At 43.4% G+C, this 62,225-nt stretch overlaps 3 protein-coding genes and 1 long non-coding RNA gene across 6 annotated transcripts; 2 read left to right on the top strand and 2 right to left on the bottom strand.

The window, feature by feature from the left end:
* Positions 1-4,539: 4,539 nt before the first annotated feature.
* Positions 4,540-12,113, bottom strand: C1QTNF2 (C1q and TNF related 2). Its single transcript, XM_042826638.1, has 3 exons — positions 11,880-12,113; positions 7,693-7,941; positions 4,540-6,668 (listed from the first exon to the last, which is right to left on the bottom strand). The coding sequence occupies exons 2-3, from the start codon at positions 7,931-7,933 to the stop codon at positions 6,055-6,057; spliced, it is 855 nt and encodes a 284-aa protein (XP_042682572.1). The 5' UTR covers positions 7,934-7,941; positions 11,880-12,113; the 3' UTR covers positions 4,540-6,054.
* A 5,509-nt stretch (positions 12,114-17,622) lies between these two features.
* SLU7 (SLU7 homolog, splicing factor) lies at positions 17,623-28,472 on the bottom strand. Of its 3 annotated transcripts, none has more exons than XM_042826482.1 (16): positions 28,410-28,472; positions 28,124-28,306; positions 27,818-27,971; positions 27,455-27,535; positions 26,905-27,069; positions 25,970-26,035; positions 24,512-24,559; positions 23,914-24,045; positions 23,550-23,647; positions 22,086-22,153; positions 21,733-21,872; positions 20,736-20,897; positions 20,226-20,330; positions 19,981-20,055; positions 19,631-19,735; positions 17,623-18,678 (listed from the first exon to the last, which is right to left on the bottom strand). In XM_042826482.1, the coding sequence occupies exons 2-16, from the start codon at positions 28,285-28,287 to the stop codon at positions 18,499-18,501; spliced, it is 1,743 nt and encodes a 580-aa protein (XP_042682416.1). In that variant the 5' UTR covers positions 28,288-28,306; positions 28,410-28,472; the 3' UTR covers positions 17,623-18,498. The 3 variants fall into 3 exon arrangements, with proteins under 3 accessions (XP_042682416.1, XP_042682417.1, XP_042682418.1); XM_042826483.1 differs by having other exon boundaries at positions 28,427-28,443; XM_042826484.1 differs by lacking the exon at positions 24,512-24,559.
* Positions 28,473-28,609: 137 nt separating this feature from the next.
* Positions 28,610-31,491, top strand: PTTG1 (PTTG1 regulator of sister chromatid separation, securin). The gene is made up of 6 exons (XM_042826406.1): positions 28,610-28,747; positions 29,311-29,413; positions 29,698-29,870; positions 30,278-30,371; positions 30,828-30,977; positions 31,343-31,491. Exons 2-6 carry the CDS (start codon positions 29,332-29,334, stop codon positions 31,420-31,422), a joined length of 579 nt encoding a protein of 192 aa, XP_042682340.1. The 5' UTR covers positions 28,610-28,747; positions 29,311-29,331; the 3' UTR covers positions 31,423-31,491.
* Positions 31,492-45,996: 14,505 nt separating this feature from the next.
* Positions 45,997-57,522, top strand: LOC122164398. The gene is made up of 3 exons (XR_006170217.1): positions 45,997-46,119; positions 53,009-53,083; positions 55,289-57,522. It is a non-coding gene; the product is annotated as an uncharacterized LOC122164398 (long non-coding RNA).
* Positions 57,523-62,225: the final 4,703 nt, after the last annotated feature.

The raw sequence follows: 62,225 nt of genomic DNA, 5'->3' as shown, positions 1-62,225 counted from the left end.
CACCAAGTGTCCGTCAGAAACAATTTTCCCCTATTTTCTTTCAAGTACATCTAATTACGCCACTGTCCCTTAAACAAAGTACTTGAGTGCCCTAATTTAAGCAACGAAACCACTTTTTTTTTCCCTCTTTTCATTTAAAACTGAATACATACTTAAAAACGTGTTGAACAGCAGTCTGAGAGTTTCCTTACAAATAACCCATGTGATTCATACAGCACTGTATTCATTTGCTATTAGGTTTTTTTTTTTTTTTTTTTAACCTCTAGGTTATCTGAACACTATTATCAACTTTAATACTATTGAATAACGTTGTTCTAAAAATTGAGCCCAGTTACAGTGTAATTTTTCCATCTGAACCATGGGACCTTTCAGGACAAGCACACATTCTGGTACAATGGGTACAGCCATGGTTAAAACACAGGCTTCAGCCACATCAGAACTGTGTGTAATAAACTTGCGAGCAGTTTATCAAATAGTCTGAAAAAGAACAACAACAACAAAATCGCAGGAGAATTCCCAAAGTAAATAGACTTACTGAGAGTTTACATTCTTTTAGAGAAACTTCATGTGAATCTATCTATGAATAAGGCACAGCTGGGTAAAGCACAGATACAGTCACTGAGTGATGCAGACCTAGTTTCAAGTCACTGATGTCATCAGCATTATGGAGGTTTTCTTTAAGAACCAGTTTAAATTGAGCAAATGAGCAGCTTTCTCACTACCCCACCATTCTGGACGTTATAGCAATAAAATGCATTCAGGATGAATAAAGTTACCTGACAATAGCTAAGGTACAAGCCTTCAGTCTAACAGGGCTCAGGCAACCTGTATTTCACCTGCTGGCACAGCGAGCTTCAGCTGGGAAAGAACACAGTGGAAATGCTGCATTGCAGAGGCTGCACCTGCATCAGTCAGCAAGGAGCTGGAGCGCTCTTGGTGGAAAAGAACGGGCTTCTGAAGTCCCATGCACAACACAGAGCCCACGGCTGTGCTCTGCAGCTCCAGCTGTTCACCCCCACCTGCTGCCGGAGGCAGATAGGAGCTGCTCTGGTGCTCAGCAGGGGGTGAGTACAAGAAGAGAGCACTGGTGCCTGCCCAGATAGCCCTACAGGGCTCCTCCTTCCATAGGTGGGCAGCCCAGGTTGATGCCACTCAGGTGCTCCACATTTCACCAAAATCCCAAAGCCAGATTGTATCAGCAGCAGTTTGAGCAACAATTTCAGCCAGTTTGAGTGCTTTCACCAAATTGATGTGGTGGTTTTCTTCTACTGAAAGAAGAACTGATTTTCCTTCTTGCTGGTTCTCTGTATCTATCTGTGTTTTCCTATCTCTCTTCTTCACTCTGCTCCTTTGTAGCTCTGTCACTCAGCATGCATTTTTCACTACGTGACCCATCTCATTAAACCTAGTCTTTCTGTCAAGGTAACTTTCTGTAAGTTGTAGCATTCCATAGGCTCACAGGGATCTGAAGCAAGCACAAAGCAAACAAGAAGAGCAGCAAGATGTAAGCATGATTTCTTCCTTCAGCAGTGTTCACTGCTGTAGTGGGACTTGCAGAGAGGCTGTCCTGTCCCCTCACCTTTAAACACTCAAAAAAAGAGATTTGTGACTCTGGGGGTACAGCACTGGCTGTGGTAAATGCTGGGGAGGTCTGTGGGCTCTCTGCTTCCCAGCAGCCTGGTGTACCTCAGTTCTGTGCCCAAGAACTAATGCCCAGCCAGGCCCCCAGGATGTCCCTTTGAACATGCTATAGCTGAAGCATAGGAACTTCCTTGTTCCTCCTTCTAGCCACCAGCTCGTGTGGAAATTGGAAACCCTGTGAAAGTGTCCTCCCTTGTAGGAGTCTTCCCCTTCCTGACCTGCCTGTCAAGCACCTGGGGATGTGGTCTCTCCAGCACATGCTCATTGAAAATGCCTCAAGCTGAGGTAATTATGGGGTTGTAGCAGTACAAGAGCAGCTCTTGGGTGACAGCCCTGCTATTATTTTCCCTGCAGTAAAATACCCTGGTGCCACATGTGAGGGCAAGGCCAGCCTCTGCGTCCCTGTGCTGGGCAGGGGTGCTGCACCAGGAGCTGGGGGGTGAGGGGCTGGGGATTTGTGCGGCTGCAGTCACAGGTCTGTGTCATCCACAGGGCATGCTGCAGCTTCTGCTGCTAGGCCGGGTTGCTTCAAGGGCAGAAACACTCCCTGGCAACGCAGCAGTGCACAGCCAGGTAATTGGTACACAGCTACTTGAGGCAGGTTCTCCTGGGCCTTCTTGGACTCCCTAAGGGAAGATGTGATGGAGACTGGAAGGCTCTGCTCAGCTGGAGTGAGCTGCACAGTTCGGTGATGAAGGTGGGAAGGAGAAAGCTCTGTGGTGGTGGAGAGGAGTTCACATGGTAATGAAACTCTTTGACCCCATGGAGAGGACCTGTGTCTGTGTTTTCATAGCTGCGTCTGTGCTGGCTTCTAATGAACCACGAGATGAAACAGCTGAGCTGTCATTGCTAACTGATCACTGAGGGCAGGTGTTGCACTCCCTGTTTTCACCTGGTATGCTGAGTTCCTAGAGGGACCTGCTTGTGACAAAACTTGGTGCACAAAGCAGCCTAGGGCAGCTCTGGTGTTCACAGTGGAGAAGGTTGCTGCAGTGTAACAGGAGTTGTTTGCATCCACTGCCCTCACACAGCATCCTGCCTCAGCCAGGACATTCCTCCCTCCTTCCTGATAGCATCTGCCCACACATTTGCCTAGCCAAGACATTCCCAGCTCTGCTCCCACAGTAATGGAGGTGCCGGGAGCTGCCTGGGCTGGGGTGAGCAGCCTGCGTGGGAGCAGTTCTCTCTTGTGACAGCTTGGCTGTGAAAGCCAGAGTTCTTTACTTGGTGTTATTCCAGAAACTCCATATTCCTGGAAAAAAATCTTATGCAAATCTCATTTTTCTTTAAAAACAAAAACTACAACAACAACAAAAAAACAATCAACAACAACAAAAATAAGTACACGTAAAAACCGAATGAATAGCTGTTTGGCTGGAGAAAAATGGAACTGCAAACTGAACTGCAGCCTGAAGATGCGAGAGCAAGCCAGAATGTATCATTTCTGAAATGCTCTGAAGCCTGAGCCAGTTTCTTGAAGAGAGGAAAAAACACCCCAAACTCAATGTTCCCATGGTCAGCCCTGAGATAACCCCGGCGCTGCTGCCCTCCCCTCCCTCCTCTCCTGGGGGAGGCAGAAGGAGGGCAGCCCACGGCTGCTGGAGGAGATGCTTGTGCAGGTTTGTGCTGAGCAGAAGCCATCTTGGTCAGCATGCAGGCTGCCTTGGTTAATCTTAAAACATGCTAGGAAGAGATAAATCTTTTTCAGCGCAATCTGTGTACTTCAAACAACTGTGCCTCTTTCGCAGACATAATTGATGTATGATATCTTTTGAATGACTGCAGTGCAATCGGAGGTTAAACAACTGGAAGAAAACAGTCCTCTCCCTTCTGCCTGCTGTATGTTATTGGCTTGAGCTTTCTCTTCTGATTCCTTGATGGCAGCAGATCCACAGAGCTGGGGCTGAGCTGTGCCCACAGAAGCAGCACTGTGACTTGGGGCAGCTCCCAGGGGTAGATGTGGGTGTGTTGGAGCCAGAGCTCCAGGTCAGCAGGGAGGGCCTCATAGCCCCGGACAGAAAGCAAGCTCTGTGCTAGTGAGTGCTTAGCAGGGGGTTTCTTTATAACTTGCATTTTGATCTTCGGAATTTGAATGCATTTGCATGTTTTCCTTTTCACTAGATCAAAAAACGATGCTTTGCCAGAGAGTTAATAACTGCCATGGCTTCACATCTGGGGAAACCAGCTAGAGGGCCCCTGAGAGGACTGACGGTGGGGAAATGCTCCCTGTTGGGGCTGCTGAGATAACGGGACAACTAGGAGTCCAGCCCTAGGTGCTGGTTGGCAGTGCAGCTGTGCTAATTGCTGACTGCTGCTTCCCCACCTCAGTCTTATTCCCTGTGGTGCTCTGCCATTCCCTCCCAGCTCTGGCACCTGCCTTGTACCAACTGGGTTCAGCAGTAACCCATTGGGAAACCAAAATGAAAATCATGCTGGGGATGGTTGATTGGAGAAATTGAGGGCAACAAGATGGCAGTCCTGCCACCCCCTGGGGCTGTTGGTGGAAATGCAGGGCTGGGCACTGAGAGAGAAAGGCAATGCTTGAACTGTTGCTGCCTGCAAAATGCAGGCCAGGACATACTAAATGAGGGCATTGCAAAGGAAAGTACATTATTTGCACAGCAACTGCTGGGAAAGGACCTCTGCCAGCGGGCTGAGCAGCTACTCGGGAATGTATAGACCCTGTTCCACCTTGTAGAAGGCCTTGCACAGAGAGTAAAAAAGTGTGTGCTCCCTGGCTTGTAGGGTTGGGAGGGAGGAAAAACACTGGTGGCATCCGGCCCTACAAAATCCGTCACTGAAACTGGCAGCGTCTGTGGAATCTGTAACAGTTTTGAAATAATTTCAGGAAAACTGCTTAATAAGCATCAAGGATGTTGCAGTGGTAGTTTTGTTCAGCTTTATTAAAAAAAAAAAAAAAGTATTTGAAAAGGTTTTTGTAAAATATAACACATTCAAAGTTGTTCACAAAATCATGCAAATACAATGACTTGTAGAAGTAAGGTTAATATATATATATCTTAATTTGTTCTTTCTTAATTTGTTCTTCTGGGCTCAACGTCTAAATGTGCAAATGAGAAGAACTGGAAATTGATACAAGTTTTTGTGTTGCAGTAGAGAATACAAGAAATATGACTGTGGGAACCAAGCAGATGTGTCAGATATTGAGGAAAACTCCTTCCCTCTGACCGCAGACTGACTTCTGGTAGTGAGCAGCTGCACACACTGGGGCAAGGCAACTGGCTGAGCAGCCATACAGCTGGAGAGCTCTTTGCTGTGATTATAATGCTCCATTTGGGAGCATATCCCTGTACGGCTGCTGGTTGAAATGGACAAAAATGCAAAGCTCATCATAGCAAGACCAAAAAGCTCACCTCTGGCCTTTTCTGCCTTGTTTTTCTTTTTTGTACAGTTTAGAACCACTATGTTAAGATTGGATCATCTGTAACATTTGACATACAAAACCAAAAAAGCAAAGCACGTCATTAAGACAGAGTCTATCTGCAGCATTAAGCCTGTGAGGAGCACCTCAGCAGCACCATGAGTATTTCCTTTCAGCAAAAGCTGGCAGGGATGGAGGAGTGGGATTTGATGCACCTGTTTCTGGAGTGAAGGTTCACGCTTTCTCTCTAAAAACTGAGTCTTATCTGCAGTGTTGCTCTCCACCATGGACCAGAGGCTGGCAGGTATTGGGCTTGCACAGCCAATGTCAGGTTCTGATCACAGCTTTTTGACGCTCATCTGAAAGCAGATGCAATACTCAGCACTGCTTTGTTGTGGCTGAACTCTGAGCAACACCAGCAGAGCTCGATTCGACAGCGTGTGTCTTAGCAGAAGTTTTACCTTTAGCCTTAAATGAGCTCTTTTCTTTGTGTCCTATTTAAACCGGATGCCGTTGCTTATTAGTACTGCTTTGATGAGGCTGAAGGTTGCTGGTACTTTTGTAACGGCAGCTGATAATTTCCTGACTTGTAAGTAGCTGGTAAAGTGTAGTAAGTTTTATTATTATTATTATTATTGAGGGTGGCAGAAGGAGGGGCACTGATATAATCTCCAACATCAATGGCACTTATAAGCTCAGTTTTCTGGAAATGGTTTTTGGTCTCTATGCATTACAATAATATAAAATCAAAACATTCTGCATCAGTATTTTGAGTTACGTGTCTGTGGTATGTTTGAACAGTAGGAAAACATAGCGGCTGGCTTCCAGGATTACACAGTCATGAGGTCACTTAAAGGTAGGTCCTAAAGATCATGATATACTTCATGGACTAGTTGGAGACATCAAGTAAATATCTGTATTGCCAATATGGGCTGTTAGTGCCAAAAAAGTGAAATAATATCACACATGTCCATGTGCAGGCTACATTTTGGTAGACTGAAGTTGCATCCGTTTCTTATTTGTTTCTCACTCTATATTTCATTGAGATAATCTTGGTCAGGGTAGATCAGGAAGCCAGTAAATAAGCTGTCTGTCCAGTAGGGATCATAAAAGAGCCCATTTTGTTCAGAGTAAAAGATCTGCAGCCACACCTCGTCCTCTTGCTTCAGAGAGAGAATGGTTGATCCAGAGGCAACGTCGTGGTTCCCAGTATTGGCGTCGAAAGTCTTGATCCGGTACTGCCCGTTGTGGACCAAGCCGATGGCCAAATGTTTGTTGGCCAAAGTGATATCATAAGTGAAGTAGTAAATACCTGGGATGCTGCATATGAATTTCCCACTGGAAGCATTGTAATGTCCTCCCTCATTCATCAGGATCCTGTCAAATTTGATGGGGAGCCTTTCTCTTGGGTAGCTCTTAGAGACTGCTACAGAGAAGGCAGATTTGGCTTTGTTGGCATTGCAGGTGCAGGGTCCTGGCATCCCAGTCTCACCTTTGTTCCCTTTGGGTCCTTTCTTTCCTGGTGCTCCGTTTTTTCCAGGATTACCCTTTAAACCCTTTGGTCCTCGTGGGCCTGCCTTGCCAATGGCTCCTGCTTTCCCCTTTGGTCCCGGCTTGCCTGGGTTTCCTGTTCTGCCCTGTGGACCTGAAAGACAAATAACCTTGTAAACTCTTTAGTGAAGGTTTAATAAGTGGAAAGGGGTTGTTATCATTGCAGCAGTATGTTTTCATTTGGGAGGAAAATCGTAGTGGTAAGAAACCAATGAAATACCACCTGGGGCTGGACACACGTCAGGTCATAAATCATGTAAATACTGGGATTTATGCTGTGTCTTATTATCTGCCATAGCAAGGGTAGATGGCTGTGAGAGGAAATGTTCTCTAGATTCCCTGTTCTGACTGTGAGAGAAGATGCAGCACTGGCACACTGGCATTATGCTGAACCAGGAGTGCACTCTAGTGTGGTGATGGGAAATCACTGCCTTCTGCCTCCAGCTGGCCCTGATGCTCACAGTGAGGACTGATGGAAAAAAGAGCCCCTTTGCAGGACCAGAGGAGGGTGGATGTGTGCTTTGATTTTAATGGAGCACGGTCAGAGCAGTGCCTGACCCTCAGTGAGAGTGCTCCAGGGAATCAGTGCTTAATTTTTCATTTGATTCTGTTTCCCTTAAAAGCAGGAATCAGAGATCAGTGTTTTGTCTCTCACATAACGTGTGTGTGTCAAAACGGAAGATCTCTCTCCACAGGAAATATGCATCAACAAAGAGAAGAAGAAAATAATTACATGCAGCATTACAAATCTATCAGCAAACAATATGTTTTGGGAGGTTTTGGCACGGGTTTGGGGGTGATGTTTGAAATACTTTCTATTGCCGCTTAGGCTGATTAGACCTTCAAGGATTCGATATTGTGAAAATAAAAGTATCCACCTGTTGCTGTGGCAGCGCTACGTGGGAGCGCCTGGACACAGTGCGAGAATCCAAAACTCACTGGCAAGATCTGAGAAGAGGAGAATGTGAAGAGGAGGAGGCTGAATTCCTGGAAGTGTCTCATGAGATGTAGCCTGCTCTGAGGCTTGCATGTGGGATGACAAGTTGATGTTAACTGGGCTGTTGCACTCATGCTTTTACGTTTTACCCTTGCTTTGCAAAGAAGCTCTTCCCTCTTACCTTCATCACCGTGATCGCCTTTGTCCCCATCCTTGCCGTCCTTGCCATCTTTCCCTGGGAAGCCCATCCTGCCAACTGTCCCCGGAGTCCCAGGTGCACCAGGAGGGCCGGGAGGCCCGGGGGGACCCGGCAGGCTGCACGTCAGCTGGGGGCCTTCCTGCAGCGCTGCCTTGGCAAAGCCCCCGAGGATGTGGTTGGCCACGCAGGGCACAGTCCAGAGGAGGAGGACGGCAGAAATCATGGCACAGCCTGGAGAAACGAGATGGGGGCTCAGCTGACCCGTGTGTGGGTGCAGCATGGTGCCCTCTGCCAGGGCTCTGTGAAAATGGGGCACAACTGAGATCTTTCCTTTTGGCAGGATGGGGGAGTTTTTTGTTTTGGTGTGTTCTCTCTTACCTCTTCGCTCCTCTTTGCCCTTTGCTGATCCTGCTTTTCCCCCCAGGAGCTGAGCAATGATGGCAAAGAGGTACAGAAAGCAGGTGCCCTGGACTAACAGAGCAGAGGAAAGAAAAACTGGGGAAGCTCACACCAAAGCTCTGAGATATGCACTGCTGTTGCATTGCTGAGTCTATTACAGGGTCCAAGCACAAATTCTAGGGTGATGTGGGGCTGAGTTGAGTTGTGGAAGCCTGGGGACAAGTCAGTCAAGGAAATTCTTAATGTGGTTTGCCTGACAGAATGCACTGAGCTTCTGCTAGCTGAGGACACCTGCTTGGGGTTCCTCTTCTTCATCATGCTCAGCTGCACTGCCTGCAGCCAGGATCAGCCCTGCTGCAGCCACCACTGCTGTGACCTGCGTTGCTGCAGGATCTTGTGGCTCTCGCTCACCTTGTAGATGGATGGCCATTAACAGCACTGTTTGCTGCTTTTCTCCTGGCTCGACCATAAGCCATTGCTTTAGGTCTAGAATATGGCAAGGTTTGTTTTACTTTTTTTTGGAGCAGCCTTGCCTCTGCCTTCATTGACAGAGGAGGCTGATCATCCTGGGCTTGTCTGACTCCCCTCCTGGACAGATTTCTGATAGGAAATCATTTCTAGAATAAAACTATTCCTGTGGAACTGTTAGTGATGCAGAGCAGTTATCATGCAGTAACACCTCCCTCTGGATGTCTGCACATGAGCTGTTTGCTAAGAGCTGCACAGAGTAACCCCACTGCATCTTAAAATGGTGCTTGGGGTGGCAGCTTAGGGAAGGTGCTCAAAATCTATCTGACTGACAGGAGCTCATCTTCATGCACAACCTGCCTGAGACTCTGAATGTCAGAAGAGAGTAAAGTAGACTTTGCATTGGTTCTGCATCTCATTACAGATATACTTAAAAGGAGGATTTCCCCTAGGTGTCAGTTTCTGGCAGATGAACGAAGATCCTCTTGCCATCCCCTCCCAGCTCTGGAGGATGCTATGCATTTGGTGGTGTCCAGGTTGAAGATTTTCTCCTTCTCCTGCCATTGAGGGAGATCACAGCCATGAGCTGCGGGCACTGACCATGTACTGAGGGAAATGCTTTTGGTGTTGTTTTTTTTCCCAGTGGTCTCAGTGTGGAAACAAGCTGGTGGGGGATGGAAGGCATTCCCTGCCTCAGTTTCTTTCTTTGACCTTCTGTAGTTGGAGTAGCTCTTGGAGAAATGAGACAAAACCTAAAACATCTCTGTCTGGTTCACTGTTTTCTCAATCGCTCCATGATCAAGAGAGATCAAGCCAAAGGAGTAGGCATGTATCACTTTGATACAATTCCTGAGCTCCAGGCTGAGGTGCACACTTTTATTTGGTGGCAAAGTCTCTATGAAATGCAGTCTTTACCTTCACTACAGCTACCCTGCACTGGAGGAGGTTAAATATTTTGAAAGGCTCATCCTCTTGCGTGGGCTTTCTTATCACATCTCCAGTCCTGTTAGCTAAATACAGAAGCAGGGATTATGAAGCGAGAAAACTGCATTTCAGATATTTCTTCTTGCTTTGGTGCTGAGGCAAATTTGCAATAGACAGATGAGCTGCATTATCCCCCGTCTTTCATTGGCCTTCTGGTCAGGCAGGATCCTGTGCGGCATGAAGCCAAGTACTGGGAATCTTTAGCATCTCTCTGGCAGCATTATGTTCAATTCCTGCACTGGAAATGAGATGTTTGAAGGATTGCATACGTTTAATGTTGCCTTAGTGCTCCCGCCCTGCTATCAGCTCCTGAAGGGGGTGGGAATGCACATTACATGCTCCAGATCCGGCCAGCAATATGCCATATATAAATGCTGAGTGGGAGCCCCCTGGTTCTGAGAGATGTATAATTAAAAACATGCAGAGGAGTAGGAAATGCAGAACAGATTTCTGAGCTGGTTGTGCCTGCTAAGCCATTTCCTTCGTCTGGGCTCTTTTGCTTTCCTTACACCCAAATTTATTTGCTGGTGAAAAGTGTTGGTTTGATGGCCTTGTGAAACTGAAACCACCAACCAGTATTGATGTGGACAGTTGAAAAAGTCTTCTCACTTTACAGAAATGGAAAAAAGTGCTAAAATGCCTTTGGAGTGGGGAGATGCTAAGGAAAGCTCCATCCTCTCTTCCCAGTAACCACCTCAGATGGAGCAGAAGAGAAGGGTGGAGATGGCTGACTCTGAGCAGTTGTGGCAAGGAGGCATTCCGTTGTGGAACATAACCTGGGGAAAAACATAGATGGGACTGCTTTGTGTGGAGAAGGAATGAGCAGGAGTAAAGCATGGGGCAGAGGGCAGCAAGTTCTCTGGAACTTTCTATTTACCTCCAAGCAGTGCCCCTAGTTAACCCAGGGGGGTAACACACACAGCACCCTGAGGCTGGGAGGTTCAGGTACTGACACATGCACACATGCGGAACATTTGGCCACCTGGGTGTTCTGCATGGCTAGTTTGGGGCTCCACAAGAGCACTGCATCCCACATCACAGCAGTGGCACATTCACAGGAGGATCTATAAATAAGCTTTTAAAGGAATCCCTTTGAAAGAAAAAAAAATCTCCTTCTGTTCCACCTTAAAAGGAAAATTGCATCTCAGTGAAGAACATACAATGAGTTCCAAAAAGCAAATTGGAAACAGACCAGCATCTTTCCTCTCCTCGGTACAAGCAGCAGACCTGGCACCAAAGGCCATGCAGCACATTTTCAGCTGAGGTCTCACTTTTATAGAAACGTTTTAATTAATGCTTTTTGTAATAGGGTTCTGGAGGCTTTGGGCCCTGACAAATCCCTGCTGTGTGGGACTACACCCTGTGCCCAGCACTGTGAGGGCTGATGGCTGAGCGCTGCCTGGAGGGGGAGATGGGACGATTGTGGATGCAGGCAATGCTGAGCTGCTCTGAGGTCAGCGTTGAATGCTGGCAGGTTCATCACTGCTGGGCCATCTATTGGCAGCCTCTGATCTCTGAGAGAGGCTCCAAAACGTGCCGAGAATGTCTGGGTCCTGAGGCGGCAGGATGAGCCACGGGCAGGTGGTGACAGGTACCATCAGCTGGGATTTAGGGACGGTGTGCCCTTCATCCTTCAGCTGAATCCATAAGAACTGCTGCTGTGGGGTCCAGGGCATCCCTTGGGATTGGTGTAGTGTGTAAAATGATGCTGCGGATCCCCATGGGTTCTAGTTCAGTATATGAATAAGCATTAAAAAGGAGCATCTGCAAGAAAAGCTTTTGCCTATGAGAGTGAGCCCCAGGAGCGAAGGAGCGCTTGAACCTCCTGGTGCTTGTGAGGCAGCTGGGCCGAGACCACAGCGGAGGAGAAAGTCTCCTGGGCTTGCTGGTTGTGGTGATGGTTTGGCACCAGGCATAGTGGACAAATGGAGATTTTTGGCAGGGAAGTGGCCTCATGCAATGCGGTGACAGTGAGAGCCTCTGCATGGAGAGGGAAAGCTGAAAAGCATGCATTTAACTTCTGATTAAGCGAGTGAAGTTGCTATAGCTGATATGATCTGCTGCACAAAGTAGTGTTAAAGGAGTTGAGGGAGAACGATGGATCTCCTGCACCAAAAAACCACACCGCCTCTTCTGCTGTCCTTCCCCCGACTATTTCTTCCAACCTGGGCTGTTGTCTTTATGTTTCCTGTGCAGGTGTTGGTAACCTGACTGCGTGATAATTTAGCTCACATTTGCTAAGTCAAGAGAAAGAGGGGGACAAAAAACCAAACCAAACCAAACCAAAACAAAAAAACAGGGAAAAGGAATGTACTCACCCAGGCTTAATCTCTTCAGGGAGGTCTTGACAGGCGCTGGGATTCCGCTCAGCTTGCAGCAGATGTTTTGCTGCAGATTGCTGTCACATCATGGAGCACAAACCCCGTTCTCCTGCCACTGCGTCCTTCCAAGTGTGCTCTGTGGTTCTGACTTGGTGCGTCTTTCTTTTCTATTAATGTTTTTCCCTGTTTTGCATGTATTGCTGGCTTCCCGCTGCAGCTCTACGTTTTGGCTCAGCTTTGCCAAAGGCATATTTTTATTATTGTGTAATGGATCCGAGCTTCTTCCTCTGTCACGTGGCGTGGGCAGAAGTTTTGCACACACATGGCTGGAGAGCTCTCAGTGCCTGAAGAGCCTTTCCCCTTCCTCTCCTCTGCAGGCTGCTGCGGAGCTGGGCCTGGGTGGGTTCTGCTCTGCCATAGCCACTGCCCCTATGGGCAGGGTTTGTAGGGCCGTGGGCAACAGGGATTGATGCTCTTAGAGCATCTTAGATGCATCTTAGAGCACTAGCAAGGGAAGCAAATCTCATGCTGAGGGTGGGAACAAGCTTCTTGTGTATGGAATAATTTAGACGAAGCAGTAAGGATAGATCATTCAGGGCTTGGAGTGAATGACATCCCTGTGAAGCAGCAGCTTTGCAAAAATGTATGTTGAAAGGAGACAGCAGGTACTGCACAGAGGTGCTGCAGGAGGGTGTGTGAGATAAGGCGTGGAGACTGACACTGAGATGATGGAGTGGCAAAGTTTCTGTCTTTGGAAAGGCTGAGGTTTTGCTTTAAGCTTTCAAAGTAATTGCAAAGCCCCAGCAATGGTTGGTGATGAGGCAGCGGTGCTGGAGGTGGTGCTGCAGTGAAAGCTGGCTGCTGTGGGATGCAGTCAGCTGTTGTGGGATGGCAGTGCTGGCCCTGGGGCTGCTCTGTGCCCTGGTGCTGCTGGCCATAGGCACAGGGCCCTGCCTTGCTCAGCACATGTGCTGGCAGCCAGCCCTGAGGCCAACACAGCTGCTGCCAGCCAGTCGGCGCCTGGTGTTCTGTTCAGTGCCGAGGGCCAGCAGAGCAGCAGTGCTCCGCAGGTGCCATTCCTCTTCATGCCACAATTTGTCTGCATCGGAGATCTGATGTGGTTGGGTTTTGTTTTCAGAGTTTTTGGTTGTTTGTTTGTTTGAGTTTTCTGCAGCATTTGCTCTCAGAACATGGTGAGAGCAGATTCAGCTGCATTTATCTGCATTAGAAAGACAACCTATAAACTGAGTGCATCTGCTATTGGTTTTGTGACCTGCAGTTGGTGAGGCTGCTCCTGGAGGGGTGGGGATGTCTTGCTGCTGCCGGGGCACCAATCAATACAGCAGAGCTGTGACAGCATTCAAATACTGCATGTATCTTGCTATCCACAGGCTTCTCTTCCCTGCACCCTGCATTGGCTTTTCCCACCTAAGTGTGAGCAGGTCGTGGCCTTCAGACAGCAGAGCTGGAGAGCATGCTGGCAGCATGTGCTGTAAACCAATGAGCCGCCCCCCTGCAGTGAAGCAGAGCAGCCCTGGCGTGCAGCTCTCCATTCTTTTTCTTTTAATGCACTGCAGGAGACTGTTACAAGAGGTGTATCTCAGCAACAGAGGGTTTTCCTTTGCTGGTTCTTGGAGACTGCACTGTTACAGATGCTGACCTCATGGCAGTGCCTTTATAACCAGACACAAGGAGTCAGACAGGACAGAAGCAGCTGCAGCTGGAGGTGGCTGACAGGTGGCCTCAGGGCGAAGCAGGGTGATGGCTGAGCAGGTTTGTCTCTCTTCAAAGATGAATGCACAGCCTTTGATTTTTTTTTTTTTCATTTTTATGTTTGGAAGATACTAATGGGAGGAAAAAAGCATTTTCTCTGCAGCAGGTCTACTGGCTTAGCGTGGAGTGGTGATTTGAGTCACTTTTATTGCCCTGCCTGAAAGGAGCTTGGAAGCCTCTGAGCACTCTTCAGAGAGTGATTGTCCCTCTCCAAAAGCCCCCATAAAATGAGACAAATCGCTCTTTAAACTTTAAGGATACGCTCGAGACCATCAGCTCTGCTTAGAAGCTGCTGTCCTAACCCATTAAGATAAAAATAAATAGGTCTATTTTGGGAGGAGGAAAGTGGGAACCAGCCCAAACATCAGTGAGACACTGCCAATGTGTGCAGAAGACAAGTGGTGCTGTGGTTTTGTTTATTTGGCTTCTTTTTTTTGTACTTTCTTTTGTCTTATGTGCCTTCTAACTCAAAACCAGCAGTCTCTTTGACTTGCCACATCTGGTTTCTGCTGATCTATCCAGTAACACATTTAGACAAGAACTCTTCTGACAATGCCTTGCATTTCTCAGGAAAGCTTAAAAAAGGGAATGGGAAATTAGTATGGAGTTGTATAGGAGCCCAAGCCTGTAGTCAGAGCACTGAGCGATGGAAATGCAATGGCACTGATTTGTGCATAAGCAGGTTATACAGAGCTGAGTGAGCATCTGAAAGCAGCAAAGAGGGAGAGCAGATTGGTTATTTGGTAGAGTGGGGAAAAAATGCAAAATGATCTCCTCCAACTGAAGGCCAGATACAGATATAGACAATAAACAAGGTAGGAAAGCAAGAGTTGATCTAGAAACCTTGCAAACTCTGAGTGATTGTGTACATTCTGAAGGCCCAGGGAAGCCAGACCTAGGGTTAGCAAAACCTCTGAGCTGGGATCTGAGCATCACTGACAGTGACAGCAGCACCTGGGGGTAAGGGCAGTGCCCAGGCCAGGAAAGTTGAGTGCCTCAATGCAGTGCCTCTGTCCTGCAAGGCAAAGCTGCATCCCCTACACAGACTGCATGTAAGCCGTGACAGTCTGCACAGCTAATAATAGCTACAGAACAAATCCCATCTCTCTCTGTTGCTTTCCAAGTGGAGAATTTAACATCAGAGCTGGATTTTTGGTTCTCAGACAACAATTAATTTGCTAGAAATTGACTTTCTGCTGCTCCTAAAACAGAGCACACTGTAGGCTGCACTGGCTCTCAGTTGCTAGGAGCTGCCCTTGCTGCTTTTGCTTCTATATGTGCCCAGTGTGAGATCTCTTAAAGCAAGAAGGAGCAGCCACGCCACAGCAGGGGCTGACTGAAGGCGGGCTTTCTCCTCTCAGTGCATCTCAGAGTGGCTCTCAGGGTGCTGCCCATGCATAGGACACATGCTGACGTGGGCAGTGTCTCCTTGCCCTGTGCTGATGGAGCATTGCAGCAGGTGCTTCAGCATCCAGTGGGGATGGGTTAAAGCTGAGAGGGGAGGTGCTGTTGGAAGGTCCCACTGCTGAGGTGAAGTGGGAATGAACAGGGCAGGGCCATGGGCTGTGCTTGGAGTGCAGTGCAAACAGGAGGCAGGGTGATGGCTTTCCTAAAATGCAATGGAATGATGAGAATATCTTTTTAAGACTGCTGCTAGGAAGCTTTGGGTTTGCTCATCTGCCCATGGAACAACATTTCCCTGGACAAAGGGCTTTCTTTTTGTTCCATTGAGGCTTGAGATACAGTAGTATTTAGTGGAAGCAAAGCCCATCCCTGCCTGCTATCTTGGGGTGGGTCTCTGCCTGAGTTATCCCAGAAGTGAACAAATTTGTTCCATATAAGATAACTAGCTGAACTTAAAATATTTTTGCCTTTTTCTGTGTTGCATCCAGCAAAGCTAACGCCACCAGGAGAGCTAGCAGAACAACAGGAAGTTGCTTGCATGTAGTGTTTTGGCCTAAACATATCCAAAAATGGGATGGAAAACAGCTATTGGGCTGCACTGGGCATAGCCACTGCGTTAGTGGGCACAGAAAATCCCGTCTCTGCAGTTTTTAATTGTTTTTTTAATCCCCTAAAGGACCAATTCTGTTTCATTCCTAACTATTGCTAAGATTCCTGCTATGCTCTGATCCCTGAACAATTGCACACATGTAGAACAGCACCTCTCTTTCACTCATCCACTCAGGAAAGCCATAAAGATCCAATTACAAAGAAACGTGGAAGACAGTAAAAGAACCATCTTCTGATGTGCCTCGAAGGAACATAACACAGAATGATAAGCTTATCAGCAAAAAAATAAAGGAAAATGTTTTATCTGCACGCTTATAAATGTAAACACCTTCAAATCAACATCTTGCTCTCAGTTTGCAGATTGAGTGTGCCTTCAGAACCAGGATTCAAACAGGGAGGAAAAAAGAGGTAATTGAAGCAATTGCTGGGAAGGGAGATGGGAAAATGAACGCTGAGCTCTGCCAAGGGTGAGATGCAGAGAAAGCTGCTCTGAGCGTGCTGGCTGGGTCTGGTTTGCATTATGATTTCAGAACGTGACAAGTTCTGTTAACAGGCTACTACATTTCTTCTCATCTCCCTTGTCTTTGTGTACACAAGAAACAACTGCAGCCATCCCTGCTGCTTTCCACTGTATAATTATTTTCATCCAAACCTGCCCATAAACTTGTTCCCAACTCATTTTAGAAACAACAACAACAAAAACCCAACAAACCCAACCCTGCTTGTTCAAGGGGAGGTGATCATTGGACACGCAGTCACACTGCATGCCAAATGCAAGGGGAAACAGATGGAGGAAAATTAATCCTCACCACGATGCGTGCCGTTCTGTAACATTTAACCTCTGTCACAGAAACAAAACAATACTTTTTTAGCTTTTTCCCTTTAACTGTGGAGGCTGACTTAGAAGAGAGATCCTCTTTGTCATTCACAAGTCCAAAGAAGTGTACTTTGCATGAGTCTAAATGCTTTTTCACTCCACAGCTGGCTGCTCTGGGAAACACAAGTCACCCAGGCTCTCTCTGAGCAGAGCAAGACAGGACCTGCCAGGGAGCTACTCATGGCTTCAGGCATTGGACACAAAATCCAATCACATAAATGTACTTATGGTGGAATTCGGTATGCTTCTGTAAGAAACCTGTCTTTCTAGAGCACTGAGAATGTTACATGAGCTTTTAAATACAGGTGCCTTTAACTCTCGCCCTCTCTCATAAAAATACACATTACTGTGCTCAGCTGCTCGACTGCTGAATTATGTTTATCATTTTTAATTGCTCTTTTCGGTGTTATTTCTGAACTGCCTCCTTTATAAAGAGTCAAGGCTTCAAAAAGTATCCAAGCAGCTCAAGGAACCAATAGCACAGACCAATTTAACATCCCCTTCTCCCTCACACTGAGCTCAGCACTAAGACAACAGCAGCTGGCACCTGGATGCTGTACTGGCCAGTACAAAAGTATTACAGTTCAAAACAACTACATCAGAAAAAAATCATTCAAAAGGTCGTAACAGGAGATCTCTGGACCACAATAAAGTGATTCACAACACTGATCAATGACAGCAGCACAGATAAGTTTGTTTTTTTTTTTTTTAAAACACAGAACTACTTCAGTGCCTAACGCACAGTTTCCATTTTACTGTACACTAAATTAAAATGCTCAGATCTCAGAAGGTGGCTGAGAAATCATATGCAGAACATTCAAATTTGCACTTAGTGTATACAACTACTTGTAGAAAAGTGTTATTTTCCCTTTGAAGTTATTCACAAACTAGAAAGGTGAGGATGAGCTGATGTGAAAACCTCGAGAGAGAGTCACTGGTAAAGCAGAAGGGAAATTGCACCCCAAGCCTCTTCCCCTCTGACTTTCTAAACATCCATGTTTGTTGTGAAAACATAAAAGCAATCTCTGCGCTAATTCTCAACCCTCCCAAGTACAAAGCTACGGCACGAAGCTTTTCACCTATTTCTTCAGCTTTTAATAGCAGAGAATTCACAGCTTAAGGACAAATATGTCCAAACAACATGCAGATGCTGCATGCTAGCAAAAGGTACTGATATTTAACCATCACTTTCACACAACCTCCTGAGTCCAGTTACGTTGTGAGGATAAGATGTATATTGTTATGGAACAAAACCAAACAACTTAGATCTCTGCTGCTGAAATGTGCACCAACACCTGCAGAAACATAATGAGGATTTTATAGCTCTGTAGTCAGCTTCTCCTGAACTCTTAATTACAACACCTAGATAGTTTTTAAGACCTTTACATTAATTTAATCAAAGCTGTACAAAATGATTCTCACATTCCAAAATACTCAGTGAAAACTGATCAAAAACTATTTCTCCCTTTAAAGCTGTGAAAGGGCTTGCCTGTCACACAAGTAAAAGTTGGGCTTCAATACCTGCACAAATTTACATGCAACAATTACTGCTATACATTAACAGTGACACCTGTTGACCATCTCTTCACTGTAGTTAATTTTATTGAATTAGTTAAGTCTTTATGTATAGCCAAATGAACCTGGAACTTCTGGAATTACAGCCAGTATCTGATCTTTTCCAACCAAGAACTTAGAGTGTATGTTTTTTAAAATGCATTTATACACTTATGTACATATATATTTGTGACTGTATATATACATACAAACACCACATTGCTTTAAGTACTAGACTGCTCAAGTCTACCAAAAGAATTTCTCACCAGCCTCTGTGGTACACAGATCTCTGCCATTTCTGGCATTTCTGAGCTGCATAGAAGGGAACTGTCTACAGACTTGTAAACAAGCATAGAAAAGAAGAAAAAAGTCTTGGGTATTGAAATGACTTCAGCACAGCTACTGTCCAAGAAAAGAGGCCATGGGATCATCAGGTCTCTGACGTTTCATTCTATAGGCTTCCATTTCCTCTTCTGTTGGCTCCCTGGTCTCATACACGCTGTTGTATGGTCTCTTCCTCTCATCTAACTGCATAATTTCTTTAACTTGCAGGAGACGAGCCTCTTCTGCATTTAATGCCTGAAATGGAAGAAAAGAATGCAATGAAATTAAAAACAAAAAAAAAAAAACCCAAGATTTTGCATCAAATCCTAGCATAACAAAGATAGAGCAGGCAGAATGCTGAGATAAGCAATGCACACATGCCTAGCTGCCTACAGCACACCTTGCGTGCTGTTTAATGCACATTTTTTAGTCTTAACCACAAGACAACAGTAAGTTTGGAGTTTGCAAACAAGACACTCTTTTCCAATTGCCAAAATCAAGTATGAAACTCCTGGGTTCTACCTAAAGAGTAATCATGATCCTGGAATGACAAAAACATGCCATCTTAGGGGGCTGATGTGTCTTTTTTCATTTAGGCTGTAATTTTTTAGATGAAAATATACTTTTTGAAATACAAGTTCTTCAGTTCCTCAAACAACTACTATTAGAAAAGCAAAAAGAAAAAGTAGGGTTTTTTGAAGTAACTACTGTTTAGTGTTAATTTGCTTCAGATACCCAAGGACATGGCTCTGTGTTTGCACAGGGTCCATTCAGCAGTGGACAGGATAGTGGATAGCTTGTGAATGGATTTATTTTATTAGCTGTGAGTTGGTGTCTAACTATGGGATTAAAAAAATGCTACGTTGAGCTTTGACAGTGCTTTTTATCTCTGCATCTTTCCTTAATACTCAAACTGCTGTGTTTTGTGATGCCTTTTAGATATCTGTAATAGTAACAGGTGACCAGGAAGGAAGCATTCTGTATCTTCTAAACCAAGTCTTCCAGAGCTAGAGAAACAGGAAATAACAGCAGTGTGCTTTAGAACATCTAACAGCATTTTATATTTGCTTCAGCTCAAAATTAACATAAAAGAACTCCGTCCACAGAATTCTATTGCAGAACTATTACAGAATTTATAAGCCTGATGTAAAATGCATTTGAAGCTCTTTTTGCCACAAAAAAAAATTGGGAGTGCTTTTGAATGTACCTTTTTAAGTTTTTCTTGCTTCTTTTTCTCTTCACCCTCACTGTCTGAATTTGAGCTCTTCTTGTGTTTCTTCTTTTTCTTCTCCTTCTGTTTTTCTTGGTGGATCTACAAGGTGGAAAAATAGCAGCAGTTAAGATTCAGTGAACAGTTGTAATATTCAAACCATTAAATCCCAACTGTCTACTAATGCTACTGAGAGCTTAGTTTTTAATAAAGATGTCAATGACATAAAAATTATGCTTGGTAACTTCCAGACTTACTAAAACGACTTAATTTTGTAGTTGCACAAACGTTTGGGTTGCTTAAAGGGATAAAGAAAAATATCTCCCTTAGAAAGGGAAACAACCCACCTCCATCAGTGTTTTGGGTTTGGTCACATGCTCCTCCTCCCTGGGTTGCTCCTCTAGTAAGTTTGCTTCAGCATTCTGCACAGCAGGCAAGAGAAAGGATATTCATTTATAAAGCATGTTTGAAAGCAGAAGGACAACTTAAAGCAAAATCATCTAAGGCTTACAGAGATTAATGCTTTCCAACTCTTCTCAAATAGTAAAAAAAAAAAAAAAAAAAAAAAAGAAGTATATATATATATACTTACAGCAATTTCTTTCCCAGCTTCTCCTGTACAGTATGAGAACTTGACAAATGAGTGGCAGCACTTGTAACCCCACTTGCCTTCCTTCCAGTATGAACCCCAAATGCACTGCAGGAGAAGATGACAGAGCAGTCATAATGACAGTCCCCTAACGAGGCAGGATACAATTTATTCCTGCCATTATTTCCTGATGACTAACCTATTTCAACAGCCCAGAGGGGAGAAGCTATGAGAAATTAGGAATTTTACATTAGTCTTACAGGTATTATTTAACAATAAACAACAAAACAGGATGTGGCCAAATCATTCACATCAAAGGGAAACATAGCAACTTCCTTTTCAGTTTAAGATGGCCATCATAATTCTTTAAATTCATGCTGTGATAATGAGGTTGAAATTCCTTCTTTGCAGAAGGATAAATTTACATGCTGTTTTGATCATACTGTGCTGCATCTACCACATGTCACTCCCTTACAAAGGGAAGACTTTTTTTTCCTTAAACTAGATACTTACTGTATGGTTGTTAATCTTCACATCTTCCTCATATTTAGAGCAAGCAATAGCTTTCTCTTGTCCTTTGATCACTGTTCCATGCCTAGAATACTCTACATAATCTTCTGTTTGAGCTAACAGCAACTCAGCTGGTGGGGCATCTAGATGTTCTTGTCCTCCATACTATAATGCAAGAAGAAATCATGTGTGAGAGTTCTGAAGAAAACCTATGCATATGGTTAACCATACATTTCAAGAATGCCACCTTTGGTGCCTTCTCTATCCACAGCACATAAATCCAGAAATACAACGCTAAAGGCTATGAGAAATGCATTTCCTATGGCCACTGACTTTTCTTTTATTCCTGGAGGACTGCGGCAGCAGATATCCTTGTTAGTGATGTTTCAAAGCAGGAAAACTTTTCAGATGAAATCAAAGGCTGGAAAATACACCTTTTCCCCCCCACTCCACACTTTCATGTCAGCAAGGTCAGAACCTACACAGATTACTGAGTTCTTTGTCAGTTGGCCAAAAATCCAATAAAGCAAATATAAGAGATATATATTCATTAAGAAGACTTCACCTAAAACTAGATTCTGAAAACTGCTTTTCAAGAGAAGAAAAACTTAAAGGAAGCTTTGTGACACAGCTGCTGGGGTATTTTTACAAAGATGCCATTTTTAAAGCATATGGAATGTTTTTTTAACTAGGTGTATTATTTTTAAAACGAAATATCTAGAATTCATCACATATACTGGTGTCAGATTTTTCATTAGAGAAATTTTGACAAGTAAGGGAAGCTCCCACAGTAATCTAAAGAAATATTTGTAGATCTTTAAAGGTTCCTGTATTAAATAATAGTTCCAATAGATTAGTGTATATAAGTCTTTTAATTTACATATCATAAATGTCATTAGAATAGCTGCTGTGTTTTCACATAGCATTATGTATTTGTTTCCTAAGACCCAGAATTCAAACTTGACAGAATTCTAACTAAATAAAACCATGTGTGTTTTACCTTCTCTAGAATGCTTTCTTTCTGCTGTGCCTTGAAGTCTTCTTTTTTCACTTTGAAGGATTTATAGAGCAGCTCTAGTTTTGTAGGGTCTGCTTGAAGATGAACTTCAGAGCCTTTGTCGTAAGCCTCCCAAGCAAACACTGTACACACAAGAGTCATCACTCAACATTTATTCTCAAACTAAGGTACTCATTCAAATTTCCATCTTTAATTCTCAATCTAAAAGACTTTTCTTTTGCAGAAGAGCAGCATTAATGTAAATCTGTTAAATCTATTCCCTAAAAACAAGCAACCAAGAAATAAAACCCAATACAAAAAGCCCAGCAAGTCACAGAAAAGCAGAAACCACTCACACTGAGTCTGCGCCATTGAAATGGTATCTCCAGTGTAACGAACAAAGTTGTCACCTGCATAACCAACCCTGCAAAAAAAAGAAATATTTTTAGTATGCAGCTAAGTGATTGTCTTTTAAAGGCAGTCATGCAACTCTAATGGGAAAATAAGCTTCTCTGTGCCCTGAGTTACAAGCAGAGGGAGGGAGCGTGCAGCTCAATACATGAAATCGAGGCCTAGGCTCCCAGCAGTCATGGAAGCACTGGGCAGCATTTCAGAATATTCACTGCCTGCATTTATATGGGTACATCCTGCAACACTTCCTTGGAGCTCCACCTAAGACACCGTGCATCACGCTTGGATCTGACTGCATGAATGGCAGGTGATATTCAAGCAGTGACCCTCAGCTTTCGTATTTATCAATCTTTCCTGTTCAGCTTCAGCATATTTCAGCTATTTAAAGCCTGGCAAAAGCTTTACTGCCCTTGGTTACCTTTTGCTCACCTCCTTGTAGAGGTTCACAAACCATAGCTGGAACATAGGTTGAAAAATCAAATTATGTTAACAAATTCAGTTTGCACCTCCCCACAGCCACCCTGAAAAGTTTCCAGTCTGCAATACTGCAGCAGGAACACAGATTCAATAAAGGTCAAATTATGACTGGGGAGAAGAGGAAGCACTTGCATCTGAAATAAAACTGACTAGCTTCACTCTATCTGGGGGCAAGGAGAGGTGCAGAGAGCATTATTTGCTGTCATTTAGCCACTGCCATTGTATTTCAGGCAGCAAGCTAATCCAATTACTGTACCCTGAATAAATGTTTCTACTTGCAATTTGTCTGCTCTGTATGTCCACAGCACCACACAGGTCAAGGCAGGGTCACAGCTCAAGTGCTTGACCCAGGTTTTAGGCAAGACAGCATTACGTGCAACCAAGCCCTCCTACAGTATCCTTCAATCAAGTCACCTATCTAGATAACCATAAAACATTCAGACTTTTTCTGTGCAGGCTCTATGAATACATGGTGAGCTTTTGTTCCCCATTCTAGCAGTTAGGGAACACAGACACTCCATGTTAGAGGTCTCCAGCGCTGAATGCCTCCCAAAAAACAAAGGAGGACGTTTTAGATTCAGTTACTGAAATACTTTGCATAAGCATCATCATCACCACTGTTCATAAATACCTCTTCTAGAGAGAAGTTCCTAGTTCTATGTCAGTTTAGTAAATGATAGTTCATGCACCCGAGGATTAAAGACCAGTATCAATAAAATACTACTTGCATGTACTAAACCACGAGGTTAATAAATAGAATAAATTTTGCATGTTTAATATAAAGCATTATTGAAAGACTCCTCCTCCTACAACTGACTAGGGATTAATTAGTAACATCACATACAGATTCAAAATAAAATACAAAGCTATTAAAACCATCTCATTTTTAACGGAGTTTTGTTGGATGCACCTGCATGCCCATTTCAACTTACTCATCTGGATTCTTGCCTGTATTGGCATATGGATTCTCCCTCATTGCTCTCGTTTTGGGATCATAATAAGCAGAGTTTGGATCTAAATTCCTCAGGTACTAGGGGAAGAAAAGAAGATAAGTTATTTCATCAACACTTTTGATTTTCAAGGAACTAAAATTACTGCTGATGCCTCAGCTTAAGACATTTTAAAAGGACAGCAACCTTGAGAACGTCACAGAATAAGCTGGAAGTGAGCTGAGAACTGACCTCAACTTCCAAACACAGGGACTCACACTCAAACTCAGTGATAACAGAGCATTCAACTTTAAAAATTCACTAATTTGAAGAAAAAAAGAAAACCTGTGAAGAATCCTTTACCCACTTTTGCAATATCTTCCCGAATACGTAAATTCCGAACTGTGATTCGTCTTTTAGAGTCAAAGTTCTGCCCAGGCATATCAATGTCATCTGCATATTTATCTTCATCTTCATCTTCACTGTTATGGTCTCTTTCCTAAGAACAGAGATAGAGAACTTATTTAGAAGCAGTCATTCGCTCTGGAGACAAGAATAAGAATCTGATTTTAGTGGTTTCGTTACAAATGGGCTTAAGTGTGCAGATGGATCATGCAGCTACATTCATCGTCCCAGAAATACTCATCAAGGATTGCCACTTCCTCCAATTAAAAACTGTAACTGTGATGAATTAAAAAAGCTACCTTGGGCAAATCATACCATGCCTTAACAAGCAGTTACTTGCTGACACCTTTAAGGTTTGACAACACACAGGACTTAAAAAAAAAAAAAAAAAAAAGCACAAAACAAAGCAATTAATAACAAAAAACCCTTCATGAAAGAAAAACAGGCAGCCAGTGATTGAGCCCAACTCTGAAACCCTTATGCCACCCTTGTTTTGCTGTTTCACTAACTACAGATCCTTTTCTCTGCCCATGATGTGATGCAGTGGGTATTCATCTTACTGTCTGTGAATTTGGTTCCTCTTCTCCCCACTGGTGTCTTGGGGAGTTCTGCAGCAAACAAAGAGCACATCAGCAGAGAGGATAAGATAGTGCAGAGAGGAAAGGCGGCAGGCAGATCAAGACCAATCAAAGCAGGACTTTGATGCTGGATACAAAAATACAATGTACTTGTGGCACAAAACACACAGATCACTGAATGCTGAGTATCCTAGGGAAGAGCTGTAACACAGCTCATCACTGAATTATCAACCAAATTTCTAGGATTCGCCGTTCTTGCAAAGGCTCAGTACTGTCACTGTTACCTAAAGCCTGCTACACCTTCACAGTAGAACAGATTGGAATATTTCACATCATGCAAATAAATCCAAGATTAAATTCTGAAAGCTTTAAAAAATATATATTAAAAAGCTAGGTATGCATATTTAATTAGCACTGACAAGACGACCGAGCTTGAATCAGAAGACTGAATTCAATCTGGAGAAACAAAACCTAATTTTTTTATTCACCTGCTTAGCCTTTCACTTTAAATGTTATTCTGCAGTGAATACACACATTAAAAAAAAAATAACAGCAGCTTTTATCTGGAAGGTCAGAACTCTATTTTGTGCTGGGTCAGAGATTCGGTTCACTCTGCCACCTGGTGACAAAATGCAGGGTGGCAACCTCTGGAAAATGGATTCTGATTGTACATCATCTATTGCTCAATGCCTTCTGTCTTAAAATACCAATTCAAACACTCTTTTGACCAGAAACAATCCCTATGTTGTCTCTGTGTTAGAAACCTGTTGTCAAAACTCCAAAATTGAGCTTAGAAAAAACCATGCTGTTAAAATCAGAACTTGACATCAAATATTATCCAAAGCATTGCCTATAATCTAAGAGGAACTGAAGTGGAAGATGCAAACTTCGCAGTTACAATCCAGAGGGAAATATCTGTGCTCAGCTTTCACATAATCAAAGACACTGCAAACAGCCATAGCAATGACTGAAGAAGAAACAAGCCTGGTTCCAGGATAAAGATACCTTCCTATTCCCATTTATACCGACCATAATAAAACAATCCACGCAACAATCACTACTTCAGTATTAGACAAAACAAACCTTTAAATTAAAAAAAAAACCAACCAAACAAAAAAAAACCATGCATCTCAGGGTATGAGCAGAATGACTGTATGGCAGATGAGCTTTCTGATCTAAAATACCACATCGTTAATTTCACAAGGTTAATAATCAGAAGGAAGTTTTGTCCAGAAGCGAAATACAAAGTCACACATCTGAAAGAAGGTACTCTGAATTCTTGTACAACACACAACCACCTGGAGCTACTTTAATATTTTGCAGGCTATAAAAAGCAACAGGAAACTGTGTATAGAGAATAAACGCATCAGAGAGCAGAAATAACCTGTTGGGTTTTTATTCAGCCTAAGCAAAAATAAATCAAGAGCTTAATGCACTTACCACTTGTTCCAGCTTTCCTGATGCTAACTCCTCCTGAAGCTTCTGGGCTTTCAGCGTGCGCTTGGCCTGCATATCATGCAAATGCATTTGTTTTAATATTTCCTTTTCATAGCAAGCACGTAGTGATGTCATAAGCATTTATTGTAATAGATTTTAAATGGCAGTGATCACAAGAAAATCAGCTTCCAGTTCTACTTGTAAAAAAATCAGTAGCCTAAAGTTTATCTCATCTATGCTTAAGACTCATCACAGTTCTTAGAGCCCCAAGGAAACTACATGTAACTCACCATTTTGCTGTTTTATGGTATACTGTTAAATAAGCAATTTTACTACAGCTCATGCAGCTGTACCGTTGCTTTGTGTGAACTAATTAAAGAAATACAGCTTATTTTAGTTCAACAGTGTTTGAGAACAAATGTGTTTTACCATAGTGCCCTCATCCTGTAGTCAGGAATTTCAGTAGTTAAGGTAGTTCACTGAGAGATAGTGCAAGCATTTACAACTCATACAAGAATCATGACATTTTAGCAATCAAAGTGATATTTTAGGGCAGCACAAAATAAGCTTTTATGTGCATGACATCACAGAACCAGAGTTACGTATGAACAACCACTGTTCCACAATAGTAACAAGAAGGACTCCAGATAGTAAGCATTGCTTAGAAATTCCATTTTTGCCTACAAATTAATCTGCACTTTGGTCAGCTCATTATAGGGTTTGTCTAGTTAATGCAAGCAATTAGGAGACACACATAGCAGACCCCCACTCAGATCTGAATTCCTCTATTTCTAGTGAAGTCTGCTAACACAACACGCACCCAGTTTTTCCATTACTGATACGGCACAAGGTCTAATGTTAGCAGTGTGCAAAACAAACACCCCTCACAGTAACCCAAACACTACATCTTTCCCCAGTGAACTGCAACGCCTACATACCAAGTCAACCTTGGCATATTCCTCCACAATCTTCATGTGCTCTTCTGGGTTATAACCATTCCAGCGATCTCGCTTTCCATCGTAATCAAACATCAGCTGAGGCTGCACGTGTTCATCTGGTGCAATATTCATGCCTGTGTATTTTGCTCCAACTTTCCTGGGCCTCTGGATGTAAAAAACATACAAAAGGGTTGGATCAATCGATCCAATTGAAACATGCCCTGCGACACCACTCTTTAAAAATGTTAACGTAAAAATGTTAAGATGGCCACACCAGCACTAGAACTGAAGTACACTAACATAAGGAACTAAATGTCAAACACTTCCAACTTTTATTGCAGTGTTTCCTGCAAGCAGAATTAAATGGTGATTATTTATTTGTTTTTCTCTTTATTTTCCCCACAGAACAGCTGCTTTAGATAATTTCAAACAGCATTACAGCACCTGTAATCTTTTCCAAAGTAACTGCTATTTTACCTATAGCAAGGCATTTTTCACTGTAGTCACATTCACTTTTGAACCATTAAAATATCAACAGTGTCAGGCTTACCTCCATGCAGTCCTTCTTTTTGTGTGTCAGTGCACCACAGTTCTCACAAGCTCCCTTGCGGTATCTGGTAGCTATAGAGTGCTAAACAGCAAAAGAAGACAGCATTAAACAAACCTGTGCTAAGATTCATACGGATATTTCCACCAATGGATTTATTTATTTTCTAACACAACCAAAGCACGCATGCTCCAAACTCAAAAGGCCATTTTGATGATCACCGAATGCTGGGTAATGCTTGCTGAGTACAAATTTCCAGTTCCTGTCACCCTCCACAACACATAATCAGAACGTGCAGGGTTTCAATACCTGTTACTGCATAGGAACAAACCACAGCTCTGTTTCAGGACAAAGGCAGCCCCATACCTCTTTCACTCCCCGTTTGTACCAGTCTCCTGAGGAGCTGTACTGCTTCTGCTTCTCCGGCTGAGGCCTCTGATGCTTCAGCGTTGGTCTTTTGGAAGGATCAATGTACCACGGGACTGAAGATATGTACTGAGGGATGTGAGGATTGATATCTCTGTGAAAAGTGTTATGAAATTAACACGTGGCACAGGAAAAAAACCACCACATTCAGTTAACAAACTGCTCTTACGTTAAACTCTGTCACCAGGTGAACCTATTTTACCAACAGAACTGTTAACTTCTGATGAATCTGCTTTACGAACTCACTTTCCTTCTTCATCCACTTCCGCAGGCGCGTTCCCCAGTTTCCTCTGCTCCTCCAATTCCTTCTTTTTCCTCCAGTCCTCCCTCGTCATCTTCTTCGGCTCCTCCATGCTCACGTCGCCCGGCCCTCCCGAAGGAGCTGCGTTTACCGCTGTCCCAGACGCCATTTTACTTCCCCCTGTAACACTAAAGAACCACACGCGTTCAAACCCGGCCGGATCCCACGAGGTTTTCCTCAGGCACCCCTCACAACCGCCCAGCCGCCCGCGACCCGGCGCCCACCCCTCACCTCCGTCGCCTGTTTACCAGCTAGGCCGCGCCGCCGCCCCACAATGCACCGCGGCCGGGAGCCCCGCCCCTTAAAGGCGCCTCGTCCCCCGAGGAACAGTCACGCAGTCACCACGGCAACGAGGTACCGGAACCCGGCAATCCCGCCGTCGCCCCGAGGCCGCTGAGCCAATCGGATGCCTGAGCGTTAGTCGAAACAGCCAATGGGAGGAGCGGAAGGGCTGTAGGGGCCGGTGGCGGCAGGGCGCCGTTTGTACTTTTCTCTGTCCGCGCTCTGAGCCGCTCCCGCCCGCTCCGCGCTGTCCTCTCTCTCCTGTTCCCGTCCGGCTCTCACCGCAGGTAAGTGTGTGGCTTTCCGCAGGGAGTTCTTTCTTGGCTGCGAGCGATCCTTCTGCCCTGGGGGAAGAGGCCCCCTGTGACCGCTGGCTGCTCGCCTTACGAGTCGGATCGCCAGCCTAGGCTTCCTGCAGTGAGCAGCACTGAGCGCTGGAGAGAAGTGAAGCAGCAAACGCGCAGGATTGCGGTGAGACCTTAAGTCTTTCTCAAACCCACTTGAGCTCCATGGGTCCGGGCATCGATGTATCCAGGGCCGATAGTCTGTAGCTAAACTGCTGTGGCACGAAGTACGGCTTGCTGTATTCTCTTCTAAGAGCCAACACGTGGCAACTGTCATCAGAGAGTCAAAGAACGCTTGGGTCAGAAGGGACCTCAAGGATCATCAAGTTCCAACCCCCTCCCCTTCCGCACCCCATCCCCCCCACTGCTGCACGCTGGGCCGCCAGCCTCCATATACAATACTACACCAGGTTGCCTCGTCCAACGTGGCACCATTCCTAGCGTACTTCAAACACTTGCTGTTTCTGTTAGCAAGAACTGCCTAGATTTTCTGTATGCCTTTCCAGGGTGGTCTCATCAGCCCAGATATGTCAACCCTGATCTTTGTGGATAAGGAGAATGGTGAAGTTGGTGCAACTAAGAACCAGCTGAGGCGCCCTTCATTATCATGTGGGTATATACTCCATGGAGGCAGTGTGGGATGGAGTACAGTGCGTGTCCTGGATTTTGTTAATCACTGTTTTGAACAGAAATAACAGGTTAAGTTGATAAATAATAAAACTAAGTTTATCAACTATTATAAATGTGGAAATCGCCTGTCTTTTGTCACAGACAAGATTTACACTTTTGAGTTACAAGTGGAGAACAAGTAGCTTTCTAGCACACACACTTCATTAGAAGCAAGCTTTAGTGTTAACATGGTTCTAAAGTTTGCCTTCCCTTCCTGTCTGCAGCAAAAGTCTTATCAGAAAGAACACAAGTCAATACTCCACTTCCAAAAAAACCAATCAGAACTCCAGCCACATCCCACTCTGTCAGAAAAGCTCTTGGAAACGTGAACAGAACTGTAGGAGTTACAAGCAAGAAGGAACAGAGAGATAAAAATCAGCCTTGCAGTGCAAAGAAAGTGAGTACAACCCTTCTGTAATGGATGGGTATCAGAAGAATGCATGATGTACCTACAACAGCTTAGGGAACACACAAGGGTGAAGAAGTGGCTCTAGACAAAATATTGGCTGGGCTATTGTCTTGTTCATATTCTGTTTAGTGGGTGTTTATTGTTATGAGCCTAAATATCTTACTGCAGAGATTTGTTGCCACTGTGTATCATCATACAAGCTCAGCTGAAGCATTTCCCCTTTTGCAGCTTATTTATATCAAGGGTGTTAGAATTCAGACAGTATGGCAATGGAATTCAGAGCCTGTATGGCAAGTGCTCACGTCTTTTCTATGCTATACAGGTTTACAGACACAAAAAGGGTATTACACTGAGAAAACATGGTAGCACAAATAACGTGACTTCTTCATTTTAAGGTTGCTGAAAAAGCTGTTGGATTAGAAAGCTGGGATGCAGTGGGTGATGAAGCTTACCCAGAAATAGAAAACATGTTTCCATTTGATCCTCTAGGTAAGAGCTCTTGGGGTAGTTATTAAAACCAAATTAGACTTTAAGTGTTGATGCTGTAAGACTTTCACTGAGCTGTTGTGGTAAGTAAGCTGGTATTACATTTCTGCAGAGTCCTTTCTTAAACATAAGGGCATTCAATATTTTTGAAGCATCACCTTGTTCTTGTTTGACTGTTTTAAACATACATACTGCTCGATACAGTTGACATAGCACAGGGATTAGAAAAATTCCTTACAGCTCTTGCTTTATAATGACTGTTATGTAGATTTCAGATAAGCGTTAGCATACAAAACTTCATGGACACTGATAAGTAACTGACAATAAGCACTCCATAAGAAGGAACTGTTGGATTGAATTGTCCTGGAACTACTCCTGTTTCACTTAACCAAAGACAACTTGCAGCTCCTCATGCTATTGTGTGCTATTACTGAACTACAGCATGTCTTCCCTAAACAGACTTCGAGAGTTTTGAAGTTCCTGAAGAGCACAGATTAAGCAATATCAAGCTGTATGGTGTTCCTCTCATGATACACACAAGTACTTGTGACAAACCTGTGAACATAACTTGTTCACCTGTGAAGCTTGAAAAGATGCCTTGGGAGTCTGGTAAGTGGAAAACTATCCTGAGTTCCAGTGCATACAGTGCTCATTAAGGAAGCAAGTTGGCTGCAGTAGTGAGCAACTATTGCTCCTGTAAGTACAACAGCAGGACGTTTGTCTCAAAGAGCTCTCAGTATACGACTGAGCTGAATTTAACTGGTCAGCTCTACTGGCATAGGTAGTGGTCTCAAAGCTGCTCTGCCATGTAACTTTCTGTGATGTATTGCTAAGTCATTTGCCAGGAGGAATTAGTTTATACAGGCTAACAATACTTGATGTAGCCATTCAAGAGGCTTTTGCTAATCCACCAGCAGCTAACTTGAGTGTAAACTTCTGGATTTTATGAGTAACTTATCTGCTCTAACTTTCAGACTTGCTCCAACCACCTACTGACTTTATTTCTACGCTGGATGACATCATTGATATGCCACCTATGAACTATGACTTTTAAAAGTATACTTTGAAGTTTCTATTGAATTTCCTGTTTATAATAAAGGTTAGTTTAACATGTGAAATAAAACTTGCTTGCTTTTTTCTTTCAGTAGAGTTAATATGCTATGTGCCCAAGATGTAGGCATTTTACTATCTGACAGGCTATTGAAACTAAGCTTAGTCTTGCTTAAGAGCTCATCTATAATTCAGTGTTCTGAACTATATCCAGATGTTAGTATATGTATCTTCAAGTCACAAGTACAGATTCAATTTCTTCTTCTCATCACTGTTGTTGTTCCAGTTCCTTTCTGTAATCACATAAGACAAGTCAGGTTAAGAGGTGGCATGATTCATAGTTGCCTGCTATACCACAGTGGATAAAACTTGGTTTGGGTGTTTAATGAAGGCTGGAATATGGGGCCCTTCACTACAAGGCACATCCTGGAACACGTTCAGAGAAGGGCAATGAAGCTGTGAGGGGTTTGGAGCACAAGTTGTAAGAGGAGCAGCTGAGGGAGCTGGGATTGTTCAGTCTGGAAGAGAGGAAGCTCAGGGGTGACCTAACCACTCTCCACAGTCACCTGAAAGGAGGTTGGTGAGGTAGGGGTCAACCTCTGCTCCCACATAAGTGCTAATAGTATGAGAGGAAACAGCCTCATGTTGCTTCACAGGAGGTTCAGGTGGGAAATTAGTGAATATTTCTCCAAGAAAGTGGTCAGGTGCTGAAAGGGTCTGCCTGGGGAGGTGGAGGAGTCACTGTCCCTAGATACATACAAGAAACAGATAGATACTGTAATGAGAGATGTGGTTCAGTGGGAATTATTGGTGATAGGTGGATGAGATATCAAGGTCTTTTCATAGTGATTCTATGATGAAAATATGCTATTCCATCTTCCTGCAAGTCTTATGATGCTTGTACATGTGTAGTAGTTACATATAGTTACTACTATAAACACCTGTTTTTTTTTTTTTTTTTCCAGAAAAAGAAATATTTACTTGCTGTTGCTGTGTGAATTCACTCTTGTGAGAAAAAAAAGTGAATTAATAGCAGATTCGTGTCCTTGTTTGATATACATACTACATTTCTAATTCTTAAGTATATTTCCAAGCAGTAAGAAGCCAGTTCAGAAAGTGTAATGCTATATTGTGATGGAAAACACAGCAATGATAGTGAGGTAGCAGAGTCCCAGGCTGCCAGAAGTGAGGACAAACCCAAGTGCAGCAGCTATGAATGCAAAAACAAAGGAAAAAAGACACTCACCTTCAGAAGGACTCACATAAGCAGGGATCTCCAGCAAGATACCTTACCTCCACTGCCAACCCTTAAATGAGGTCTGGGAGGGGGGAGGATCCTGGTCCCAACCCTTCCAGTCATTCGGTTGCATTACACACACCTGACCTCTGTCTGGTTTGGCCCTGCTTTCCCACCAGGTGCTTAATCACTGCTTCAGGCCATGATTTAGTGTTTCTGCTACAGGAAGTCCTAGCGAAAGTCAAGAATCATAGCCAGTAATGTTTGCTTCTAGTTTTGTACACAACATTAGCAATTGATGTTCACTTGCTTTTAGTTCCTGGGCAATACTTTGATCTACCTGGATTGCAGCAGCCTGAGCTGCCTTAAGCTCATTCTGACCATGAATTACAACACCATGATAGTTTTTTGTTGTTCTTTGGGGCAGCTGAGCTCCTGTACAATGGACAGGAACTGCTGTGTCTAATTTAACATCATTGTGACTGACAGATGTGGGACGGAGCTTGTCAACAGCTTTATTTTCCTAATTGGTAGGTGTGTAGTGCAGATGACATTTCAAGGCTGAAAGAAAGCAGGTGTTAGAGAAGCAGTTTAATGAGTCTAAACTAGTGGTTTTCCAGACCTCTACATCTCAACTCCTAACCCCTTATTCCCATCTCCTGTCTATGGAAGTCACTTTCTTGATAAATGAACAATGCTTTCTTATGATCATACATTGCAATCACCACAATGACAGCTGTAGTAGTTAAGACATCAATGTATGCTGTGCTGTGTGCCAGTGGTATACAAGATGTTGTTTATTAAGTAGTGTCCAACAGCTTTCCTGTATAAAGGTGAATTAAAAGCATCACTCAGCACTAGTCACAGAACACAAAGGTGACAGGTGACAAGAGCTGCATATCTAGGTTGTGGAAATGGTGCTGTGAGTAACTTGTATATTCTCTTTACTGTCTTATAACCCCATGATAGTCTGCATTGAGAAAATACTTGACTACTTGCTAGGGTCCTTTGCTTTAATAATTCTACATATATCAGTAGAACCTATGGTTTCTGTTATTGCCCTCCTTGTGGCTATCTTACTAGTCTAGTACCTAGAGAGGAGTTCTACATCTCACTTCCAGTGTGCTAAATATTAAGTGCTAAACATTCTACTGATGTTCTTGCTATATACTTGAAAGGGTGTCTTGGTGCTTTCTGTGTTTGTAATTAAGGTCCTGTAGGCTGTTCTTTTAACTGTTTTAATTAAAATACGTTGAAGATGTTGCTATTGCCACTCAGCAGAGATTCTGAGCAATTTCTGCCACTTGCTCAACTGTCAGTGGGTTGTTGGGAACCTGAGATTGCAGATAGACTTGTAGAGTGTGATTTTAAGTCCATGAAGATGGAAGAAAAGTGTTTTGATCCATAGATCCTATTAAAAGAAACCAACAAAACTACTGGATAAACGTAATTGGAGACTGTTTAGAGAACACTTCTACGGTGCTTCTCAAAGCAGGCCTAAGACTTCTTATGTTTTCTTGAATCTTTAAAATGAACTTGGGAACCAGCAGCCTGTAGAAGCTTTTCTCAGAACTGTTAGACAGCTTCTTACAGTCTTGTGGAGGGTAGCAGCCTGGGTTTTGCAGTGAGGTGGTCTGGGTGCTCCAGGTTGCCACAACTAAGCAGCTGCAAAAACAGCTTTCCAGCTCATGCTTATACTGGTACTTGAAGTAACAAATAATATGCTAAATGCATGTTAACTAAAAGAAATCAGGCTAATTTGGTGCAGATCGGGGACGGTTTTAGAAGCGTGCTAAAGGTGCAGCCTGACTGCTTAAAGGTGTGATATGAATGTGAAATTGTTTTCATGCTGTGCCCTGCACAGCTGTCAAAGGTGGAAAAAATCCGTTTGAAGACTAGAAAGAATAACAGGCCTCAGAATGTTTCAAGTCCTTAATGCTTTTTACTCTTCAGAAGCAGATGAGCCTGAAGGTAGACAAGCCTTTTGGGAATTGTCCTGTTGCAAATCCTGACCTTTAATCAGGTTTGCTGTTTCTGAACTATCAGCCACCTGAAATAAAACAGGCGTTCATTCTGCTTTGCTCTCAAACTTGTCAGGGTTTTAGGCAGTGTTAAATACCAATGAATTATACAGTAGCTGCTCTTTGTCTTTATGACTAGCTTCTTGCCTTTGGCTTGAAACTTCAAAAAATAAGCAGGAGAGTATCAGACCAGCAAAAACTCTGAACTGAATTTCCTTTAATCATGTATCTCAGGTTTTTGATGACCCTTACTTCAGACTCAAGAAATATTGAAATTAGCATTGCCTTTTCAGCTGAAATCTAAGTTTGGGTATAATCTAACAGTCACAGGAGTTAAGGCAAAACTAGAAGGAAGTAAGGAAATGGGCAGTCCTCAAACTTTGTCTCTACCAGTTCATTTGAGCCGGGAGGAGACTCCAGAGCCAATTGAAGCTGAAAATGCCTGTAAGTAAGGCACTGAAACTGATCGCACAGTGCCACCATGTGGCCTCCTATGCAGCCATGCAAGTTAAAACAAAAAACAAGTCATTTGATGTAATACAAAACACCGGGCAACATAGTATGAGATAACGCAAGGCTGTGACACTAAATCAAGTTAAATGCATAAATATAGGCTGCATCTATTTGCATATCCGTCTGTTTGATCTGGAGAGATATTAGTATTTTGTGCTAGGGAGGTTTTTATAACAATCCTTCTTTATTCGTTCTTCTGAAATATTCAGTAATCAAGTGCACACATCTATTCTTCACTCCTCCAGTACTTACATTTTTGTGCCACACCCACAGTGTTGCTCATGATGTCAAAACATTCAGAGCACGCTTGCTAGCTGTAAGATTTCATATCGGTATGGATAGCTTCTGTCATGTTCGTAAATGATAATCAGATGGTTGAGACAGTCTTCCTGCTGCTGGTAAACTTTGCCCTTGAGCCCCCCTGAGGCTTGTTTTATTCTCATTGGATTCTCTGGCGAATGCAGGTCAAATCTGCCTCAAAGCTCAGCTCTGTAAACATTTGTCAGAAAGATCCGTTGGTTTCAGTTAGCTTTTAATTTTCCTGTTTCAGGTACTTCTGAACTCGGTTGGTTGGGGTTAAAGGGAAATGCATGCTCTTGTGATTCTTGCAACTTGCATGACAACCAAGCTGAGATGAGGCTCAATCATTGCCTTCCTGTTTGCAGTGACTCAATGAGATCGCAGTCACAAGTGTGCAGTCTCTTCTGTTAGGAAAACATAAACTTTTAGGCATCTTCTGCGGCTCTGAGGCTATGTAAGCCCACAAAACGCTGTTTTCTGAGATGCAGGCAGCCCACCCTTTGGGAGTTCTGCACTGCTACCTGTTGTTTCAACTAGGGGCAAACACTATCTTTGGTAACCAAAAAACAATTTCATGACCAGTTTTGCTGTTGATATATATATAAAAAGTGACATATATTGTAAAATGTTGCTTCTTTGATGGGGCAGTGTCAGAAATAGATACAACTTGAGCTCAAAGAGGTGTCAGAGCATTACCTCACCGACAGAAGCCCTGCTTAAAACTGTTTGCCTTCTTTCAGTTCACTCGATCAGGTTTATGCTTCCTGCCAAGGATGGAAATCCATGGCTATGATATAAGTGGTGTCTTGTTCTCAGTCTGAGTGATCCTTAAAAGGCCAATGTAACCATGATGTGACTGGGAAATCTGGATTGTAATGAGACATATAATAGGTACCTCATTGACTGCTATCAGTCTGTCAGATGTTGTCTTTCTCAGCAACCTGATAGAAACAACTACTTTAAATCCTTACCTGAATTTCTGCAAAGAGAACTCAGAGATTCACTTTAAAATAATGTCTTAGCGGGCTGAGTAAAATTACTGCAGTGCACATCAGATAACTCACCCTATTTGTGAGGTGCTGGCAGCAGGAGGCACCGTGGTAACAGCATGCATTACAGCTCCTGCAGCCTGACAGCTGTGCTGCGATGATGTTTGCCTTTGGTACATTGTGCACAGCGCAGGCATCTGTAATGGGTTTCATTCCACCATTAATGTGAAATGGAGGGTAAGAGTCAGCTGTAAGGAATTCAGTGTGCCGTTACCCTGTGGCTACAGGGAACAGTATATCAGCTGAGGGCTTTTTTATCTTCCGTTGTTTAAAAGGAACAGAAATTAGAAGTCTGCAGGCAATTGGTCTCTCTAGGGCTAGTAAGGCCATGAATTTTGTAACTTTTATTTTCACTGTAGTTTTATTAACGCTAGCAAAGTGCTAGATAGAAGTACAATAACGTCTCTCAGATGTCCCCGCAGTGGTATCATTGTGTGACAAGGGACACAGGCGCTTGGTGATGCCACTTCCCTCACAGTACTGCAAGCTCAACTTCCACAAGCTTCAGCAGATCTTACAACAGCCTGCAGAATGATTCCAAATGCACCAATTTCTGACCTGAGCAGATTATGCTTTATTACTTAATAAGGTTAAGATGTGTCCTGGCAGCAGTGCCCAGTTCAAATTTCAGGCACTTTCTTCAGTTCACAGCCTTGGTACTTAGGGGTTGAATGTTTTCCTCAGGAAGTCGGCTTGTGTAGAAAATCCCAAACAAACAGCTGGTTTTGAGATATTTGGAAACTTAAGAAAGAACCTGTTCCACTTGAGCATTTGGTTTGACCTCAGACACATGCACCTGGTTTCAGTTTCACAGTTAGCCCTGAGTCCTCTTAATAAAAAGATCGTTCTGAGCTGTGTGGTGACAGATTTGAGACAAAGTCCTGCAGAAGATGTAAGAGTATGGGTGGGGCAGATTCTGAAGATAGATTTGACCTCTTTTTTTTTCTGCCCAGTAACCCAGAAGTAAATCACCACTGTGATTAAAAATGACATTTGTGGTGCATACTCAGCACTGCAGCCTCAGGCCTGTGCTGCCTTCACGTGGGTGCTCAACAGCCCTTGGGAATTGCTCTGGTGCTTTCTAGAGACTGCATCTTAAGTCTTCTGCTCTTTCCCAGTTCAGATTAAATTTCCATGAGCAAAACTCTGAGAGCACTGGCTGAAAGCAGTCAAGAGTATCAAAAGTGCCTGGGGCTACAGCTGTGCTGCCGTCAGAAGGGGCTGATTTGCAGCTTGTGCAGGCACATCAAGAATCCTTCTGCCTGGCTTTAGACCTGTTGAGCCTCACGTGTTATGTGCAGCATTCCTTTGGCTCCTCTTTCTTACTCTGGAGTCTGTACTGTCTGGCCTTTTCACCCCTTAGTGGCTGTGAGTGTCAGAGTAGAGCAGTGCTGGTGTCTGCCTCGTCTCTGATTGAGGTGCAATCAATCAGTACTTATGGAATATGCCATTTTCCTGCTGCCTTCCCCCTCTAACTGCTGCATGTTAAAAACCAGTCAGTTCTCTGTTTTGGTGTTGCAGGCATGGTGGGTAAGCCATCAGGCACATCTGAGCTTCATGCTGTGGGAGGCAGAATTGGGTATTGCCATGCTGACAGCCAGGAGCTGTGCAGGGCTGGTGCAGGCAGCCCCATGTCCTGTCGGGGAAGTAGATGTTCTGGGGCGGAAGCTTTGAAGGATGAGGACAAAGAGCTGATTACATGTTACATTTTATTTGAAGATAACACATTCTACTAGTGACAGAGGACGTTATCACTGTGAATATAAGTGAGCACACAGTATGGCTGTAGAAGGATTCAGAGACCTCAATGACAACATCTGAGGGATCAGAGTTGGTGCTGTGAAAATACAAGAAGGTAGGAATGTGGCTAACAGCTTGGTAGGAGGAGGGCGGTAAAGGGAGCTAAAGGAGTCAGCAGTAAGAAGCAGCGTCCTTGGACTGAGTCGGTGTTTGGGGCAGGTGGTCGGGATGGGGACACAGCCAAGAACTTCCTAACGCTTCTGGCAGGCGTTTTTTACCTTCTTTAGCGAGCTGGGCCACAAGAGGGAGCCGCTGTTACCAACTGTCAGAAAACGAAGGACTCGAGCAAATTTTTCGTCAATTCCTGCTACTACGAAGCTGTGTCGATGGGCTCCAGCTCTCAGGCTCCCTGCACAGCAGGGATCGGTGCTGAGAGAGGCAGAGGGGCAGAGCCTCTGCCTTTGGCTTCTGCACCCACTGCTGCTCAGTGCGCTTTACACAGGGACAGATTTCAGCAATGCTTCCATTGTGATTTCTTTCTGTAACTGCAACTGCCTGTGCATGTGACATGGATCCTGATGAGGAGAAGTGTCTCTGATCCCAAATTACAGACCCTTGTCTTCCCAGAGGGCAGAGGTTGACCCTTTCTTCAAAAAAGTCTCCCATCTTTCCTTGTGAATGATGCCAGCATGGCTGTTGTGCAACAACCAAGCGCCTTTTAGTACCACTGTGACTCTTCTCTCTGTTGCTGCTGCTCAGTTTTTTTTTGTCATATCCAAGCATGATGTTGCTATTAACCTTCTTTAAACAGCCATCTGGATAAGGGCTGTCAGTGGGCTTAATTAAGTAAAAACGCCCGGAAATGTTCACTTTCCCTGCAGTGGTTCTCTCCAGCTCTGTGGTCTGAGTGTGCATCTCAGAGGATGGAGAGATGAGCTGTGCCTCAGGGAGACTAAGCTGCTGAGCTCCCAGGGAGCTGAACTGAAAGTCATCCTGTTCTTCCTTCTCTGGTAAACTCCCAGCTGTCCACGGGGAAACAAAACTAACGTGTGCCTGCCCCTGCAGTGAGGGATGTCCCCGGTGCTGTTGCAGGGGAATCCCAACTGTGGGGCCCCACAGACCCTTGCTGCTCCCCTGAGCAATGTGCAGTTCTGCGGGGTAAATAACATGGCCAGCGTCCCCTTTGAGGGACCTTGGGCAGGTGCAGGAATTCTGTGTGGTGACCAGGTCCCTGATGGATCTCAAGAGCAGCACCGAATACTTCTGCAGGGTAGCAAAAAAGCTGCTGCTCCATGTGCTGGTGAATCAGATGTCTTCAGAGGGATGGGCTATGGCTTGTGGCAAATCTCAGCAGGCACAAACAGCTTCTGTGCCAGGATGTCCCCATCAGGGGATGTTGGCTTTCAGCTGAACTTTTTTTCTCCCCAAGAATATATATATTTCTTGGCTTTGTTCCAGTTCAGGTTCTGTAAACGCCCTGTGACTCAGTGCTGCAACAAGGAAGAAAAGATACAGCTTCAATCAGTTATTGTTTGGCTTCTATTTTCTGTAAGCCTGGTGAGCAAAAACATTGCAGCTTCAGGAATCAATAAGTTAATATAATGTTAAAATAAGCTATCATCTTCTTCCTTAATCAAATACATAATAAAATAGAAGGTGCTGCCAGTATTTACTTGTTCAAAGGGTTTTCCATTTTATTCAACATGATAGCACCTCCCTGTAACATCTGACTAGCCAGAAGTGAGATTCTCTATGCCTGCTTCTTGGAAACTTCGGGCAAGAGAAACAAATTGTGATTATTTCTGATGGTTTCTTTTTACTTTTAGGTAGCTCTATTGGCCTAAACATATTGAGCATCAAACAATGAGTGATGGTTTCTTTGCTGTTCACACCTTTCCTGCTTGAAAGCTTTTTTCACACAGTTTTGTTTCTAAGCTGTTTAGGTACTGTCTGCTCCTTTCCATCCCCTTTATTTTTTAAAAATACACAAGCCTTGACAAAACAGCCACCACAACTGTTCTGTATGTAGGCAGCCACATATACTTTGCCTTCAGCAGCTGCGTGATGCTTTGCTTGGAAGTGCCTGTTATATTTATTTCATCTCCTAGATTTTGTGAAGGAAATTAAGTTTCTTTCAGGTATTTTAAATTTTCATATTAAATGTCTTATTTTTATGAAATAAAGACTCCCATTCCAAACCTGACTTACAGAATCTTACCCTGAAAAAGTTAGAAATGCAACATCATTTTGTTGATCCAATGTTCCCTGGTTCCAGAAGCATTTGGACCTTATGAAAAAAAAAAATCAAAATGAAAACATTCTTGTGGGAAATATTTGAACAGCACAGCACTTTTCTATGAATAATTATTCCACTGGAAAATGTTCAAAGCCTGCAAGTTGCAACCAGATGCTGGACTTCACTTTTTTACCTTCTACCCAGTCTTACCCCAACTACTTTTTTTCTCCTTCCAGATAAGGAGTTCTCTGCAATTTCTTTCAGTTTTGTAAACCTTCTTTGGAAGTGTTGTAATTCCATGCTCACCCTCCAGAGTCTTACTCTAAGTGTCTTTTGAAGCAATGCTTGGTAATGAAGTCTACTCACATTGAGGATGGTCATATTTTACTTGTCTGTCTCCTGACTCCTCACTCTGCTGTATATGACCATGCTGTCACTTCAAGGCTTTTGATACAGTGGCTTGCTGCTTTTTAGATTATTTTTGGGAGGAAGAAGCAGAGAGGCAAGGGCCTTTGCTAGCACTGGAACTGAGCCAGTTCTGTCAGTTCTTCTACAGTCTTACTTTTCTATTTTCATTTTTTAGCTGAAATTAGCATCCTATCTTTCTGATTGATACACAGAGTAGAAAAATGACACGTCCTCCTGACAGCTTCAACACTGAGCCTTGAAATACAGACTAACATAGTAGGAACCTCATGCACTCACAGCCAATACTTCACCTATTTTGTCCCGTTTGGGAGTCTGCAAAAGCTGGTGGGAATTTGTTACTAACCTCTGTTGTGAGTACTTGTGTCACTGCCCAACCTTTAGTGCTGGATGTTCTTTCCTGATGCTGCAACCAAGAATGCAACACTTCTGTGTGAAATGCAATACTGTCAAATATCTCAAATATAATATTCAAAGCTGTGTGTGTGACTTCAGAACCCAGGTTCTATTTTTAAATGTAGCTTGTGTGCCCGCAGGTACACCTACAAAAGGACTTGGGCCTCCTTTGCACCTATCCCCAAACTGCAGTTCCTCAGATCTCCTGCCATCCCTCTGATCTCGCTGCTCAGCTGTGGTCACACAATGGCTTACGGCTCTTCTGATTATTCCAGATGAGTTCCATGATAAACATCTGTTTCTAGGCAAGCAGATAGAGTTTGGCTTATGCCTCAGCCCGCTGAGATGTTCCTGGGCCTCCTTGTTCTATGGAGGCTGATATGACAATGTTTTCAGAGCAGTTTCTCTGAGATTCTGGCAGAGTGGGATGGCAGCCGAGGAGGAGGTGTTGGCGTTTCTATTTCCAAGAGCACAGTACTCATCTGAATGTGTGAGAAGCCTGTGCTCAAGTTTCAAAATGCTCGAGAAGCACTGAAACTGTAGTCCCAGCAGGGCGACTCCAGAGCAGTTTTCTGAGTCTCAGTGCAGCACACAGGAGCGTGGTGCCCCTGGCGAGGGGGAGGGCCTGCGGGTGGCTGGTGGTCAGCCTGCTCATGCAAGGAGAAGGACAACTGTCAGCTCCTGTCCCTCTGGTCCCTGGTCCCAGGCTGGTTCACCTGGCTCGGGATGGCTGTGTCTGAAGCAGTGCAAGGGGTTGCTGTTTGTTATCCCCCCACTTGGGGCTGACTCACTTCCTGCCTTCGTAACTCATTTGAAACCTTCCTGTTTTTGACTCCTGACTGCAAAACATCTAGTGAAGTCATTTATGAAGCTGGTTACAGAAACTGTATTCTGCTGCCCCATACTGCTTTGCATCAATTCTTTTTGGCCCAGCTGGCTGGTAGGACAGCAGCGGTTTTGGGGTTTTTTTTTTGCACACTGGAACACAGCGTTGCTACCAGTGGGAGCCTCCTGTCAGGAGCTGAGCTGTATGTAGGACCTATGCTCAGCAGGCATCGCAGCAGGGCAGCAGGCCAAGGCCTCACTGAGATCATGGGGCTCTCATGGTGTGGTAATCAACCACTCAGGACCTTGCCTTTTTAGATAGAAAAACAACTTATAGCAAAATGGCTAAAAGAATGATAAACCAGAGAGGGATTACCCTGGCAGGGTTCAAGAATCTAGGGTGGATACATTGGCTGTCATGGAGGACCCTGAACAAAACTGCAGGGCTCCTCTGGTGATACTGGAGCCTTCTGTGCAGCTACAGAGCAAAGCTTTTCCTTTAGGACAAGTAATATGGGCATGTATGTGCACTCACGTACACAAACAGGCTCTGTGGGGGAGGTTAATGGTGTTTCTGTGTGAATCTCTGCAGGCATTTCCTACTGGGAACGATTCCCAGTACAGAAAAGAATGTCACGGAGGGCAGCTTCAGCTCTCCTGTCTTGGCACATTCCCCCTTCTTTGTGAGCCCTGTCTGCCAGCAGAGCCCTGTAACTTCTGCAGGCTGCACGGGGCAATAGTAGTACGCAGAAGGGCTGCTCCTACTGTTCCCCTCCTCTCTTCCAGGTATGTTGCCATGGCCCTTTGCTGCTCACACAAGAGTTGGAAGCGCTGTCTTTTAGCTTATATATCCATCACAGTGCAAAATAGAGCTTATCTGGTTTGTGATATATCTTTCTAAACATGCAAAATTTCACATTTCATGAAGAATTTCCCCAGGTTTCTTTATCAGCTTCTTTTGAATCAAATGGCTGCACTGCATATTAAAGCCATGAGATAGAAGTCAGTAGGAGAGTGCACAAGACTTATACGTGAATTCAACCTGAAGAAATTTGACACCTAGAAACAAAAAAGTAAAAAAGAACATAGTATGTTTAAGGCTTTACACAACAGAAAAAAAGACCTATGGAACTCATCTCTGAAGATAAAATAAGCAATTTGTTACAGAGAAATGCTGTAAGCAGGAATGGAAGATTTATGAAATTATGCAAGAAACATCTGTATGTCTACTGTGCTTTCTGAAGACAGTTTTTGTGAAAGATACTTACGTATGAATCTGATTTATCTCTGATGCCTCCATGTTTCATACTGCTGTAAAGCTTTTGCTTAAATAGCTTTACTTATGAGAGACTCTCTCTTCTGAGAACACATTCCTCCCCAGTGAAAGAGGAAAATTAGCCCCTTGTATTTATAAAGAATACAGAGAACAGCAATGAATAAAGCAAAAAAGCTGAAACTGCCAGGTGGTGCTGACAGCAGAACCTGGGCTGTGATTTGGTGCCTTTACAAAGTACTGCTTGTCTACATATTGTGTTTCTGAGAACATTGCACTCAGGGCTGTATTGTTATCTTGTTTAGCTTAACATAATATTGCCTCAAGAAATTCCAGCCACTGAATTAGGGTGAGGTCTAGACTTCCTGTCAAAAAACAAATTCTGCTAGTCAAAACTTTCCAGATGAGATGTGAAGATGATAGTAACCATCCCAACTGATGTCAGCTGTTGAGAATGATGCACAGCATATATATCTTCTCTTTTCTGTCACCATATAGCTTTTTTCCCTGAGCCTTTGCTTTAGCTCCACAAAGCGAACTGAAGAACCTGTCCTGCCACCTTTCCTTTCTGAAAGCCTATATAAGTGTTTAGACTTTACTGGTCGTGTTTTCCTTCTTGCTTGGAAAATGGACTGAGGAAGTGCCATTATCTCCCTGTGGATCTCTCTGCTGCTGTTGAGCTACTTTCTGTTTTAGGTTATTCAGCTGATGAGCGCATAGTGAAACTTACCTCTTGTCACCCAAGAAATGGAGATAATCCCTACCAGAGATCACCCAAACCAGCGAGAGTGTATTGGATTGCAGGAAACAGATTAATTTAGTTCAGAGCTGCTTACAAGGAGGTTTTAAAACATGGGACTGAGGTGGGGATATGTGATGAAAGTTGCACCAGTGAGCACTGCAAATGCTGCTGAATTTCAGCCCGAAATATAACTGTTCTCTCTTGTGCAAAGACTCGTGCAAGTTCATTCAAGCATCACTACTGTTAAGTCCTATCAGGGCCTTTGCTTCTCATACCCAAACTTGACAAGCATCAACCACCAGAAAGCTCAAGGCAGTGCCTGAGAGCTCAGACACAGCATTTTCTTTGACTACACTGGGTATTTCTTGCTGCTGAAAGATTAAATCTCAGTTCCAGATGCTTTTTAAACATCGGGATATTTCACACTTGGATCTGCACTCAGAGTCAATGGATCTGCCTTCCAGTGATACTTACTTACTTGTTGTTACTTATTTCAATAGGGCTATTAAAATAGTGAGTAGTTTTGTGTCTGAAGTCTCTGCTCCTGTGAACTGTATTTTGTGCATTTGCCAAGTTAAGAATCTGTAAACTAGACCTTGGGATGAAACAAAAGATGATACAAACCTTTGTTTTGAGTATGGATGATCTGAGCCTTTGTACAGACTCAGAGGAATGTGGTTATTAACAACAAATAGTCTCTCAATTTTTCTCTTCTCCAAAGTAACTGGTCCACACATGAGCACAGTTTTTGTGGTAACCCTAAGGGTGAGCGCAAACATCAGAGTTCTCATGAAAAGCATTTGATATACTTTATGGTCAGAGAGGGGGAAGAAAAGTAAGACTGGATTGCTGCAGATCCACAATACCCGGGATAGTGCTCCCAGTTCCCTCTAGACCTGTAGACAGACTGGGTTTCTCCAAGCTCTTCAAAAATTGTCTGTGAAGGATTACTTCCCAGAATATGTCCTCAAGAAGCTCCCAAGCTCTCTGGCTAGGCTGGGATGAAGGTGGCAGCGGAGCAGGAGTGATTGCCTTTGGTGAGCCCTGATTCAGTGTCGGTCTGAAATGCAAGGTGTTGGGTGTTCAGACAATGGTGGTGGAAGTTTAATCTTCCAGGGATAAATCCACAGATCAGAGAGCAGAGCATGCCTCTACAGGATTTGTACTGCTATTCTGCAATGAGAAGCTGGGAAAGAGTTTGGAAATATCCATCTAATGCCTGGTAAATGAGTGTCTATGCTGAACAAAGCAAACATTGCCACACTTGCCAGTTTTGCCAGTGAAGCTTGTAGGATGAGTGGGCACTGGAGTTTCAAGTAATCCCTCTCTCAGAAGCAATCTGTCTCGAGTCAATGGTGAGCAGCATTGGGATGGGGCAAGCAATCTGTGCTGCTGTTTCTGCTGCGCTGTTTGTGGATAAATGAAGGCATTTAGTTAACCAGACGTGTAATTCCAGACCGTTTTAATAAGTTTGAATTACACACACTGAGCATCTTGATGCAGGTACGGAAGAATAGGTTTGTTTATGCCAGTTTTAAATACCACTCACGTTATTTTGGATACCAGTGATGTTAGACTACAAGTCTAATCTCTTCTCTGTTAGGGACTTACTTTTTATTTAGATTTTAAAACTGTATTCAAATGAGGTTTTGACCGAAACTGAATCACTATGTACTTGAAAGCTAAGGAGCTTATCAGGCATCTGATAATGTTTTCAGGATTTCCCCAGATTAGACCGCGGAGTGTACAGACAGGAAGCTGAAGTATTGAGCGCCTGACCAGAGCTTCCTCCTGTGCAAGAGTGGGGGTTTCTCCAACTTGAATCTTTAGCTTTACAAGCACAGTCTGAATCTTGAAGTCCAAAGGATAAAAAGCACCCAAATCTCTCAGCTGGGTCCAAGAGCATGGAGAATGGAGTACTGCACTTACGCCCTGCTTGCAAGGTCAGCGAAAACACCTCTCCCTGCTACTGCTTACCTTCCTGGCTCCTTATCAAGCAGGGAATCAGAAAGGGACTTTCCAGAGCTATAAACATGTGAGCTGAAGAGATGGAATGAACCTTTATGCAAATGTCTTGATTCCCTTCCCTTTATAAAGATAAAAAGTTTTTGAGAGAGCAACGGTTCCTCCAGAATGTGGGTGTCCAGAGTTATTGCCTCGGACTGGCTGGATCTCTCTGTGCTGTCTGTCTGTCTGTCCGCCTTTCTTTCTGCTTGTCTGTCTTTCCATTGTAGAGAACAAAGCGGAGTGATGTAAAACAGAAAATGAGAAAAGCAAACCTTTGGTGATTGAAGAGGAGGAAGGAAAATGAAAGAGAAAAAGCTGAAGAGTGGGAAAAAGAAATAAATAAAATGAATTTTGGGGATTCCACTGTGAGTAAGAGCTAAAAAAAAAGTAAGCTGATTTATTACATATTTATCTTCTGCCAGAGAATCAGTGCTCCTTGTGTGTGTGAGGGGTGAACTGCACATTAAAGATTGAATCAAAATGCCAAATTCTTCCTCAATTCCTCCAGCTTTAAACGAGTGTAATTCCGACAGCTCCGATGGATTTACAATTTGTAAACAGCAGCTGAATCAAGATCAAGTCCTTTAAGTCATTTTGAGTTATATTTATGCTGAAGTTATGAGAAATTTAGAATGACTTTTAAATAACGTTTTGTCAGGGAAGCTGCACATTTTCTAATGCTTGTCTTCACTGGGCAGGAATTTTGCTATGGTCACTGAGGTGCTGTTTTGACTTTATTCTGAATCCAATGGCAGTACAGAAAGAAGGGGTGATGTTTCCTTGCATTATGATTTATGTATGTTCATTTTGACTTTACATGAGTATTTTAACAACTGTTTAAATGGGGAAATGGCATGAGGGAGTTGATGTAAGTATTTTTTTTCTCCATGAAATGCCGCTGATTTTGAAAGTGCAGTGTTTGACTCCAGCAGGAGGGTTTAGCTGGCTACACCTTGCTTTCTTTCACATTAATTCCTTATTCTTTTGCAGCTTTATTTCTTCCTTTGCATGCTCTGAGCTTAGCTGGGCATCCAAAACTTTGTTCTACAGTATGAAAGAAGAGGGACAGAGGACGCACCACAGGTTTTCTTGGTGAAATTTCCAGGCTTTTGTAGGTGTTGAGATGGGCATCTGGAGCCTGTAGGATAAGGCAGCTCCCATCCCTCTCTTTCTTCATGTAATTAGACAGTTATTCTTATGTTCTTTTTTATTTCAGAATAGTTTTTTTTGCTAAAAAATGTCGTTTTGAATGAGCCGAAATTATTGACAGAGATGGACGGGGTGGTGCAAATAGTATTGGATAAACATCATAAAAAGTAGAAATATTTTGACATTTTTAGAATTAAATGCTAATTCTTTCTTTGAATATGCTATTTTCATTTTCATGTTGTTCTAACATATTGTTTTTATGCAGCAATAGTGACAGCAAAGAAGAAACAAAGTATTCTGTTTTAGACCAAGAAGTACCCTCTAGTACAGCTAAAATTATTTGCTTATTTATTTATTGTTCAGAAAAGAACAATAATCACTCCAGGTTCCGCTAAATGGCATTTTTCTTTTTTTTTTTTCTTCTTCTTTTATTTTTGTTATATATATGTATATATATATATATATATATATATATATAGTTAGTAGAGGAAAACATGGCTAATTGCCACAACCAAAAGTCCACACCATTGTCAGGACCAGCTATATTTCAGCTGTATTAATCAGTCAGAGTATGGAGATTTCATGGGCAATTAAAAAGTGGATTATTTTTATGAGAAAAATGTACCCTTTAATGTGCTTTTATTGGTCTTTTAGATTAAATATATAATCCACCTTTTCCCATAATTAGAAAAAAAAAAAAAAAGAAGAAGAAGAAGAAGAAAAATCAGTTTTCATTATTGAAATAGATTTTCTGGAAAACTTTTGACCCAATTCCCTAACATCATGAAAGGCTGCAGCTAGTCTCTTTCCCGCAGTGTTTCAGGTGCCCGTGCTCCATTGCAGCTTCCACTGGGGCTGAGTTCTTCCCTTGGGAAGCAGAGCCTGGAGATCCTGGAGCTGAGGGATGTTTGCCAGGACAGAGGTTTCAAGTGTGTCAGTGACTGCCTGCAGCCTTTGTGGGGGATTCAGTAAGGAGAAATCCGGAAAACACAGAGCTGCTGAAAACTATTTCAAAGCTTGGATTCTTTAGTGCATACTGGATAGCCAAGTCGACAACTTGAGCAATGCCATGTGTAGAAATCAAAGAACATCTTTACTTTCCATTGTAATCATTTGTAGCAGTCAACACACTTGATTAAAACGTTCTAGAGATGATCATCGAATCTGAATGGCACCCAGAACTATTTTCTTTAAAATCAGCCCTGGTGAGCTCAAAGGGAGCCAGAATTAACATGGTGGTGAGCTTATCCCAGTGAGGAGAAGGCTGGCTCCCCGCGGGCTGTCTGCATCAGCGCTTCTCAGCCTTTTCTAATGGGGCCTTTTTGGAAAAGCCACGGCTGGACCATTTCCCATGCACAACAAGGAGCCGTCTGCACCTGCAGGCGCTCACTGGCAGCATCCAGAGAGTGGCTCCCGGCTCCGTCTGCCAGCACTGGCGCTTCTCTGCCAAACGGAGCAGACGTGTGGTTTGGATCTTCTAAATGAGCTCGTGCACTGAGCAGGTTCTGGTGTCTGACAGCAAGCGGTGGGCTGCAGCCCATGGGCTGTGTAACACCCACCCAGCCCCCAGTGGTGTCACACCTGCACCTGGTCACGAGCCAGAGCTCTCGGGCTGTTGCATTCACTGTTATGTGCCTCTGCATAGCTATGGCCGGTCTGCACAGCACTTGAGCTGTTTCATTATTCTGATTTTAATAGTAGTCAATTTCAGTGAATTAATGTTGAAATGGGCTATGTGTGAACAGAAAGCGCGCTTGCTCTTCACAGCTTATTTTAAGTAGCTACAGTATAGTTACAATATAAATACAGCCATCTCTTGTAGGATCACTGGAGTTTGAAGGGATGTTTAAAAGCCTTTGAATCCAACCAGCCTTTCTATATTTCAACTCCATCTTTTATGTTTCAAGTATTCAGATATTGAACCTGTCTGAAAAAAAAAAAATCTCCAGTTTCTAATGGATTTCTAACTAATAAATAATTGAATAATAATAGCCCAATATAAATAAGAATAAAATCCTTGCTGAGAGATCATGGCGTTCCTTTTTTAAATAATGCAATAATTGCGAAAACATTTTAATTAATTAAAACTATTAATTAAAGTTTGCCTGTTTTTCAACTACTTACGCAGGGCCTAATCACTTCGGGTTAGTGATACAGAGCACAGCAGTTGCACAGGGACAAAGACTTGTAAGTATCTGTGTTATTGCCACAGATAGAACAATGCCAGTTCTTTTGAATTCTTAAAGATGTAGAAATTGGAAGGGAGCAAGGAATAGCCAGCTAGTCTCTCCTGTTTGCTTTACCCCCCTCTCACTGTGTTACTGGATGTTTAGATTGTGTCTGACATGTATGGCTGGACCAGTCCTTTCTGGTGCTTGGTTCCGCCATGTGCATCAGGAATTGGTTCGGGTGAGCAATTCATAATACCACGTGTTGGGATGCAGCACGTGCCTTGCACCCAGCATCTGCAGCACATGCCTGGTTGGATATCTGAGCCCAGGGAGGAAGCGCTGCTGGATTTGGGACCAGCTCCATATATGAAGAGGTAGGCCTTTTCCTGACACTGTTACTGACATGAAACGTTTTGCCGTTAGGATTAAAAACGTATCAATGAAATGATAAGGAATAAATAGGGTTGGAGTTTCACAGCTTTGCAAGGGCTTTTAACTTCTCGGCTCTCATTTGCCCTCATTAGCATGCTGAGAATGGGCTTTCTGGCTGTCCTTGCTGCTCCTTGCAACATCTGGGCAGTGTCAATGCAGCTGTTACTGCAGTTGTGTCCATGTGCAAAGTGCATGTTTTATACTGTTTACATTCCCTGCTCAGTGCTCCCTTCGGTCCTCTGGCAGTGCATAGAGAGAAATCTGGAAACAAGGATATCTGTATTTTTCAGTATAAAAACATGTTGGAATCGTGTTTGGAGAGGTGTAACCTACTGTGCCTTCCTTTAAGCGTAACTGAAACTGTGCTGTAGTATCACCATACTCTATGCACGACAGAGATTACTAAAAGTACTTGTTTTGAGAGGCTTTTATAATTATTACTGATGGCAAGAAAGTTTTAAAGCTCTGAAACAAGTTTCTCATGCTATGATTTTCCATATGATTGTTTTAAACACCCACAGTGTTCATGCATGGCAGTCAAGGTGTAATATGTTTCAAATATCGATCAAAGCATTTTGCCATGTATTTTTTTCTTTAAATTAAATTAGTGGTGCAATGCAAAAACTGTCAGTTTCAGGTCAAGAAATGAAATGGAATATGTAATGATTTTTATCTTTCGCAAAGGAAAACGGTCTGTTGCACAAAGTAATGTGTTGTTGGAAAATGTGATTAAAATGGTGACAACAGAACTGAACCTCCAGATAAGCAGAGTGGAATAATTCTACAGGGGAGGAAATTGCATGTTTGTTATTCGTGACATGGGTATTGGCAGCAGAAACACAGCTACTGCCTGAAATTAAAAATGCATCCAGAAAGTAACTGCGAGTTTCAGAAAGCAGTTTGGGAACAAACGCAGCTGCTTCTGCCAAGAGCAAAACATGGGGGGGGGGGGGCGCTCCAGGGGGGCTAACACAAATTCATAATAAAATGTGAGATTGTTTCTTTCAAATACAAGTATAAAAAATAGGGTTTTTTTAAAGCTCTTTTTTTTTTTTTGTTTAGTGGAGGGGGACTACAAAAGTCTACGTGTTCTTCCTGGGCTGAAGGCATTGCTGGCTTGATGCATTTGAAGGGTTCAGGAGGAGGAATCAGTTTCTTGTTTGACAGTGGGAGCCCAGGGAGCGATGCTGGAGCAGGGCGTGCCTAGCAACCAGGTGTCTGTCTGATGGAAATAGTAGAGCAGAGTGCAGCTCAAGTGTGAAGCTTTTTCTTTGCGATTGCACTGGAGGTCTGCTCTTGTATTTTTCAGTACTGAATACGGTTTTTACAAAACTGGGGATGAGTTGGAGCTTCTCTGCTTGTAAGCACAGAGATGTTTGTCTGCAAACATGGATATTTGCTTTATCAAAATGGATTAACAAAATTGACAAAGCGCTAAGATATACAGAGTGTTTGCCTTGTGTCCAAGCACTGTGTCAGGACCTCTCTGCTGATCCTTATATTTTAACGCAGAGCAGCTCTGTATTGGTGCATGTAATGGGAGCAGAGCTGCTCAGCAAAGCAAGGGCCCAGCTGCTGTGCTGCCTGTCCTGCCGCCTCAGTGCCTCCTTCTTCTGCTCTGTCCTCTTGCTTCATCCAGCCAGATGGCAGCATAGCTGTGGGATATGTGTTTTCCCACTAGCTATGGGGGGGAAATGTATTTAACTCAATAAGGGTGAAAAAGATGCATTATGCTCCTAATGAAATGTGACCATATTCATATTTTTATTTCAAGTTCCCCATCAGTGTTAATTAATTATCACTCACAATGTGCTCATTTAAAACGTATCTGGATTCACACGGAGCTGCAGTACATCATTGACTGGTTAAGAAGCATTAAAATCTCACTCTTTGGTGTGTACACAGACAAATGTAGATGTTGTATTAGCAAGAAAGGTACTAACAACAACATGGAGAATAAAAATAGGGGATGGTAAGGAAAACGCCAAAGTTTTACACAATCCATTAACTTGATAGCTTTAGGATCATTATGTTCATTTCCTGTTAAAACATATTTAATTCAGAAGGAAACTTATGGAAGAATAGTCTTCAGGCACTTAACATTACTTAATCACTCTAAAAAGATTCGCCTTTTGGTGTAGCACTAAAACTTTATACAGTGATTGCCTATTAAGTGCCTGTCCTTTAGGGATAGTTATTTCTAGTGTAATAAGACCTCCAAGCTGTGAGGTACTAAGTGACCCTGATGGAATAGGAAAAAATAATGTTTCTTCAATAAGTGGATTTATGGTCTGTTGAGAGGCTCACCTCCTTACTGCTCTTACAGTGGTAGAACAGTATAATTCTATGGGCTTTCTTCTTGTTTGCAAGTGCACGAATTTAATTCTTGAGAAAATGAGTTCTCAGAGGCTGGCAGACGCTCCAGGAATGACACTGATAGGACAGAGGATGCCATGTGTGAAGTTGATATTGGGTCAAAGCAGAATGTGTCTGACATTGGCATTGTGTGTTTTTAAGGTGAAAGAGAACCAATGCGTTGTGACGACACTAAATGCAGCAGGAAAACTGAGAGAGAGTTTGACCTTTTCTCCTACATATTTTAAAAAAACCTCTAAAATCAACTTACCTTGAAAATGACTGGGATTGTGAAGATGCACTCATCCATACCAGCAGTTTAGGAATTTAAGTTAGACAGCGGCTGTGCTGGTGGAGAATCTGGGTGGGATGTCCTTCAGGTGGAACACTGGGACATGTTAGCTTGCTTGCAGCTACCTCAGGTCCATTTACTGAGCATTGAGGAGGGGGTTGTGATGTTTTCCCTTGTCTTTAGTGTGTCTGATTGGTCAGAATATAAATGAGCAACCAAATCAGTGTCCCCCTGCTCTGGGTGCCCACACAGTGCTGGCTGCTCCAGGGCATACCTATCGACTCTGTGCCCAGGAGACTGTTCCAGGGGCACTTCCATGCTTTATTCTATTTGGCTACTTCTCTATTTTACCATACTTCATTCCATTACCATTCCATTACCATCAATGTTTTCATTGATCACTGTTTGATTTTTTTCATATTCTAGACTTGAAGAGTCACTATCACAGCAGGGCTGGGCTACAGAAAGATATCTCGCTTTACATCAGCAAAGATCTCCTTGGTAAGCCGTGCTCCTGTGACCAATCAGAAAAACCAAACAAGCAAAATGCATTGAATTACAGAATCATGGAATTATTGAGTTTGGAAAAAAACTGTAAGATTATCAGGTCCAGCCACCCACCCACACCAACACTGCCCACTAAACCATGTCCCTGAGTGCCACATCTCCATGGTTCTTGAACACCCCCAGGGATGGTGACTGTACCCCCTCTCTGAGCAGCCCGTTCCAGTGCCTGACTACTCTTTCAGAGAAGTTTTTCCTAATATCCAACCTGAGCTTCCCCTGGTGCAACTTAAGATCATTCCCTCTTCTCCTATCAAATGAGACTGCTGTGATATCTTCTTTCAAATGAAAATTTGCCTGTTATTTGAGGGTCTTAACAAGAAGCTACTTGTGCTAATTTGTTTTTTTCTCTCTATAGTAGATGTCTCACAAAGCCAGCAGCCTAACTGGGGGGACTGAACTGGTCTGAGGGTACCACAAGACACTTGCTTTGCAAGAGAAATTGTTCAAGAAGCATATTTGAAAATTCTGTTGTTTGGATGACTGCCTTAATAAACTAAGAAAACAATTAACAGCAGTAGAGCCACAGGCATGCTGTGGGATGCTGCAGCAGCCAAACTGCTGGGTGCTGTGCCAAGCACTGCGCTGGGGCTCTGCCGACTGGGCTGCGGGTGCCGCTCCGTCAGCTGAAAAAGTGGCACAGGGTGTTTGCAAAATCACTCATTTCCCTCTGCTCAGGTGTTGGCTGTTCACTCGTAGTGAAGGTTTTAGAAAGAAATCTGAGAGCTGTTCCTAGTGAAATGGTTTAGAAAAGCTGATGCTGATTGCTGCAGGACAGGCTGTATAGAAAACAAGATTTGACATCCATGCAGAGCTCAGCCCACTGCGTGGCAGTCACCAACGTGCTGCCAGTGGGCTCTGCTGGGAGGGTCGGATTCCTGCCACCACTGGGCAATCTTTTTGAGGGTGATTAGAATAAATTGGACATTTTTATTGGAAATTTGGAAAAAAATTTTCAAATTACTCTCTCAGGGGACAACATATAAACTCCTTAAACTTTTAACATTTTGTTTCAATATTTCATAAATATATGCTTACTTATAATTTGCTTATATACTTATAAGAAAACCAGCACTAGAACAAAATAATTCATTCTCTTTCAGCCATGCTGTTAAATACATTTACCTAAATTTTGTTTGTGAGGGTAAAGTGAAAGATTTAATCTGAACCTCTTCAACCTCCAAATATTTTACCTCACAGCAAATATTTCTTTTCACTGATCCTGAAAAGACTTTTTGAGACATCTCATCTGGAATATAGAGAAATATGCTTAAACTGTTCCAAATAAATCTGAAACTTTTTTTTTTTTTTTTTTTTTTTTAATGGGGACACCACAGAGTGTGTGCAGTGCTGTGCAGATGCAGTGTCTCATCTAGTGACGTTGAAGGGATGAGCACATCATCCAACATCTTACCCAATCTGTTTCTCCTCAAAAATTCTAAGTTTGGGGTGTGAAGTTTGATGACACCAGTGACTTCTCTTACATTTGTACAGTAATGATGAGGTGTTTCCTGGCTGAGATGCCAGCTTTGATCACCAGTGCACTTGAGCAGCACTTTATCTGTAGCTCAAAACTGCTGTGCTGGGGTAAGGCTGTCACCCTGGGATGAGACTGTCACATCAGAGCAGGCTGTGCCACAACAGCAGGGCAGCCATGGCACGGATGGCTCCTGCTTGCCTTTCTGCCACCCAGACTCTGATGGCTGGAGGGTTGTACCCATACTGGAATTCCTTCTTTGGAGCATCTAGAAGTATTAGATTGCTGTATGACTCTGGAAGATTTTACCTCTGTGCCTTCATACTTTATTTAAAAAAAAGAAAAAAAGAAGAAGAGAGAGAGAAGAAAAAGAAGGAAATGTATAACTTATCCCTGTGAAATTCTCAAACAAAGGCTTCCAGGAAAGTGCTGAGTGTTGTACTGTTTATGCTCCTTAGCTATAAATTTCATTTTTTATTACCAGCGATTCTGCTATGTGTTAGGGCACCTTCTGTCTATGAATGTGGCCTCCTTTGTGCCAAAAGAAAACATAAAATAGCCTGTTTCTCAATATATATGTCCTCAAGCCATTATTTTGCATCTGACCTATGGTCTGGATAGAGTTGCTTTGGCTACAGTGAAGATTTCCCTCTTCTGTTTTACAGCACCTGGAGGAAAGCCAAGCACCGGGGAGAGAGAGCAGAGGATGAGATAGAGCCACTCATCAGAATGGCCTTGAAACGAATGTTGTGTATCCTCAGCTTTGAGAACTGAATTCCATGGGTTGTAATTGAATCCTTTGTCAGACCCATGGGGCTCAGTTCTTCAGCTTGGATATTTCTGTCTTCACATACACCGGAGATCAAAGAAGCACTTGATCATGTGCTGACTCTTCTGGATTCTGATAGCAGCAAATAGGAAGGAGAAAGAATAACTGATGTGAATCACTCTGGCAGGGAGGTTTCACTGCAAAGACCAAGCTCTCTCATGTCGAGTAGCTGCACAGTGATTGAACCTCTCCGTGGCTGATAGTCTGTCCCTGCATGGCTGCTTGCTGGTTAATTCAACTCCCAGTTTTATCGAAGTTACACATAAAGTGCTGAGATGATGTTGACTGAATTATGCTTCCCAAAAATTGTGTGCGCTGCTGAATGTGGCTCTGATCCCAGATGGGACCAGCAGCACCCCGGCCCTGCCAGGTCTATCCACTGTCGGTGTGCTGCAGCCTCCCGTGGGATCACTGCTGCACAGTTACTGTTTCCTCTTTTTTGGCCACCTGGAGGTGGACTCATTCAAGTTGTGGGCTGCCAAAGTTTGTGTTTCTTCCTTGGAAGATCCGTGTTAAAGTTTATTTTCTTTCAAGCGTCAGGAAAATAAAATTTATGGTCTTCAAACACGTAAAGAGGTATAATTACCAACAAGATTTCTACTTCGTTCCTGCAATAATAACCCTTCCTAAATTACATTTTTCAAACTCAGTAAAATGGATCAGTTACTGATCTCATCCCTGTGGTGCAATGCTGTTAAAAGCACAGGAATATTAAAATCCCACAGGTGCAGGAGGAGCGTGTTCAGCTAAGTAGTTTAAAGCTGCTGTGTGCCTTTTATTCTGAAAATGTATTTACACTAAAAATAATCAGATGTAATCACTGTTGCCTGTGGATACAGATGTACCTTTGTACCGATGTGCTTTTCATATAAATTTTATTCTAGGGTTTGAAGGCTTTCTTTGTGGCTGTCTGAAGCATATCATGCTCCCCAGTTGTGAGATAATGGTTCTTGGAAGGACTCACCAGTCCCACCAGCTCCTGCTGGGAGATATCCATTAAACAAGGAGGAGAAACACATACAAATGAAAGGGAAATTCTGAAGTTTCATTTCTGCTATACTCCCTGTCAAGAAGAGGGAATTAAACTGGAGGTCAGAGTTAGCAAAATCTGCAAAAGAAGAGAGTGAGGCAGCAGCTGCACAGAATGCCTGAGGCAGGCATCCGCTAGCAGGGCTGCAGCCCCACCTCTGGGGCAAAGCCCAGCCTGCAGGCACTGATGCAGCACAGGAGATGTGTGTGTGATGGCAGCCTCACAAAGCCACTGATGAAATCAAGATAGCCTTTGGTACAGCAGTTTTACTGCCCTATCACTTCAAGGGTGGTCCTTCAAGCATGGTGTTAGTAACGCCGGTTTTGCTCAGAAATGTACCGTAAGTTGTGAACTAACAATAGTGCTGCTGGTGTCTAGCTGGAAGTAATGGAATTTCTAGTCCGCTCTTAAATCCAGCCTGCCCTTCAGCCCTCAGTGCTGACCACTCTGTGTGCTCTTCCTTTGCTGTGAGCTCCTGTAGTTATTTTGATCCTTCCTTGCCCAACATGACAAAGCATTCTCTTTCCGGATACTCCGGGGATCTTTTCTTTAAATCACATGGTTCACCTTTCAAGAGCACTCCTGCAGAATTAAAATTATTTTTAACACGTGGCTTCAAACCAACTTGCCTTCTGCCTGCGCAGCCTTGCAGTATGCACAAAGACCCCTCTCCAGTCTGAGCTGGGCAATGCTCAGGCACTCCAACATGCCCAGGACCTCTGATGTGATTCCCATTGTGCACCTGGGTATGCGATGTGCTGGTTGATATAATACCCAAATTCTTTTAGCTTCTTCTGTACCCAGGCTTATGAAACTGATCGTTTTAATTTAGGCCTCTTCGTGTTTAATTTCAGAGGGAAATGTTGATTTGTCATTGTAATTTTTGCTTCTCTTTACAGACTCATTCAGGTGAATTCAGCTGTATTTGTTGCTGCTGTAGACTTGAAACTCAATTTTGGGCCAAGTAAAGCATTTGCTAGAAAAGATTACCCTTCTCTCTATTTTTTTCTAGCTGATTTACACCTCTTTCCAGTGTTTATTCACAGATCTCAGCCTGCACATTCTGTTCAGGTAAAGCAGTGGGCTGAGTCCTCCTGGCACAGCTATGGCAGAGCAGCATGACCACCCACATTTTACAGATAAATAAACTGAGTCCTGACCCTTAGAATGGGACAACAACCCTGAATTCCATTGTGTGCCTGCTGTATGTCAGTTCTGACTTTCTGCTTTTCATTCCCAACACATAAATGACAACAAGCACCTTCACCTGCTGGCAGGAGTGTTCCTCACTGTCCCGCTGAGGTTTTCTCCCTTGGCTGAGGTTCTGTCTCCACTTGCTGACCAACCACTGGTCCATTTCGCTTCCTCCCACCCCATGAAAGCCTCTGCCTTCGTTCTTGATACTGTGTGCACCTTGCCTGGTGGGTGCTGGTGGGAGAGGGGTGGGTGCCAGCTGCAGACTAGTATTTCTGCTCAGCAAATGATCTCAGGCACTTTCTAAAGGGTGACTACACACTGCACACTGCTCTGCAGAAGGCTCTGTGCTTGCTACCCTTTGGTACCCCAAGACAAGCTAGCTGCTGCCAAGTGCAGCTCATCCATTTTTGGCTAGCAGCCCTTTTTGCTTCCAGGAAAATGATGAGTTTATGTCAGGTTCAGTAATCCTGATGTCTGCACAGCTGAGAGAAATAGCGCTTTAATATGTGCATGACTGTGCATGTGTATATATGGAAACTACAGCTTTGACAAGCCTCTCGTCTGCCTTGGGAAGGAAACAGCAGGGTTTGAAAGCCATGGAGTCGCAATGCGCTGGCTAAGGTCAGCAGCTTTCAGTGACTCACAATCTGTTTTCCTGGCAGCCCTGCCATACAGCAGGTTGTGCCTTTTTTATCTTCTGATTCTTTCTTTTTTTTAAGAAAAGAAAGGCCTACATGAGAAAAGCTGCTAGCTCCAGACGTCCTGGAAGGCCTCTCCCTTTGACAGCATGCATGTTCTCGAGTACAGAAAGCTCTGCTCACTGGAATCTCTACCAGCCTATTTTCACACTGATACAGCTCTTTCAATTTACATTAGATTGAAGTTACTCTGAAAAATATTTGCTAGGCTGTCTCTCTGGTAGCCATCCTTGCTTTCCATTTTCTGTATGCTTGCAGCTGAGCTGAGGAGGAGCAATGGGCACAGGCAGCTGAAAGCTGCTCAGGCACCAAGATGCCTCTGGCTACCATTAAGCATCTAGTTTTGAGTAAGAGGGACAGATTTGTTTCACTTTTTCTTCCTTTTCTTTGCTAAAAATAGGATTCACACTGCCTCAGCATTTAAAAATAATATGTGGATTGATCAAATAATGTAATTTGTTAAAAGAACCTGAAAAGATAGAATTTTTTTACTTCCATTTCTTTTAATTTTTTTTGTTCTTTTTTTTCAGGCTTTCTTTAACTTTCCTCACCTTTGTTTCCCTTTCATTTATATTCCCAACATTTTGTTGTCAGCTGCCTCCTATACATACTGGAACAAGCACGGGCAATCATTGGGAAAGGCGGCTATTTCATTTCAAGACAAGAAGGAAACTTCTGAATCATATTTGCAATAAACATAAGCTGTGCTCAGATTTGTCTCTACAGGTACATATCTGCTCTGACCTGCGAACCTCCAGCTCTGCCCCACACACATGCAGGCACAGCCCCATGCTGTGCAATACAGCCCATACCTCCTAGGAGCAGTTCACAGACAAATGAAGCAGCCTGTGTAACAACAGTTGCCACCGTGATGATCCATGCAGGTTCACAAGAACATATTAAATAGTGGCCATTCATTTGTTGTTCAGAAAAAAAACAAACAGCCATGCATTTCTACTTTCTATAGACAGCAATTCAATTATTATTGGGCTTGAGTCTCCTTGTAATCCTGTGAGAAGTTTTATTATTTATTTATTCTCATTTTATAGACCAACATACAGGGACATACTTGGCTGAGGACACAAAATGAATCTATCTGAAGCTTTCTAGGAATTCTGCCATAGTTAATATCACTTGTTGAAAAGCATTAGTGTAAAGGAGGCCATCAGTCTCTTCACAGCCCATCCGCCTCTGAACAGATACACACAGTGCAGAGATGTCCATTTTTTGGTTGCATTGCTGCTCAGAAATTTGCTCTGCCTCTTCCTGCCTGCAAAAGGCTTTGCAAGAGAGCAAAACGACGAATCCCACAGCAAGAAGGACCATCTAAACCACTCCCACTCCCAAATCACGCTGTTAACATTTGACAGCTTCCCTTGTTTTTCACATCTCCACCTTTCTGTGCTTTCAGTGTGGAAGGGCTGTAGATATGGATATCTATGGCTCACAAGGCGCTTTGGGCCACATTGCTGCCAATCAGCTGGGTCACAAAGAGAGCCCCCAGAGCAGACCCGAGGCCACAGCTGTGGGCTTCAGCATGGCAGGGCTTCAACAGTAGAAAATTTTATCTTTTCTTGCATGAAAACAAAGCTCTTCTCTTGACTGAGATTTCATGCAGCGCTGACTGTTTGCTGGGCTGCTGCCAAGTAACGAAGGGCAGCATTTTCTTAAAAAAGCAGAAAGCGTATTAAAAGTTCCCAGTCTGTGTTTGTGAAGATCTCGAAGCCGCTTGATTAGGAGCTTGAAGTTGGTCGGACTCCTTCCAGATTCCCCTCTTCACCCTCCTTTCTGCATGATGCTGCAGCTGTTCTGATGAAAAACAGTTATTTAAAAATGTGCTTGTCGCTATGGCAACCTCCATGCGCTGTATTTCAATTGAAACTCTAAAACAGCGGCAGAAGTTTCTTAATAGGATATTTATGAAGATTTTAGTCTTTGTACATTTTAAAATGGAAATATTCAATTTTTAAAGGAGGTTATCAAAATCTCATTAATTTTGGAACTGCTTTTTTTGTTGCGAGAGCTGCTGCTTAGCTCTATTTTTTTATTTTTTAAGTGGTATTCTCTTTGTTTTTGTTTAAGATTCTTCTGGTTGCTTTAACCCTAGAGAGCCCACAACCTGAGGCACTTTCCCACTGCCTGCTCCTCCTCAGCCTTCTGCCCTTGCTAACAGACGGCTGTCTGTAATGGCAGGTGGAAAGGCACAGTCATGTTTGGATAGGGCTGACTCGGCTGGAGCATTGCCAGTCTTTGCCTTTCCACAGTAAATAATCCAGATAATTTATTTAGCTCTTTGTCAATGCAGTTTTCAGGTGTCTGCCTGCTCTGGGAGAAGCAAATAGATGTGTCTGCAGTTAGCCTATTTAGTGATAGTTCAACAGTTCTTCACAAAGGCACAACTTCCAGGGGGCACTTGCATTTGCCTGGGCTCAGCCACAGTAGTTTGTAACCTCCCACTCATCTCAGTGTGCCAGCTCCACCTGATGGGGTTAAATTCATAAAGCTGCTGAATTTTTTGTTCTTTGTTTTCTTCCCTCTTCTTTTTCTCCGCAGACATGAGCCTTCAAAATCACAGGGATAAAATTAAGGAAGCCTTGCACTCCGCTGCCTTAAATCCCCTGAGCCATGGTGTTATGTTCTAGTGCCTCCGAAGTGTGGATTAGGCCTCATTAATACTATTTCTTGACCAATGGTTTTGACACAAACTCGTCTAAGGGATTTGCGTAATTACAGCTTCAACAGAGAGGGCTTTTATTCCCCCCCCCCCCCCCAATCAGCAGTTCTCAGTACTGTGGCAGGGAACTTTGTTCCCTGATGGCTGTAGGAGCATGTCCACCCTGCCACTCTTGCTCTTTTTCACCTGGGCAGGTATGGAGCTGCTGGTTTGCTGCTGGAAGACACCTGAGGTGCAGACAGGCATGCTCCTGGGCTAGCACAAATCTGTGTAACGGAGCATCCGCACCTTTCGTCCATACCGCCTGACGCACACAGTGAAATGCTCTTCTTTTTGGCAATGCCTCACAATAGGTAACAATGAAGCAGCTGAGGAGGTGTTATCAAGGTACTTAGAGAGGATTTTTGTGTTTCTTTATACTTATCTATAGAGGAAAAGTTGAACTGATCACATCTGACAGTACATCTAAAAGAAAACATGCAAGGGATGGGAAATGCTCAGCATCCTGCAGCCCTCCCACTGCATTTCAGATGATAAGCAGTCTCCCCACGCAATGAGCAGCCCATGTATGGTCCACCTGGCACATCTGTTGCAGTCATCAGACAAGAAGGACCAAACACAGAGGAGTCTATGCCTATTAGACAGGCATGGCTCTGGAACTGCATGACTATGAAAGAGATTAATTTAAATAAGGAAACTTTGCAGACCATTGGCTGTAGTAAAGCAACCACACTTTGCTCATGGTTGTGAAGATCTAACGGAGGCTAGAAAAGCTGCCAAAAGGACTGAAAGTATGTCTGTGCTGGGAGGAGAAACTTACGGTTCTATAAGACAAGAAGAATCAAAGAAACTAAGGCTGGGTGAATTCTAAAGGGATCACCTAGTCCAAGCCATGCAATGTGCTATGAGGCATTAATAGGCAAAAAGGAAACATAGGGCTTGGGTTCAGGGTTGGATCCAGCTGTTAGCAGCTCTACGCTGTAACATTTCCCTTTCTCAGCTACAGCTGACAGGATGTGCAGAGCTCTGCATGCCCTTGGCACAGAAGTGAACTCACACGGAAGGGCAGAGCCTTGCCAAGCACCAGCAGTCTGTTACAGGCCAGCACAGCAGGGAAGGGGACAGAGCACAGAGCTAAAAGGATGTCATACACTCATGTCTGTCCTCTCTTCTA

This window comes from Centrocercus urophasianus, unplaced genomic scaffold, assembly GCF_019232065.1.
Source record: "Centrocercus urophasianus isolate 14NV4802_14NV808 unplaced genomic scaffold, USGS_Curo_1.0 seq_26, whole genome shotgun sequence".
In the NCBI taxonomy this organism is placed as follows: domain Eukaryota; kingdom Metazoa; phylum Chordata; class Aves; order Galliformes; family Phasianidae; genus Centrocercus; species Centrocercus urophasianus.
The sequence above is the reverse complement of the archived record's forward strand: the minus strand, read 5'-3'. Positions and strand labels throughout refer to the sequence as shown.

What these genes read in the sequence shown, in the direction of transcription:
- C1QTNF2 (XM_042826638.1), bottom strand. Translation starts at nt 7,933, where the DNA reads ATGATTTCTGCCGTCCTCCTCCTCTGGACTGTGCCCTGCGTGGCCAAC. An exon ending in AGGCGATCACGGTGATGAAG is followed by an intron (nt 6,669 to 7,692) that starts GTAAGAGGGAAG and finishes TTTGTCTTTCAG; the next exon opens with GTCCACAGGGCAGAACAGGA.
- SLU7 (XM_042826482.1), bottom strand. Translation starts at nt 28,287, where the DNA reads ATGGCGTCTGGGACAGCGGTAAACGCAGCTCCTTCGGGAGGGCCGGGC. An exon ending in TGAAGATTAACAACCATACA is followed by an intron (nt 20,331 to 20,735) that starts GTAAGTATCTAG and finishes CTTCTCCTGCAG; the next exon opens with TGCATTTGGGGTTCATACTG. An exon ending in AAGCTGGGAAAGAAATTGCT is followed by an intron (nt 20,056 to 20,225) that starts GTAAGTATATAT and finishes CCTGCTGTGCAG; the next exon opens with AATGCTGAAGCAAACTTACT.
- PTTG1 (XM_042826406.1), top strand. Translation starts at nt 29,332, where the DNA reads ATGTCAACCCTGATCTTTGTGGATAAGGAGAATGGTGAAGTTGGTGCA. An exon ending in GAGGCGCCCTTCATTATCAT is followed by an intron (nt 29,414 to 29,697) that starts GTGGGTATATAC and finishes TCCTGTCTGCAG; the next exon opens with CAAAAGTCTTATCAGAAAGA. An exon ending in AGCCTTGCAGTGCAAAGAAA is followed by an intron (nt 29,871 to 30,277) that starts GTGAGTACAACC and finishes CTTCATTTTAAG; the next exon opens with GTTGCTGAAAAAGCTGTTGG.